At 33.8% G+C, this 72,089-nt stretch overlaps 3 protein-coding genes across 6 annotated transcripts; 2 read left to right on the top strand and 1 right to left on the bottom strand.

Annotated features, from left to right (window-relative positions):
• The first annotated feature begins 3,569 nt into the window (after positions 1-3,569).
• On the top strand, positions 3,570-4,837 carry LOC128984353 (putative nuclease HARBI1). Its single transcript, XM_054403661.1, has 2 exons — positions 3,570-3,574; positions 4,249-4,837. Exons 1-2 carry the CDS (start codon positions 3,570-3,572, stop codon positions 4,835-4,837), a joined length of 594 nt encoding a protein of 197 aa, XP_054259636.1.
• A 19,811-nt stretch (positions 4,838-24,648) lies between these two features.
• On the top strand, positions 24,649-49,885 carry LOC128986344 (branched-chain-amino-acid aminotransferase, cytosolic-like). Of its 3 annotated transcripts, XM_054406672.1 has the most exons (8): positions 24,649-24,873; positions 29,273-29,353; positions 33,349-33,561; positions 34,646-34,876; positions 43,770-43,961; positions 44,653-44,767; positions 46,502-46,656; positions 47,973-49,885. In XM_054406672.1, exons 1-8 carry the CDS (start codon positions 24,823-24,825, stop codon positions 48,165-48,167), a joined length of 1,233 nt encoding a protein of 410 aa, XP_054262647.1. In that variant the 5' UTR covers positions 24,649-24,822; the 3' UTR covers positions 48,168-49,885. The 3 variants fall into 3 exon arrangements, with proteins under 3 accessions (XP_054262647.1, XP_054262648.1, XP_054262649.1); XM_054406673.1 differs by lacking the exon at positions 29,273-29,353; XM_054406674.1 differs by lacking the exons at positions 24,649-24,873; positions 29,273-29,353 and adding an exon at positions 30,452-30,509.
• Positions 49,886-56,485: 6,600 nt separating this feature from the next.
• On the bottom strand, positions 56,486-71,668 carry LOC128987587 (ER membrane protein complex subunit 10). 2 transcript variants are annotated; one of them, XM_054408518.1, is made up of 6 exons: positions 71,570-71,668; positions 70,077-70,247; positions 68,517-68,609; positions 68,020-68,201; positions 63,288-63,384; positions 56,486-56,702 (listed from the first exon to the last, which is right to left on the bottom strand). In XM_054408518.1, the coding sequence occupies exons 2-6, from the start codon at positions 70,125-70,127 to the stop codon at positions 56,613-56,615; spliced, it is 513 nt and encodes a 170-aa protein (XP_054264493.1). In that variant the 5' UTR covers positions 70,128-70,247; positions 71,570-71,668; the 3' UTR covers positions 56,486-56,612. The 2 variants fall into 2 exon arrangements, with proteins under 2 accessions (XP_054264493.1, XP_054264492.1); XM_054408517.1 differs by lacking the exon at positions 71,570-71,668 and adding an exon at positions 71,215-71,553.
• Positions 71,669-72,089: the final 421 nt, after the last annotated feature.

Below are 72,089 nucleotides of genomic sequence, written 5' to 3'. Positions count from 1 at the left end.
TTAAAGCCTTATTCTGTTCAGGTAATTACTTTCATTTCTATACAATTTAATTGACTAAAGAATGACTTCTGATTGTAAACCTATAGCTATCAAATCCATTCGCCATTCACTTAACGATTCTCAGTTCATTGAAGCAGAAGTGAATAAGCTGTTAAATAATGGAATCATTGAAAAGAGCAATTCACCATGGCGTGCCCAAGTGCTTATTGTTTCTTCTTCACAAAATCACAAGAAAAGGATGGTCATAGATTATTCTAGAACAATAAACCGCTTCACAGAATTGGATGCCTACCCAATCCCTTCCATTAAAATCTCTAAAGTTGCTCGTTACAAAGTTTTTAGTACGATAGATTTGAGAAGTGCCTATCATCAAGTCCCTATTCCTGAAAAAGACCGACTATACACTGCTTTTGAGCCTACTGGGGAACTATACCAGTTTACCAGAATCCCTTTTGGTACAACTAACGGTGTTGCTGCTTTTCAAAGAACCTTGGATCACATTATAAGAAAAGAAAAATTGAATGATACACTTGCTTACCTTGATAACATAACAATTTGTGGTCACACTCAAACTGAACATGATGAAAATCTGAAAAATTATATGCAAACAGCTTCTAAATACAACTTAACTATGAACCATGAGAAAAGCTCATTTTCTCTAGGCAATATCACCCTACTAGGTCACTCCATCAGTGATGGTGTTATTAGACCTCATCCTAAGAGATTTCAGTCACTTTTAGAGTTTCCCCCACCCACTGATACTACTGCTTCTTTAAAGAGAGCCTTAGGCATGTTCTCTCAGTACTCCAAGTTCATACCCTGCTTTTCCGAAAAGATTAAGCTCCTAAAACCAGGTTCTTTTCCGTTATCTGAAGAAGCACTTTCATCGTTCCAGAATCTCAAACATGATAAAAGAGAAAGCGTCTCTGGACTGTATAGATAATGAAGTTCCGGTTCCATTTTGCGTGGAGACAGATGCCTCAGATACTACAATAGCCGCTACTCTTAGTCAACAAAATCGACCGGTAGCATTCTTCTCCTGAACTCTGTCAGACTCAGAGAAACGCCATTCCTCTGTCGAAAAGGAGGCTTATGCCATAGTTGAGGCTGTGAGACATTGGAAACACTTCTTGTTAGGCAGACACTTTCGACTCATCACTGACCAACGATCTGCAGCATTCATGTTTGATTTAAAACATGGGAGTAAGATCAAGAATGAGAAGATTACAAGGTGGAGACTAGATCTATCGTGCTATTCATATGACATAGTGTATCGTCCGGGAAAAGACAATCACGCAGCTGATGCTCTATCTAGAGTCAGTTCTGTATCATCTACTGTAACTTCCACTGATGCAAAACTTATCTCTCTCCATAAGTTACTATGTCACCCTGGAGTTTCAAGACTTGGCCATTGGATACGTACCAAGAATCTTCCTTACTCCGTAGAAGACGTGCGTCGAATAACATCTACATGTCGTACCTGTGCTGAAGTAAAGCCAAACTTCTATAAACACCATGGCACTCTCATCAAAGCCTCAGCCCCTTTTGAGCGGCTTAATATTGATTTTAAAGGACCACTTTCATCTCGTTCTCAAAATAAGTACATGCTGACTGTGATAGACGAGTATTCACGTTTCCCGTTTGTTTTTCCTTGTCGTGATACTTCATCATCTTCAGTTATTTCATGTCTTCAACAACTGTTTGGTGTTTTCGGTGCTCCATCATTCATTCATTCTGATAGAGGCTCAGGATTCATGTCACAAGAATTGAAAACGTGGCTCATGACCTTGGGCATTGCAACCAGCAGGACGACCCCATACAATCCTAGAGGAAATGGACAAGTTGAACGCTATAATGGTACTATTTGGAAAACTGATCAACTAGCTCTCAAAGATCTTGGTTTACCCATTACTCGATGGGAAGAAGTCTTACCGAATGCTCTTCACTCTATTCGTTCATTGTTGTGTACGGCTACAAATACCACCCCTCACGAAAGAATGTTTGGTATTCAAGACGTTCTGCAAATGGCATATCAACTCCATCTTGGCTTTTAACACCAGGCACCGTTCTTCTACGTAAATTCAACCGGTCTTCAAAATTTGACCCTATAGTAGAAGAAGTGACACTCTTAGAAGGAAATCCCGAATACGCCCATATCAGATATCCAGATGGAAGAGAAACTATTGTTTCAACACACCATCTAGCTCCTTTCGGTGAGGTGAGTGAAGCTCATGAGCAAGACATTGAAAATAAAGACCTACCGACTAAATGTGGACGAGATTGACGAAACTACTACTGATGCTCCTATTTTACAAGATTCTGGCCCTACTGTCCAACTATCCGAATCCAATAGTAGAGATAATAGTTTAAAAATAACAACGAGCCCATTAGAAGAAGCAATAGACCTCGGAAGCTTCCTGTCTATTTGAAGGACTACTTTCATTCCTAAGGAGGGAAGAATGTTGTAATATTTTACCTAAGCCACCATGTTAAACTTCCCTCTCCCAAGCGTGATGTATACAACTTCGTTACTTCTCGAGTGATGTAAAGTTGAAAAAAACTCACTCGGTGAGGTAATAAAACCCATTTAAATAACATTGAGTGCTTAACTTAAAAAAATATACCTCTATGGAGCCGACGTTCAACACTAGAAATCAGCTGTGCGCTTGAATATTATTGTTATGCTTTAAAGTATTTTCCTTACCTAGATTTTGTTTGACAATAAAAATTGCAATTGGTACATTAATACTGTTAATTAATTGCATGCATGGTAGTTAGTACATTAGACACTGGTGGTAATTTGTAGATGAAATCAACTCAAAAGTGTACCGGTAATTGTATTCCTATTTGTCCTATGACAACAGCACAATCTAGTCTTTAATATCATTATGATACTTTTTAGCCAATTTCCCATATAGGGAATAAGCTATTATTACCGTGGTACTCATGGTAAGACCTGAACCCCAGACCGATTTACTATTTTGTATTGAGGTGACTAGAGGACAAAAACACCGTCCGTTCAAATTCATATAGGCTATGTGTGTGTCTGTTAGCACGATAATTCGAGCAAAAATGATCCGATTTTGATGAAATTTTGTATAAAAGTGTAAACCTACACTTATTCGAACGAGTTTGTGAACTAGCATGATCGGACCATGGGAACGGTGGTTATTTATGGTAAAAATTGGGTTTTCCCATTTTTGCCCTAAAAACATGAATTTTTTTAATTTTTTTCCAAACTATTTAGTAGAGCTTAAAAAATATTTAGTATATTCAAGCATTATTATGTGCCTAATGGTTACGGAAAAAATTCAAAACAATTTTTAATTAAAAATCCCTATGTTATTCTGATGGAAAATAAATAACTGTTGTAGTTTGCTTGTTTATGAACATATTTTATAAGTAATAAGTCATAAGTAATTTATTCAACCAAATTTACATAATTTACATGCATTGGTTATGTCAACAGTAATAAATCAAATATTTACAAAATTCCTTATACTACATGCCATAAGCTATTTACATTTTAATTTTTTTGGAAATTCACCCATTGAGCCGTATTAATAAAGATGAGGTAAACCTTTTACTTGCGAAAATTCGAGCAAATCCTTCAATCTGTATTAATAAAAACTAAAGCAAAACCTTTTGCTTTAGAAGTAAAAGGTAATCTATAGAAATTTGAGGTTTTGCTCATGACTTGAGCAAATGGTTATTAATAAAACTCACCATTTACTTTTTCTTTGAAGTAAATCCTTCAATCATGATGCATCTGGTCAGTAGCAGATTATACGTTGAAGTAAAAGGTGTGTGGTGGTGTTTAGTGCAACATGGCAGAGGTAGTGAACGTAAGAGAGGTTAAGTTTTACAAAGAACGAAAAAGCCCACAAACCAGAGACTTTAAAATGTTATTTCGCTTTGAAGAAAATAATGTACAGTGGTTATCAAACTACTTTTTAGGCCAGGTTGATGAATCCCGAGGAGGCGCTCTTTCATCTGAACAAAGAATGAAGGTATGTTTACGATATTTGGCAAATCCAGGATATCAAAGTGGAATCGGAGAGGAACTTGGGGTATCGCAAAGCATGGTATCGCTAACCGTGAGTGCCGTGGTCGATAAAATTGTTGAGAAGGCTGATTACTGGATAAGATTCCCCACTACTCTTGATGAAATAATCCAGGCTAAGGAATCATGGCAAAATAAATACCAATTCCCAACAGCAATTGGAGTGATTGATTGTACACATGTAGGAGTATTAAAACCAAGACTTCATGGGGATACATCAACCGCAAAAACAAGCCTACACTTAATGTTCAAGCGACATGTGACAGCAAGGAGATGTTCACAAGTGTTGATGTCAGTTGGCCCGGTTCCGTACATGACGCCCGAATTTGGAAAAATTCTCCAGTTAGAGAGGTCATGCGTACAACACGTAACACTGTACTAATAGGGGATGACGGATACGGTTTAGAGCCTTGGTTGATGACACCGTTCTCAGTTCTAGATAACGAAAGTGAAAGCAAATTTAATAAGTTGTTAAAAAAAGAAAGGGTGGTCATAGAAAGGTGTTTTGGGCAGCTGAAGCGGCGATTTCCAATACTGCAGTATGTGTGTCGTGTCAAACTTGAAAAAGTACCAAAAATCATAGTTGCTTGTGTTGTGTTGCACAATATTGCAAAAAGTTTAGGCGACCCTGATTTTGAACACGATGAGGATATCCTTGAAGAGGATGAAGACTTGGGCGATATTGCGGCTGATGCAGAGATCAGAGGTAATCTGCGTCACGAAGGACAAGCAGTGAGAAGGAACTTGGCTGAAATAATAAGTCAATTGATTTAAGAAAGACAATTTTATTAAGTAACAAAACCCACACATCAAACAATATTTTAAATATTCTTAAACAAGTTTATAATTAAATGTTATTTTAAGCTAAATGTTAATTTCTAATCTGTACAAACAATAATACAACTTTCACTACAAAATAGCATAACATTTCTCACCTTCAACAGCAATATTTGTTTGTTTGTCATTTGTGTTTACATTAAATAGTTTGCTTTCCATCAATTGAATTTTTTTACTGTAATAATCTTGCTGCAGTTTTGCTGTTTTGAGTTGGTGGAGCAAAACTAACCGCTGCAACTCCTTAGTCGGTAGTTTTCTCGTTTCTTCCGTTTCGAATTGATCTATTGGAGATTTTCTTGGAATTGGCATATTTCTCTCGACTACCTTATCAATTTGAACATCTTCAAACATTTAAACATCACTAATAGTTGATGATGATGATGAGGTTCCCACTGTTCCTTCAGGAAATTTTGGCTTTTTTACTCCAATTTGCATAGAGCCTAAATACCATTCAATAAGGTTATTAGAATTGTATTAATATAATTTGTTTAAATATATTTTATCTTAAAATGAACAATATACCATTTATTCAACTTGGGTTAAATTAGAAAATTACTTAAAATAGAATCATAAAAACAAAAGTATATATACGTCTAATGACACTTATAATAATATATTTACACTAATACTTTTGACTTACAAGACGGTAAATATATATAACAGTTGGTAAGTGGCGATCGATTTCGATTGGACACTCAATCATTTTCTTTTTCGATGGAGTGTCCAATCGAAATCGATCACCACTTACCAACTTTTATATGTATCTACCGTCTTGTAAGTCAACAGTATAAGTGTGAAATAATTACAAGTGTTATTAGACGTATACATTTTTGTTTTTAAGGTATTTTTATCTTACATATTTCGGGCGATCTCGCCAACTGGTATAGTTTCATAATTATAAAAATAAAGGTTTGAATCTGAAGCATGGAAACGCTGAATTTGGATTACTAACAATAATTACTAGTTAAAAATGTAAAATGAACAGTGTGTTTGACTTTAACGATAGATATTATATACCATAAATTTTAATAAACTTTTCGATTGTGACAAACTCTGTTCGATTTTGTGAGACTGTCGTGTTTACATACTAAAAATTACCTTCAATCCTGGTAATTACTGGATTGTTTTCACCTTCCATCGCTGCAAGTAACTGTTGTTCCCAAGCTACCAATTTGATTTTTTTGTTCCCCGTTTGATTTAAATCAGTTTCCTTTTTCAACCTCGTCTTCATGTTTTTCACCTTTTTTAGTAACATTTTTGCGTCTATATCTTTTCCAAATATGCCTTTGTACTTTTGCAGCACTTGGGATATTGCTAAGTCTTTCTTTCTCTTCATACTAGGAACCTGTGATTTTGCCAGAATTGACGGGTGGGCTCGAACTTCATCGGCGATAAACTTTAGTTCATTTGTACCAGTACAATCATTACTATTTTCATTTTCACTTTCACTTGAATACATTTTAGGCTTCCACTTAATCGTTGCACAAACTTAAAACCGGATACAAAACCACCACACAGCGTTGGCACAGCTAAGACTTCAAGGGATATCAGTAGACAAAAATAGACAGGTTTAGAAATATATTTAACCTGACTAATAAGCTCGACAATGTAAACAGCTGATTAACATGTTTTAACATGTGTTGTTTCTAAAGGACCATTTACTTCCAAGCACAAGGATTTGCTCACAAGGAAAAGGTAATCATTATTAATACGGTTTGAAGGATATGCTTTTACTTCTACCTTTTACTAGAAGCAAATGCTTATACTCCATACCTTTTCCTTTTGAGCATATCCTTCTTTTTATTAATACGGCCCATTATGCCCAAGACTGCCCGTCAGCAATAAACTCACGGACATGGTAATAGCATTTAGATATTAGTAATTTCCGGAGATTTTTTTAAAAAATGACAGGGTCTGACTCAATTTTTAGATGATTCGGCAAAGCATTGAAGAGCAGGATTCCGTTATAATATTGACTAGTGTACCTGTTGCTCGAATTCGAGCAATTGCGAAGCATTACAGGCGTTATTTTGAAACGAATAACGGAATAATTTCCGATAACTTTATAAAAGTCAACTCAATCAAAGATTATGGAAATACTCACGATGTTAACGACGTACAAAACAGTTAGATATAATCAAAATTGTTTGTAAATACTATCTTATCTTTTTTTCAAAAGCTGATCTTGTTTTTTAGAGTTTTCTACAAATGTTTCCCACTCATAGTCGCATTAGATTATATATTAACGATTATAAACTAAGGAAAAAACATTATTTCTATTTCTTCTATTTGATTGTGTTCTATGACATTCTTATATGTTTCCATTGTTTGCAAATCGGCTCTTTCAATGATTGCTCAAGAAATGTAGCAGTGTTAATTCAGTTATATTTTTAGTAGGCCTATATCAATTAAATTTTCCAGGATTTCTCGCTTTTTTCCATTGTAATAATTACACCAACCCAAGTATCGTCTACAGATGCAATACGCCAAAGAACATCATCTACATGCAAAACGCCTACGTACAACCTCCAAGAAGTGGTAAAAAATGCAGAAACCGACCAATAAGTTACAATAGACATAAGTTAACTCCATAAGAAATTATTTTAAGAGTTACTGTGATATAAGGATTTCCCACTGATTTTGCGATAGAAAATTATATTGCAAAACATGACACGATGCAGAAGAAAATTGATTCTAAAATCAGAAAAAAACCATAGCAAATACTTCATTTTGACAAATTCAGAAAAACACAATTTAAATATTAACAGCTGTTTGGGGACGCGCCAAGGTCCGCGGCCAACAAGGTCTACGACCACCAACCTGACCTACGATTGGTGGTGCGAAATGTCCGAGCTAAACCAGTTCCGTGACGGGTGAAGGGGATGTAGTCGTGTTTGCTGCCGGTAGACCTTGTTGCCAGTGGCCAACGCATCTGTTAGGCTGGTGCGGTCAGGACAAAGTCTCCTTTACATAACTAATATGCATTTGTTTATTGATACTATCATTATTATAGTATTTAAATGGGATAAGAGTAAGACTTATACAAAAGTAACCCGTGCTATATATTTGTATAGCATTTTTGCCACTAAGATAAATAAATCTGGTTTCTACTTATTTTCTTAAAATAAAAAAAATCCTTTTGTATTTTTTGAATGTTAATTACCCTTTTCGAAACCCTCCTATAGTAGGTGAATAATTTACTTTAAACTTTGTAATGTTAAATAAATATTTTAAAATCAGAACGATAATTAAAACTTTTGGCCAGAAGATATCATAATAAGTTTTATTTTTAAAAAGGCAACTTAAATTTTTAGGGAATGCTATTATTGTATTAATTGTAATAATAGATGAGTGATCGAAGTGAACGAATCTTCTTACTACACTTATATTAACAATTGAGTTATTTGATTTTACAAAAGGAAATCAATGTAAAAGTAAAGCTTGTTATACATAGCCGGCACTTATTGTATATGTATGGCTGAGTACCATACGAAACAACGCCTGCAAAAACTAGTATACCTTTTGCAAACTCCGCCGTATTGTGGGATGATAGGAACGCCCTTTCCATTCATTTATTCAATGGATTGTTAATCTTTGTTGCTTTTAATAATATTTTATTTATGCGCTGCTATGTTGTAGTTTTGTCATTTTTTTTTCAAAATGACATCATATTTTCAATTATTGTATGGTACTAGAGAACCCGTGAGGCTCAATGAGCCGCATAGTATGAAACATAATGCCAAGAAAAACATTAAGCTTAAATTTGAATAGTTTTAGTTACATCTTACAGTTGTTTAAAAACTTATTAGAAACTAATTTTAAATATCTCTATTTGCGTGGTCAAGGCTCACTTACATTACCGGTATTTCTGCTCTCAGTTTTAACTGATGACTTCTAATGAATGCTAAACGATCTGCTTCAATTCGAGGTAACATGCTGCAACAAAGTGTTTCCAGGATCGAGAACTTAAGAAAACCTTATATGCCTTACTTATAACCTGTGTTAAGTAATTTAAGTAGAGTCATTTTATTTCTTTGATTTGAGACATACACCAAAATACTCAAACGAATTTTCTCCGTAGAGAATCCTGAAAAATGGGGTGATATCAATCATTTCATGTGCTACATGTTTCAACACAGAATACAGTACCTAATACAAAAAAAATCACACTTATTTTAATAAGGAAATAAATTGAAAGAATAACAAACAAATAAGTACAGCTAAGGTATTTTTAACATTAGGTATATGGAAAGTTCGCTTTAGAAATGAATTACGACCTTAAAGGGCAATTTACGAAATAATGGATAGTTTGGATAGTAATGGAAGTTTGACAGTTTAACAGTTTGCTACAAACACTTGGTTGAAATGAAACATTTACTACAAGTGTACATGTTGCTCGAAATCGAGCAATTTCGATGAAGTAAAGTACGGTAGTTGTTTAAAAACAAATAACTTATTTAAAACCTAATAAAAGTCATAATTTCCGATGAGTTTAAAAGACTCAACTTATAGATCACGTACCTAACAGTTCCATATAATCAACATTTCTTGTAAATATTTTATCATTTTTTAAAAGCTGATCTAGTTTTTTAGATGTATTCTACAAATATTTCCCACTTATAGCCGCATTAGGTTGTCCATGTTGATCTTCGTCAATGATAATGTAGTCTGCATGGTACTACCCATTGTTGCCAGTACGTTAAAAAATTTCTGTATTTTTTTTACAACGATAAAATTTTGTTTACATTACCGGTACTTAAGAACTGCCTGATTTTCTGCATAACCTCTCTATCAAAATTGTATTTGCTTCAATTGGCAATAATTTGGCTAGTTACTGTTATAACGTTTGTTATAAAATTGAGTACACGTATATTCAATTATATACGTGTATACTCAATGGATAAATTTACCTGAAAAAATGCAGAATTTAAAGGCCTAATATTGTTCAGATGGTTTTTTTGTTTCCCTTAAATGTGAATAATGCAAATCCTTCAATGAAAGTTTTATTAAAGCTTTTGGATGTAGTCATATTATTTTAAAATCTCTCGACTTTTAATAAAACATATATTTAATGTCCTTGCCGTAACAGTTTAATTCAGCCTTAGAGTGTTTTCCTTTGCCAATAATCATAAAGTTAAGTCCGTGTTTCCTAGTAACACTTCGACTAACATCCTTGTTCATTTTTTGTGGGAATACTCATACTGTAGGTGTTCTTCATTATATAGGAGGTAAAATATATCAAATTGCCAAGGCTTTCTCGATTATTTAAATTGTAAATTAAAGTAGTACCATAGATAAAACATACGAAGTCGTGTTTTGTTTACAATTTGTTTCCCGTTATTACAGCCATTTAAAACCTCGTTTAACCAAATAATAAGATCTAATCATAAACAATAACTTGTCCCCTAGTTATATAACCAAACAGTAAAGCAGAAATCAAGAAATTAACCCTAAAATAATTGAAACAAAGTTTCATCGACACTGCGCCTTTGTGTCACGTACATGAACTAGACACGAAAAACGTGCTTCAAAATTTACAATGGGATGAGAAGTCTGTAGTACCATAGACTAACCAACACAAGTAAGGGAGTATGTTTTATCTATGGTAGTACATTTATTTCATAAATGAACGAAAGATAAATAACAGCAATTAAATTATACAGCTGATCAAAATGTAAACAATTATGTTCTTCATAAGGAAAACATGGGAACCTTTAAAGCCACTGGGGCAGAGCTTAAGGGACTTTTTCATAAATGTAAGGCCAGTTTGCAAATCTACTCGACACGCTCTTTCCAATGAGACGTCAATGGATAAAATCGGTTAAGAAATGGCGGAGGAGTTCAACCGACAAAGTTTCATGTAGCGTATTAATTATAAAGATTTGAATTTGGGTTGGTGCAAATATTACAATAGAAAAAAGGGAGAGAGCCTGGATGAATTGATATACTAAAAAGAAAACAGCAACAGGGACACTATAACAGTATATCTTCTATAACTTATTTAATACGCAAGCAGGTTTTTTGTGACAATTACTCCTCCGAAACTACTGAACCGATTGGCATGTTTTTGGTATCATTGGAAAGAGCTTAACGTGAAGTTGTGCAGGAAACTTTCTGCTTAGGGAAATAATTAGAGAGCGAGGCCCAGAGGTCCTTGTAAGTTTCGTATTTCTCCATAAGATTAACATGGGAAACAAACACTGTTATGAAATTTCAACCACTGTTGGCAGAAACTAGAAGTGAGAAGAATAACATATGTTAATTGTAAACAGTCAATACGATTGCTAAGAAACTATTGATTTCCTATAGGGAAATTTGCTAAAAAACCAAGTGTTGCACGTGGTAGGGACTTAAACGTGAAATCTGTCCATAAAGCACATTTGTCTGATATAAGGTTTTTGCGTAAAAATTAAGCTCTTAATTAGGACATTGAACTATGATAATTATTATAATTCATTTTTATTTTATCAATATCTATCCACCACCGTCAATGCGTCGATGATATTATTTAGCTACAACTGCAGCGACCCTTGTCGCGGCTGTAGCTACCTGCGGGTCGCCGGAATGGTCGCCCCCGGAAACATCACCCCCCAGGCTAAACGTGACGTCACGAAACCAGACAACCAGCTGGTATAAAATCTATGTCCGCGACCGGAATCGTACCCCCCAAGGGCTTGATAAGTAATTTATCAAAGTCTAGTTGATATGAACTAATTATGTTATTAATTTTAATTCAAACTAGTAGAAACGGAAAGGTCTCCCCCGGCAAGACATCCCCTATGTACACCCCGGAATCGTCCCCCCCTGAAACGCTACCCCTAGTAGGGCTGGGCTGCTCGGCAGCCTACCTGCTGCCCGTCCTCCCCAGCCCATTGTTCTGAGGGTCGGCCGCTAGTTCATTATTACTGTCGCTTGGACAACCACTTTTCCAAAGAAAAAATAACAGACGTTGTGGTGGAATATCAATCAGTAGATTTAGATGTGTATAAACTTCTAAGACAACTAAATAATAAGAGCATAGTTTGACTTTAAAAAAATTATTATTTTATACTCAATTCATAAAAAAACTACCAGCGATAATGCGTATACATTTTCTGTTGCATTAAATAGTAGTTATACTTATCAACATCAGTAAACTCACCTTACACCCTATGGTAATTGTTAAGCAACATATTTGTTTAAAATATAATAATTTCTAAATGTATTAAAAATAAATCGCATTGCTTTAGGTTTGGCCACGATTTAATTAATAATTTAAAAATTAGAAACAAATTATTATATAAGAGTAAACATATTAATATCTTTTAGAGGATTAATCCCTTAATTTTAACGAAATAATTAATTGTTAGTAATTACAAATATGTAAATTATACTATTCTAAAGGTTATGCCAAAAAGTATCTTAATCCAGAAACAGCCTAGGCTAGATTCATATCACTGAAATAGAGTCAAAATATAATGAAAGTATAATAAAAATATCAGAATCACTTAAAATCGAGAAGATTACTTGCAATCAGTGTTGAAATACCAATAAATTAGTTTTGTTATAAGATGTATGTTTAGAAAACCGTTTTGCTACTGAAGTTTGCAAAATTATGTTTCATTATTACTAAGGGGAATATAGGCATATACGTGAGTTCAAATTTTTAATATGTATTTGTTGTGTTTACTACTGCAAGGAAACTGATATACAGTGAAAAATCTTGGAAAGGTGAAAGAATTTATTAGAGTGACCAGTGTACAGGAAGTCTCAATAATCCTTTCGTACGTTACTCCGAACTCCAATGTCCTTTTGTTTAAAGAATCTCATTCCAAAAATGGCCATTCCAGTTGTAGGTATAGAGATTTGTGAGAAAGATTAATTTTTATAAATTATATGTGTATTATATGCGTAGTAAAAAGCTTTTATATTCAATCATTCAAGGTTTTTAGTGAATTTCCCTATAGGGAAGTAGCTATTGCCGTAGGTGGGACGGTAAGACCTAGGCCCGGGACCGATTTACTTTTTCATTTTGATGTCCCCAGAGCCCAAAAACACCATTCGTTCAAATTTTTATATATGTATATATATTCAACCAGATTTACATAATTTGATGCTTTGGTTATGTCAACAGTAATACATAAAATATTTACAAAATTCCTTAAAAGCCTACTACAAGCACAACTTCACGTTACATTCTTTCCAATGACACCAAAAACATGACAATCGGTTCAGTAGTTTCGGAGAAGTAATTGTCACAAATAAATCTGCTTGCGTATTAAATAAGTAAATATAGATATAATATATACGTCTGTGAACGCGATAACGTGAGTAATTTTTGTCCTATTTTGATGAAATTTTATTTGAAGGTGTAAGGCGGGATAAACTTGAATGAGTTCACGAACCAGTATGATCGGAGCATGGGAACGGGGTTTTACGGGGGTTTTTATGGGGTAAAAAATTACTTTTATCATTTTTTACCTTCAAAACACAAAATTTCCCAATTTCGCTTTAGACCTTTTTAAATAGCTTAAAACCCAAATAATTTATTATACCAAAGTGTTTTTGTACGGTTATTGGTAACGGAGAAAATTCAAAAAATTGTAAATTTTAAATTCCCATGTTATTCTTATGGCGAATATTGTAAAATGTTGTAGTTTGCTTGTTTATGGATATATTTCGATCAAACTTGGCAAATTTATTTATTTTATACTAAGCTATTATTATTTTACTAAAAAATACATTTCATTAGTTTCATTGTTGCAGCAAACCTAGGTATTTATTAAACCTAATGTTAAATCTTCTATATATTAATACGCAAGCAGTTTTCTTTTCACAGTCATAACTCAATAACGGCTTGATAGATTTAAAAGTTTAAGGTGTCAAATTAATGGTATTTTCACGTAGATGTGCAAATACGTCTCAGAATAATTAGAAAGGGCACCATTTAAGTACACTTAAGGGCTAAAGTTTGGAAGGTGGCGCTATCTGTTGACATTTGATCAAACTCATTTCCATTTGTTTACTAATAACATATGGACGTAGTTTGAAATAGTTTTTAAAAGGTTAACCACAGACTGCAGGTCTTAAAACTCCAGAGCAAAGCTGGAATTTATATTTTGTTTCAATCTGTTAACTAAAGTCTGGTTCATAATGAAGAGTTTCCTATCAATACTAGACAACAAAGTGTTTAAGAATAAATATTTAGTAAATATTTCATTCTTTTTGTATATGGTTAAATTGATTTTCCTTACGTCGTATTTTACTGATTATCATGTAGTTACAGTTCGATGTGATGAAGTGAATGTTTAAAGGTGATTATTCACAGGGCGGTTATCCGTTACATTACCAGATTGTCATGTAATTTACAATGTGTATCAAAACTTCAATTCCTTTATAGTGTTTTTGTTGTTTGGTTAACTTTTTTATTTCATTTCAATTTAAAATCAAATGCCGCCAGTACGACGAAGTACTGTGAGTGGCTGGAGGGAACGCGAACATGACCGCTTGCATCAACCTCTCAATTGCACATTTTATGGGTACATAGTGGTAGTATAACCGTTGTGATAGTCCAATCTCGGACAAATGAACGTTAAATGTTTACATTGTAGTGGCTTACATATTTTTAAGCATGAAAAGACTGGCCGAGACAGTTAAGTTTTTAATCTTTGTTGCCATAAATGAAAGGTTCGTTTACCTCATTTGTGCAATTCACCATACCTTCAGGTTCTTATTGGAAACTCCCAATCTGAAAATAGGACTGTGAGACTTATATCCAGAAATTATTTGGATAAAAATCGTCAATTCAATTCTGCCTTTACCATGGTCAGCTCCGAAGCTCATTAAGATGAGAAAGTTTCAAAGGGGATCTACAATTTTAAGATCCGTGACACGTTTTACCACCGAGTGGGTCCTCTAATTCCTCAAGGAGGTGATGATCCTGAATTTGCACAGATATATAAGTAAGTAGGACAATGTCACTAGAACACAAAGGAGAATTAAGCACAATTCAAACAAAAAATGCAATGAAAAAATATGCGGGAAATAGAGTTACAATGCCAACGCAAATCTTTGAAGACTGTGGCAGACAGTAGGGACGAGAGCTCCGAGGAGTCAAGTGAGATTCTTATGTACATAATAAGAGACAGAAGAAGTGTCTTACAATGGTGCTACCTGTGTCGCGGCAATTTTTAAAGCTGAAAACAAAGCACCACTTGGCCAAATAAATCGTATAGTTTTTGCCAACACTAATCTATATATTAATACGCAAGCAGTTTTCTGTTCACAGTCATAACTCGATAACGGCTTGACGTATTTTAACGCTTAAGGTGTCAAATTAAAGACATTTTCGCGTAGATGTGCAAATACGTCTCAGAATATTAAGAAAGGGCGGCACTTAAGTTCAGTCAAGGGCTAAAGTTTGGGAACATAAGTCAAAAGATAGCAAAAGGGTTAAAACCAGAGTTTTTTGAAAGCTCATTTATTAATTAAAGTGTTATCAAAATTTGAACCCCCCCCCCACAAAATTCCACCTCTTTACAGTGAAAAGTAGTTCAAAGGTCTATTTTTTGTAAGTTTTTGAACACCCTGTAAATAGGGATGAAGATAATTTAAATCTTTTTCCACTAAAATACTCAGGACTAAAGGACCTTTAAAAAGAGGTATAACACGACCCCCCTTTACATTTGAAAATTTTTCAAAAAACCACCCCCACCCCCCAAAATCTGCCCTTTGGGGTGCTTTTTTGGGGTTGAAAATAATTTAGCTGAATTCCTTGGGGTCAAAATAGGGGGTTCCAGTTGCAATTAGGTTTCCATTTGCTTTCATATTGGAGCTATACAAGCCGGCCGGGTGGTCTGAGACACCCTGTATTTAGTTGTAAACAAAGGGAATTGAGTTTGATGGTTTGATCTAATGTCAACAGATAAGCTGTATTAACACATGTTTCGTATGTTTAGACTATGCATACTGGTAAACCAATTATTGGCATCTATAAAAATTATTGGTTTTTCTTTTCCGAGTCGGGTTAAAGGTCTTCTACCAGCCCGATTTTCATAATTTTGGCCTTAAAATAAAGCTATACAAGCACATATTTGTCATCAAGCGTCATTATTAATTTATCTAATGTATTACTAAACGAAAAAATATAAATTTGATTTTTTACTTAAAATAAAGATGTATTCCAGCAGTTCTTCACACTTTCATAATTATTTGCAAATCTACATGAGTTGGGCTTTCCAATGACCCATTAATTAACAAAATCGGTCCAGTAGAAGTCTAGATTTAGTTGTACAAAGTTTAACAAAAATATCCCTAATTCAGTATTTTCTCATTACTATAAATTCGAAGGTTGCTTAGCTTTTTTGCAAATAACTTTTAAATGGTGAGGAAATCGACTAAAGTGGAAGGTAATATTCTGAAAGAGAATAAAATTTCCTACAAATTGATACCATATACTTCTTGGAAACACTAAAAAATGGCAGCCAAAAGTCTCACCCAAATAAAAAGTGTGAAAAACACAGTTTTCAATGTATTTCTTATGGAAATCATGTTTTTTTTAATTTTTCACCATAAATCATACCAAAAACAAACTTTCATAATTATTTGCAAATCTACACAAATCAAGATTTCCAACGACCCATTAATTAATAAAATCGGTCCAGTAGAACTCTAGATTTAGTTGTACAAAGATTTTTAAAACTGAATTATATATAGAATAGATTACTATAAACATTTTATTTCATTTCCACGTGTTTCAAATACATTTTGTACGTTGACGGAAAAAACTATATGTAACTAGCAGAGTATCCGTCCTTCGTACGGGGTTGGCATATAAGTATAAAATGCTTATTGCAGTAAAGTTATACTCGAGCTTTGCGTTTGCAATGGGGGAGGACACAGTTTGATAAAATTTGCTTACTTAAATTTACGGTATACTATAGTATTACACATCTACAATAGCCATAATGTTCTACCGCTTCACCTAAACAATAGAAAAAAATAAATTACGATAAATCTATATATTAATTTGAAACGGTTTTTCTTTGTGACAGCTAATTTGAGAGAACGGCTAGGTGTAGAAACTCGGTAGGGGTCTCTAAAGAAAGGTCTTGGTCTGTAGATGAGCCATCAAAAGAGAAACGTGGTAAATTCCCTTAGGGCTCTGCCCCAGTGGCCTTTAAATTCCCATCCCATGTTATTCTTATGGAGGAAAAACGGGGTTTTGTCACAGCTAATTACAGAGAACGGCTGGGCGTAGAAACTTGGTAGGGGTCTCTAAAGAAAGGTCTTAGTCTGTAGATGAGCCATCAAAAGAGAAACAAGGTAAATTCCCTTGGGGCTCTGCCCCAGAGGCCTTTAAAGTTCCCTCTTCAGATTTGTTTACATTACGACCATATGCATACATTTACACTACTTTTGAATGAAACAGCTGTTAATATTTAAATAGTGTTTAAATTTGTCAAAATGAAGTATTTGCAATGGTTTTTTTCTTATTTTAAAATCGATTTTCTTCTAAATCGTGCCATGTTTTGCAATATAATGTTCTATTACCAAATTAGTGGAAAATCCTACTATCACAGTAACTCTTAAAATTATTTCTTATGGAGTTAACTTATATCTATTGTATGGGTTGGTTTCTGCCTTTTTTACCACTTCTTGGAGATTGCACGTAGACGATATTCTTTGGCGTATTGCATCTGTAGAAGACGATATTTGGTTGGTGTAATTTTTAAAATTACAATGAAAAAAAGTGAGAAATACTGGACAATTTGATATACTAAAAATAAAACTGAATTAACTCTGTGCTACATTTCTTGAGCAATAATTGAAAGAGCCGATTTGCAAACAATGGAAACAGGAAAGTCATAGAACACAACCAAGTACAGTAGAAGAAATAGAAATAATGTTTTTTTTATCATTTATAATCGTTATTATAGACAACCTAATGCGGCTATGAGTGGGGAAAATTTGTAGAAAACACTAAAAAACAAGGTCAGCTTTTGAAAAAAGATAAGATATTTACAAAATATTTTGATTATATCTAACTGCTGTGTACATCTTGAGTATTTCCATAATCTTTGAGTCGACTCTTATAAAGTCATCGGAAATTATGACTGCTATTCGTTTTAAAATAACGCCTGTAATGCTTCGCAATTGCTCGAATTCGAGCAACAGGTACACTAGTTTGTAAATTATCACAAATTATTCATGAAATTAAAAACATAAACATAACTGTAAACAATCCTACTTATACAGTTCTCATTGCGTATCACTGTTGTTCGTTGCTGCTTAGTTCAATAGCTGTTTTTATTCATGACAAAAATAATAGTGCTGCAACCTGTTGGTAAATCTTATAACTTTTTAATGCTTTTGCATATCATAGATCCAACTTTGTTAGTTGTAACAGCTGACTAAATTCTTTAATTCCCTTTAAATATGAATACTCATAAGGTTAACATGGGGAACTACAGAGCCACTGGGGCGGAGCCCGAAAGGGTTTTGGAAATAAGAATATGCATATATGTTATTCGGGAATGTGAGCTATTATCATGTCAATTTCAGCCCGATCCGTCCAGTAGTTAATGCGTGATTGAACTTCAAACAAACAAACAAAGAAACAAACAAACACACAAACTTTCACATTTATAATATTAGTAAGATTTATACATTTGATGTATAAAATTAACGGGAAATGTCTAGAGAAAGCACAATATCGAAGTGTTAATTTGTATTTATCTTCATATCGACAAAATTTGCGTAATAATACAAAATCCTTCCCATTCATGCAAGTTAAAATCCTTAACATTCACGAGAGTTCAGTCGAGCGGTGGTAATATGGGACAGTCTCCACCCTTGTGAACAATAGCTGGCTCGAGTCACTAGCCCAAGCCCTACAGCAGGTATACCGGGGGTGATCATGGCAGGGGGGGACCTTTCCGGGGTGTGCATTTTGAAAACGATCGGGGGTAACGTATCCGGTTAACATAAATTGTAATTAGAAAATCTGGTAATTGTATATGATAAGTGGATATAATTATCTAATTAATACGCAAACTCTAAAATAACTCGTCATATCGACGAGTGCATGCTGCAACTGAAATTGAGTGTCCGCGGCCGGAAACATCACCCCCCGGTCTCTGACGTCAATATGACGTAGGGGGGTGATGTTTCCGGGGGCGACCTTTCCGCGTCCCCGCTACCTGCCGCCGAGAGAAAGCTCGCACCCCAACACAACAGTCTTTGTTTGGGTTTCAAGGAACGTAAACTCTTTGTTCTCTTGCTCGCAAAACTGGACCCTCTGGTCATCGAACCGCCGCGCCGCTCCGCTTCTGCGGTGTTATGCAGCCCACGAGGCTTTGCACCCCCTGTGGCCACACCGTGTTTTGTAGTAGTTGTTTGGTGTTTGAGGGCATTTGTCTCTCAACAGTTATTCTCTATTAATGGAGATGGTACTCAAGAGTACCGATAACGTGCCCGGCATGTCATTCCATTGTGGACCGAATAATTAGGGGTTGTTATTTAAATTAAATGAATTGTTGTTTTTACATATTTTATTTTACCCAATCTGGCTGCTTCCATAATTTATGTTATTTCAATTATACATACACTCACTCACATTTACGTACGGAAAACACTTTAATCTGTCATATTATTCGTTATTATAATATGTCGTATTATTATTATATTAAGAATCTACACGCTGAAGAAACACTCTTTTCCATTTTGAAATTCATAATCTCATATGTAATAATCTATTTATCTTAGGAAGGTGGCTAAGGGATGAATGCGTCCTAAAAATAGCCTACTATTATGGAGGGCCCACCACGAAAAGCAGTTTTCTTTTAATTAAAAAAAGTTTGCTTATTGACACTGGGGACATTGGGTCACTTATTCTTGCCCCATAAGGAAGCCAATGGGCCCCATTTTTAGGTAAATCTTCTTCTAATTAAATAACAAATACTCATCATTCTATTTTCACTCACAATTTAATAACTCTTTATAGGTGTATTTAATCTTTTAACCGTGATTGAAGGGGCATACTGTAAGACATGATAAGTGGGCCTACAACGTATGAAATCACTTTATAATGCAATGTAATCATTTTCGAATTAAATAATGCCAGAGAGGAGATAGGATTATCAAAAAACTAGCTGAAGCCGGCAGACGTTGTCTTGCCTTTGGTTATTTATATAATTTAAGTATCGAGTAATAAAAACCCAAACTAATTCCAGAAATATTACAAAAATGTGTACGTTATCTTATATATTAAAACGTAACAGGTTTTTTTATTTCAACCACGATTCTGAATCAACCACTTGACGGATTTTCATCATTTTTGCGTTGAAAGAAAGATAATTTTGGGAACTAGGGAATGTCGAAGCCACAATTTTAGTTTAGGGTTTCAGTTTTTTTTAGTTAAGTTTAAAATTTTAAAAAGTCCAGCAGCCGACGCTAACTCTAGGTTTTGGTATAATACAATTTGCTTAACGTAACAGCTGTAAACAATCAGCGTTTTCGACACAAATTCAGCATTTGGATGAAAATGAAATGACATACGTAGGGTTGACTTTCTATACTATGTGCAATGCTTTAATAATTGATACGTTTATTTATTCGGTTAGAGGACGAGAGATAATTTAAATATACAAAGTAAAATTAAAATAATAGATGTTCTAATTTATTTTTTCAACAGTCTATAAAATCTTTAGTTTGTTTTAGTGCAATATAATTTGTTACAACTAACAGCTGGTTGAATATACAAATATTCTAAGAACCATGAGGTTAGTTTATTTACTCTGTGATTTTGTCATTGATTATAGAAATTAAGTAAGATTCTTTAACCATTGCTTTATACGAATCGAAGCTCACGAGACTTCAAAAGAAAGCTTATGAAAATTGTTTTACCACCCGAATTTTTGAGGACAGGTTGGGAAAGTAACAGCAACCAGAAGTTTTAATTAATCTTGGTAGCTTTTTCTTTACATTAAACTTTGAACTGCTTAAACTATGCTTGAATTAGGAATAGACATATTGATATAACTATATACAATTTTAATGGACTGCTCGATTCCCGTAAGTAGGATGGGCCAACAGCTCGTTTTAAAATAAAACTATTTATTCCCGAAACATACCATTAGTTTACATAGCATGTTTTAAATTATACTTCATCCATATATTTTGTTAGAAAAACAAATCTATGTAAAAGTCATAAAATTTAAAATTCCTGCCGGACCGATTTTGTTACTTAATCGTTGGAAAGCCTAATTCGTGTAGATTTGCAAATAGTTATGAAAGTGTGATTTTATTACTTTTTGAGGGGAAAAAATGAAAATAAACAATAATACATTTAAAACGCCTTTTTCTAAGTTTATATTTGTAGCCAACTTTAGACTGTCTTTCTTTATTGAGTATTTTCAGGAAATACATGATAGTAATTTGTAGGAAATTTTATTCTCTATCAAGAATATCACCGTCCACTTTGGTCGATTTCCTCACCATTTAAAAGTTACTCTATTTTCAAAAACGTTAAGCAACCTCCCAATTTATAGTGATGAGAAAATACTGAATGAAAGATGTTGTTGTTAAACTTTGTACAATTAAATCTACAGTTCTACTGAACCGATTTTATTAATTAATAGGTCATTGGTAAGCCTAATTTGTGTAGATTTGCAAATAATTATGAAAGTTAGATTTTTTAAAGATTGACTAGATGAAACCCGTCAAAGTCGACAGTTACTGTTGAGGTTGCAAGCAAGATCGTTTGACTATAAATCGATGATAAATAACTCTATTTTTTGAACAATTTGTGTTGTTCGTGATTTAGCTGTGTCCTTTAGGTACGTCCGATCTTAATAATCAATAAATCAAATGGAAGCTGGTATTTCACTGATGGTTCTTAGGTCAAAACAAATAGAATAACGTAATTTGAATTGAGTAAAAATATCACAAACTAAATTCCACATCCAAGATATAATCAAATTTATGTTTTCTGATTGAGCGATACAGTATCTTGAAGTTAACTGATTAAAACAGTGCTTTAGGTACGATTATTAAGATCGGAATCTTAATAATTAATAGCTCAAATGAAAGCTGGTATTTCACTAAAGGTTTTTAGACCAAAACATATAGGGTAATTTAGTTAGAGCTGCTGAAATACATCTTTAATTGAAGTAAAAAAAAATAAATTTTTTCGTTGGGTTATACATTAGAAAAAATAATGATTATGTTTGATCACAAATATTTGCTTGCATAACTTTATTTTAAGACCAAAATGAAGAAAATGGGATGGGCAGAAGAGCCAAACGAACTTAAAAAAAAAACTAATTTAACTCCCATAAGAAATGTACAGGGACACATTTTGTGCATAACTCGAAATATACGTAAATAAAAATGAATGCCGATTCTTGATTGCAAATCTGTAGTGCGTCCATACCTTTAGTTTGAGGCCAAAATTATGAAAATCGGTCGAGTAGAAGAGCTAACCCGACTCGGAAAAGAAAACCCAAATATTATTACAGATGGCCATAGGTGGTTTATCAGTATGAATAATCTAATCATACGAAACCTTTTGTGTTAATAATTAAACGGCTAATTGTTATTTGATTGATTTGTCTTTAATTAAATGTTGTCGTTAACAATTTGCATTTGTGTTTAAAGTGAATTATCATTCTAATGTTATGTGCTTAATCTGTACCATTAATATTAGTAAGTAAAGTGGTGTATGGATTTCCAAACCATTAATAATCATGGAATAGATAAAATTGAATAATTATTTTTCGTAGCCAAGCAAGTGTACGGTAATTTGTACAGTTACTACTTTACAGAAAACGGTCTCATTAGTCAGCCCGCAATACAGCAGTGTTTTGGTAAAGTATCCTACATTTTGCAGGCGAAGTTACGAGTGAAGTAGTCTCCAGTTGTCCGCCGCACCGTTTGGTTAGGTCGGCCAAACCAAACTGTGCGACTCAGAGGCAAGTGGGAGGGATTGTTGGTCTCATGCTCCGCCGGCCGCAGACCTTGCGGAAACTAGCGCGGGGGAGATTGACCGCGGTGGACCTAGGTATGACTCCCAGCTGTTTCATTAAAAAGGTAGTGTAAAATTATGGAGTAAAAAGGTAGTGTAAAATTATACATATGGTCATAATGTAAACAAATCTGCTGAGGGGACTTTAAAGGCCTCTGGGGCAGAGCCCCAAGGGAATTTACCTCGTTTCTCTTTTGATGGCTCATCTACAGACTAAGACCTTTCTTTAGAGACCCCTACCAAGTTTCTACGCCCAGCAGTTCTCTGAAATTAGCTGTGAAAAAACCCTGTTTTTCTCCCATAAGAATAACATGGGATGGGAATTTAAAGGCCACTGGGGCAGAGCCCCAAGGGAATTTCCCACGTTTCTCTTTTGATGGCTCATCTACAGACCAAGACCTTTCTTTAGACACCTCTACCGAGTTTCTACGCCCAGCCGTTCTCTGAAATTAGCTGTCAAAGAAAAACAGTTTCAAATTAATATATAGATGTTTCTTGAAAAAAGTTGTAGAGTGTTTAGGTATCTGGAGATTGAGGCAATTTCGCAGAGAATATGGGCAAGATCTGCGCGTTGCAAAGATAGAAAAGTAGTTTTTCAAAAAAGAGAGTGTTTCAAGAATGTACAAGCAAGGAAAAGTTAAAATACGTGAACACAAAAAGAAATCTTTACAAGAAGTTTTTGGACTGATTTTAAAGATAGTTCGAATTGCTCTCTTTTGGAGTCGAAACAAAAAAATATAGTTCTACCATTCTCGTATCCCCATGTCGGTACTGCGTAGACCAAATGAGGGAAATGACACCATAATAGGCTGTCAGAAGGACATTCTGATCGGAGAAATGATAAAATTTGGAAAATGCATTTATTTCTTACTCTTACTAAACTACATACTGTCATTTCACAATAAAACACTTTAAAACCCTCCCTGTTGCAGCAAACCTAAGTACTTGTTAAACTAATGCTATTTAACTAGTGAATAATTTTGAGATATTTTTAAGGAGATATTTTAGTGTCAATCCAATCAAGCAAATGGAAATTTGCTTAGTCTGAAGGTTTGCTGCGGTACCCCTTAATGAATACTACCAGCATATTTTTTAATTTCAATCTGGGTATGGTAATGGTATATGTTATACTGTCTAAGTTTAGGATTAATTTACCTAAGATTCATGTAGCTAATTTTAGCATGTAGTTGTTAAATGTATTAATTGTATGTAACATAATAAGTTACTTAGTAAGTAATAAATTACTTCCATTTCTTTGAATTTGGCACTGACTCAATTACGTTGTTTTTATAATAGGTGTAAATTAAATTTGGCTTGGAAAAAAAATAATAAATTGACATTATTTTCATCCACGTCAGTCACTATCACCGTGTTAAATTCCCTTATATCTGTAGTTTTGTTGTTCTTTACTTGTATATTCTCGTTTGTTATTGTACATATTTACACCATTATTTCATACAATCAGATATCGTCATTGGCTTTACCATTGAATATTTAAAAATAGCAAGTTACACAGATAAAAAGTAAAAACAATATTTTGTTGCTTGAGCTACGCGGGAGATACTGTACTCCGTACGTCATCATTTCTCCATGCGTGTTGGTTACCACCAAACAGCCAAACAGCTGATTGCGTCGTCTGCTTTGACCTTGTTAGTGATTGGTTCTCTTCTTTGACCAATGAATAAACTTTGCAGATATTTGAATTGAAAAAGAGGGATAAAATTACTTGAGAGAAGTCATTTGAGTTAGTTGTTTTAAAGTAGTTTACAAATGTGGCTGAACTGTATTTGTTAATAATTCAAACTTGTTGTGTTATTTGTGAGAACTACTAGAATCTCAGTGTGTTAAACGTTATCAGTTAGTGAAAAATTAATTGTTTAATTTTGTTTAGTGAATTTAATGGACAAAGTCTTTTAAAATGGTGAAAGGAAGAGTTTCTTTATCAAGACTTCTTAAAAAATCACTAGAAGTAAGTTTAACATGTTTTCTAGTCTATATAATTAAGCTTTAATCAATGCAAAACTATATTGGGTTACATGACTATGAAATGTGTGCACAACTAAACAATATTATGTGATAACTATTTAAAAATTCATCAATGACATATTTAGTAATTTTGTGAACGAGACTTCAATTTGATTTGTGTGAGAAAAGCTTTATATTATTAATTAGGTTTCACAATATGCCTCTTTAATCTCATTCTAACGAAAGGGTTTTTTTTCTCGAGAACATCTTTAATTCTACTTTGATGTCTAGTCTTTCTTTTGATTGTAAAATCTGTTTTAGTAAAAAAAGCGGTTTAAAATTAGCTAGGTCCAAAAAATGTATTGAGCTTTTTTTGGGGTTAGATATTATTCTACTGCTACTCGTAAACCTTGTTATAAATATTTGTTTCTAAATAAGATAGGTATACCATACATTGTAATACGTTTATTGTGTTCTGAAAACAACATCCTTTTTCATTATACACATAATGTGTTTTGTTTGTTTAATAAGTTACCGTACATTACAATCATGAAAATCCCTGTATGCAGTAACAAATTATCAAGTCATTAAGTGTTAGTTTTAACAGTGCAAGGATGATAATCCTTCACCTTTTCATAGGAAATTTGCTGGTGAGACTGCACAGACAATATATAATTTTAAATACAACGAGCAAGCGCATCATCAATGCATGATGAAGGAGGTGTTTTGTAGAATTAAAATGGATAAAAGCTAATATATGTGAGCTTCAATTCTGTTACTTATAATAATCTAATAATCAATCTCTTGATAATGTTCTGAATGTTTAATCAATAAAACCAAAAGGCCAAAGTCAACGTTCTAACATAATTCCATTAAAGCTATTAATTCATGATTTAACTAGTTGCTTTTTTTCTTACTTGTGAGGAAATGTGCAACTTAAAAGTTTCTTGTCATCACTAACTATGTTAAAAACAAGTAATTCTTATTTATCAGAGTTGAACCAACTAGCGTTTCTTCTTATTGTTCAAAATTTGTCGCCAAACTTAATTTGGAGTATGAATAAATAAAGGCTAACATTTTAATGACATTGAGTTGCTATTATTAAGAATTTTGAAGTATACCTGTCTCGCCATAATTTATTATCATTGTGTAACTAATATGACTTGACAAATACATGTTTATCCATAATTTACAAGTTATAGTGACACATACATCAGTCGTCAACATGCAAAACAGATCATGATTTTTGTTCATTGTCATCAGCATTCAATGTTAATTTCCTGTTTTTATCAGCTATGATGCTACTGTTCCGTAGGAATCGTTAATGATGTAATTCTAATTTACATATAGATGACACCATCACTAAATCTTGCCTATCCTAGGTCATTATCCATTTTTGCCTAATCTAGGTCAGCTTTTGCTTAAATTTTCTTTTTAATTGAAATTTTTTTATCTAGATGTGGTCAAAAATGTTATTAAGCAATTGAACTACCCAGATCAGGTATATGATTAGTTTTATCACTCTGAAGATAAATACTAGTACTACTGACAGTATAGTAACATAGTTAAATATGATTCTGCGAGAGATAACATTCGGGGTGGCCCAGCCCCAGAGATCAATCTAGGGCTGCTTCTGTTTCTTTGCTTTCTTAATGATAAGAATAAATCACTTCAAGCACCACCATCCTCAGCGTTATGACTATGCTGATGAGGCCAGATTGAAAATATTGGATCGTTTGTAAGAAAATATAGAAATTTCAACTCTAATAGAGCTTGGCAGTTTAGATTAGTATTAACATTGAATTTAGTAAACTCAATTTGTAAAGTTAGGACAAAGCAGATTAGGAATACTGTCAGGAGAAAATAAACATATCAGCAACCTGACACATACTTTCTACCATTAGCTTGTCAATAACCCTTACCCTTAGTAGTCCTAACTTGTAAGTGGTGGGAGTAGCTATGATGTTATATGAGGAAAATCACAAATGTAGCAATAACTTTTATAACCATAATTTTTACAGAAATGGCAGTTATACCATTTTATTTACAGCCAAAAGGGCCATAACATACCAATGTTAAGTCAAAATCGTTTAAGCCGTTTTTCTGAAAGTCCTATTTTCCCCGTATATATGGCAAAAAAAAAAAATCACAATGAAAAATCCAAATTAAAAAAATATAAACTCCTGAAGATAGCATGGATAAACTCACATACCAAATTTCATCAAAATTAGACCACAGGCGACTAGGGTATGTGGCTCTGTACCCTTACGATCATCCTAGTTACGGTTCTGCATATTGGGAACAAACTTTGCATGTAGTGTACGACATATACAGACGTTAACTTGAGATAATGTAAACAGTGGTTCAAATTCAATCTCACTTAAATAATACCATAGTCTGTCTGTGTAGTTTACTATAGAAAATTTAAAACGAAGATTGTGGTTACTTTAAATAGATGAAGCTGAGAAACTCTAGTTAGCATAAATACGTGAAAGTTTTACTGTTCTTATCAATTTGTACCTATCTGAAGTTACCACATATTATAAATTAGGTTTGATGAATAAAATAATACTGTTTTGTGTTTAGATTAAATAAATTTTGCTTAACTAATCAAACAGTTAACTCTGAGAGCAAAACAAAGTTTATCTGCCTTAGAGTCTTAATCTTTAACCTTAAACCGATAGCAACTTACTGACCCTCTTACTAAGCTTATAACTTCCTACACATGTCTTTAAAATCCACTAAGTTCTATGATATTGCAATTTTTGTCATAGGTAGCATAGCATGCACGGGCCTGTTTTACAGCACTATTACAGTATCTTGTCAGTAGCTCAACTTAACAAAGTTGTTTTTCATACTGAAACTGGATGAACTTTAACATGGCTACCTGTGTCTGTTGTATTATAACTCTAACCATTATTTTACCAACTACACAATATTTTGTTTCCCACACAATAGTATCTTTATCCATGGGAAAGGAAAGATTTTTTTGAGAGAGAGATCAAGGGGGAAGGGAAACTGCTTGATAATGAACTCATCTGTGGCTTATCATTCAGCAAGTGCAAGTACATTTGTCTGAGTTAGAGCTGATAGTTTAATTTGGTAACTGTATTTATTTACTAATAAATCATAAAAAATCAATTCCGGATACAAAATATATACATGGACACAAGTAGGTCTAATAATCAATATACCTACTTAAACAAAACGGGTTTTCTCTTTAACATTCCTTTTTAAGCTGTCCTAAACCAATTCTTTTATTTAGGCGTCATTGTAATGTTTGTTATCTAGTAACGTGATAAACTGTAACTAAAAACATATTTTTCTTTAGGGCTTCGCACCCGTAGCATAAAATTTTTATTAGAGTTTGCTTTCAAAGATTCAGTGATGCTGACCAACTTTTTTTAGTATGGTTTAAATATGTGAACGATTTGACCCGTGCGCAAATTTCACATTTTAATAGGGTTAAAATTTTATCTTCAGGGCATGACAAAATAATGCACTACCGTTCCTTTTTACTTATCAAACATGACTTTATAGCTGAAAAATTAAAATCTAAGAGAAAGTTATGATGTAAGAATTAATATAGGCCTAATATGAATTTTTGTTTGACACAACTAGGTCTATTATACAGGGTGTCTTGCAATCATAAGAACAAACTTTGTCACGTTATAATGCATATCAAAAGAAACAAAAAATGTAATATAATATGTGTCCTATCTCATTCCGTTTTCGGTCTATCTATCTGTATGTGATTCTTACAAAAACATTCATAACTACTTAACTGTTTGAGCTACGAGTTAAAATTCAGTAAAAATTGTAATCTTATTGTAATCTTGATTGATTGAATTTTTGTGCAGAACATGAATATAAACTCTTAAACCGTTTAAAAATGGCGGCTTTTAAAAATATTTCATGCCAAATTCCACAAAAACCAATATTAATTTTACTAAATATTTGTAAGACATGTGAAATTTAGTAAATTTTATGCAGATTACAAACATCTCCAACAATGGCTTAGTTTGGACAAATAATTGAGGAATATGCCAACCGTTCCTGACGTATGCTGATGCTGATTACTCCTGACTCTACTGGTCCCTCTCTACTCTCTCCAAAAGCGCCAATATGACTTGAAGCAGCATTTAAATCATTTTTGTTCTCTTCACCTTTAGACCAGTATTATTGAAAGTGCCGGATGAAAGGATGCCAGATCAGTAGAGTTTTACAGTAACAACTATATTTATCAATTACAGTAAAGATTTAAGATTCTGATTTTAATTAAATATGTCAGTTGTGACGTCCTCCTCCCTTTGTTAAAATTTCAATTTGGTATAGGATATTTTAAGTGTTGTATTTTGTATTAAATATACACATTATGAAATAACACTTTTTAATTGTTAAAGGGTTGTTGTGGAAAAACTAATGTGAACTTCCTTCCTCCAAGACGGCTCTCTCATCTTAAGCCTGCAATTGAAAACCCTATTGTAAGTTTACTATATATAATTCACCATGATTAATATAGGTGTTGGTAGGATTTAATTTAAAGAGTAGCGCCATTGACTATTGGGGTAGTGCACAAACTGATAAATTTACCTCAAAATAAGATAGAAAAAGTATGTCTACATAAACACATTCAAGATTCTTCACACACAAGACATGGAGTAGACTCCAATACATGTTTCAGATTTTACAATATAATTAGAGAAGACCCAGTGACCAAAGTTAGTGGTTGTTATTAATTTACTCTGATGTTTTATTTGAAAATGTTTGAAATATTACCCAAGCCTTGGACCTATGTTGGACAGGACTCTAACAGATCAGATTGCATGACTGAAGCTTTATTTTATAAAATATAGAGGAGAAAAGAATGCTAAGCTATGGATAATAATTATATATAAAATGTGTAAATTTAAACAGTAAATAGTTTTAGGAACTAAGTCTTTCATGGTCAGTCTACTAACACTTCAAACTTGGTCTCCACATAGGGTCCGACTGTGTCAAAGACTTAAACTTATAACTGAATTCTGACATTTCGATGGCACTACTACAGACCGAATAGTCCTTAAAAGCTCAATAGCATCATTGGAGTGCTCCAATGATGGCAATGAAGCCAAAACGTCAGCGTTTAGTTATAAGTTTAGTTCTGTGACAAGGTCCGACTTTGAAGACCACATGTTTGTAATGTTATTAATAGTTTATCGACTGAATAATAACTTTTATTCCTCAAAATAGCTACAAAGACTTTTAGTAAATCTCTTTGACATTCTATGCCAAAGTCGGCGCTTACAATTAAACTACTCAATTACAAATAACTTTTGAGGTAATGCATTACTTATCATTTAAACGGGCCAATGTCTGTGTGTGTGCTGGGTTGCCAAAAAAAAGGAATGTTGACAGATTTTACCAAAATTTGGAGAGTGAATGGAATTTAACTACTTTGATTACTTAGATTAAGTTGTTATGATACTTTACACAGCAATCACATGACTTTCAATGCTAACCTTTATGCGGTTTTCAATTCGTAATTAGCAATAACAAGATACATTAAGATAGAGAAATGTTCTGATACTCACTGAGTTTAGAAGAACTTCCGCAGTTGTTTAAAAAGTTTAGAAGATGAGCAACAGATCTACAGGGCCAGTATGTATAATCTATTAGTAAAAAATACACCGCATATAAAATTACATTAAGTTCCAGTATTGGACATGACATATATATGTATACAACATTTGAAAATCAAAACCCCATATTACAGTATTGCAGTCTTTGAATGATTTAAATGGAAATGGATATGAATCAATAATAGTAGTACCGTACCAATATGTATGGTTACTCGTCAGTGTTATTTAAGGGTAAAAACTACATTTACAATTTGAAAAATCACATTTAGTAATCATGGAAAATAAATATAAAACCATTATCTCATCTGTTTAAAAGGGGTTATGTTATTTTTTGACTATAAGTATTTTTCCTAATGTTAAGGTAGATTTGTGCAGTTGCTATATTTGGTTAGGGAAAATCGGGTCGGCCTCTCCTCCCCGCAGGATAAACAAGATACAAGAACTTTATTTATATTAAAATAGGTACATAATGTGGTACATATAGTGTCTCCTAACTCGTCAATTAATCCTAAACCTAAACATAAACATAATTTAACCATGTTTTGCCTCCTGGATTGTAAAGAGTAATAGTAATAATAATAGGCTAAATGCCTTATTTACGTCTTCAATCCTAGTAGTCTTTTTATGATTACTATAGTTTCGGAGCTAACAGCTCCATTGTCAAATCTTCTTGTCTTGTTAAACAGTAATTTAACAAGACAAGAAGATTTGACAATGGAGCTGTTAGCTCCGAAACTAGTAATCATAAAAAGACTACTAGGATTGAAGGCGTAAATAAGGTATTTAGCCTATTATTATTACTATAATTTAACTTTTTCACCTTATAACATTCTAACATTCTGTAATTAGTAAATTAAATTCATCTTTAGTCACTAGCCAAGATTCATCCATTGTGAACAAACAGAGCTTAATTAAAAATTGCTTCAACTTCTTTTTAGATAAATTAAGAGGAAAATTTTGAAATTGATTTGGTAGATGGTTCCGAAGTCTTGGAGCAAAAAAAAGACTTGCCAATGCTTGTTGCCTTATGCCATGCCTACTGATATGGATGTTACTTTTTACCTCTAGTGTCATATGAGTGAAATTGTTCACTTTGTTTTAAAGATATTAGCTTTGAAATATAGTAAAACTCGGTAAATGACTATGTAAGAATCTCAAGAGTTTTTAAAGTTTCCTCACAAGATTCCCCAAAGCTCAGTCCCGCCATCCACCACAAAGCTTTCTGTTTGAGGGACTAGAAGTTTATCTATGTTTGTTTTGGTAGTGTATCCCCATATTTCACACAGTACAACAATTGGAATAAAAAAATTAGTAGTAGATTGTTTTCAAAGTTTTAATAGAACATACTTTACCAAATCTTCTGAATATAAAAACTGCCCTTGATAATTTTGTACTAAGGTAATTTATATGAGACATGGACAAAACATGGACAAAAACACAGCCATGCACAATGGATCCGAAGTCGGTACTGTCTCAAGAGAATCGGGACAAGTGGCAACCCTGATTCCGTGTTGTCCAGATTATTGCAATTTCACATGAAATGAAATAGTTTTACTGTGAAAAAAGACAGTGTATTCACTTTAATAAGTTAGCTCTTTTACAGGATCAGCACCTTTTAAATAAAAAAGCATGAGGTATTCTGGATTAAAAAAATATATCAGTTGCTAGATGCTGCATAAACACCAAAAATATGGCTTACCATTAGATTAAGCGAAGACCGTATTAAAGGGGTCTTGGCTAATGAAAGTTTACCGGAATCGAACCTATTCGGTTAACATGTTTGTTTGTAATGTTTAAATTAAACTTAACAGATGAGCTATATCATATCACTCAAGAAAGTCTATGTCATGACCCTGACATTGGCATGGTTTAATTCAATTTAACTGAGGCTTAAAAATATTCATTCAACATGCTCCTAATGAATGAAAGATTCAACATATAATGGCCAGTGTTTCTACTTGTGTGGATTCACAATTCAGCTTGAGAATGAAGAATATATTGACTAAAAAAAAAACTCTGAAAAAATGTGTGGTCTAAATGAGTATTTTCTCTCCCTAAAATGATGACTTGGATTGGGTTGCAGAAAACCCCTTACAAAACTAATTTAATGAAATACTTAAGCTTTAAGGGTTAGATACTATGTTTTCTATGAGGATAAATTCCATTGGCTGACATTTCTTTTCGGACTCTAGTAAAATCCTCTAGTTTATTAATTAAATATAAATAAATGTCCTTTGCATGGTTGTATCAACTTTGATGACAAACCAGTTGTTATTTTTTATAATTAGGTCAATGCTAAATACAAGCACTGACAGATAAACAACCTACTGCTTCAATAATTGGGTTTGTTTTTATTGATTAAGGCTTTAACGTATTTTTCCATACATTATGTAAGTGGTTCAAAAATACAATGTTATACAATGTCTGGGCAAAAGAGATTAGTCAAAATATCTAATTTTGAGTCAACGTTTCAGTTAAAATAAATAATATAGGAAAACTAGTTAAGATAAAATAATTCACAAGAACAAATAAAAAAATTAAGAAAATGAAAATACAGTTATTAAAACAAAACAGAGATTTTATTTGAACTCTTTCTTAAAAAAAAATTTAACATTTTTTATGTACATAGAGATTGTAAACGTTGATTCCCTTTTTTGTTTTACTTCATTAGAATAGTTTTTTTAGGAAGAAATTACGTACAATAATAATGAGTAAGATTGTGTTATGTTACAAAGATGACCTCGATTGTCTGTTTGTAGCTGGGAAAATATGAAGTGTCATGCAGATAAACGTTATTTAACATGATATTGTTCCAAACCAGTTTCTTAAAGTAAGAATAATGTAGCTTTCTCTTTCAGCAAAGTTCTGACATCTCTGTGAGGTTATGTCCGCCAGACAGATTGCAACAGAAACCAGAAGTCTCGTCACTTCAGTTTGGGAAGTTCTTCACAGACCACATGCTGAAGATCGAGTACCACAAGAGTGCTGGTGGTTGGCAGCAACCTTGCATCACACCTCTCGAGTACCTCTCACTACATCCTGCGGCTAAAGTGCTGCATTACGCTGTTGAGGTAGGCTACATATTGAATAGACAAGGGAAAAATAAACCTCCCTGGTTTTTAACTAGTTATTTACAATTAGAGGATTGTTACATATGAACTATGGCTTCCTCAGTGAACAACACCTAAAACTACAAACTTGGTCCTCAAGGTCAGAAGGCCAAGTTTTATGTGTTAGAGGATTGTTGTAGAAATATCTATAGCTTACCATAACTGGGAGGTAGAACGGAGCTGGTCTAGTGCTGAGAGCGTAAGACATCTGTACTAGAGAACAGGTTCAAATTTTTCCAATCACTAATTGTTTTAAGCTATGACTCGATGAATCGAGAGCCCATCTTATGCTGTTGGTCCATTTGTTTTAAAACGCGAAATGGGAAGCATATCTACATTTAGAGCATATTTTAATGAATCTTCACTTAACGAGGGGTCTGGAAGGTATGGAATACTCCCCATCAAAAAGGGGGAAGTGAAAATCACACATTTCTACGTTTTTTTAATGAATTTTCCGATTATTTGCGTGTAAATAGTCAATTCGCTACATAAATAAAATTACATTGCAATATTTTTTGTTTCATTTCCCGGTTAGGTTTTGGGTTGTAATTTTGCTTGTGAACAATAGAATGTTTGTCTTCATCTGCTGTTCTGTTGTCATAATGCAGTCAGTGGGCTTGTGAGGAGTGCTCATTTAGCGAGAGATTTATTTGTATGATTGCTGTGCAGCTTGAATGAATGCAACTTGAAACATGAACTTGTCCCTGGATATGAGTAAAAGTGTTCCAACTAATGCAGGAAGACCTCATAGATCAGCAGAACTTCGTTCCAACTGCCAAACTTCATCATAAAATTGTCCTCATGTGTCTTCTTCTTTACAGCAACTGAACAATAAATTAATAAAAACCTCCAATTGTTCAATATAAACAACACAAGCTGTACAGTCTCTTCAAACACATAATAAATAATAAAAAAAATACTATTACCAAAGTATAGATCCTGTCTATGCTGTACGGATACCAGCTTAGAATGATTTTAGTAGTGATGTTATAAAAGTATCATTTGTATTTACTGAGTTCACCCTACATACATTTTGTGTTCCCAGTTATTTGAAGGCATGAAGGCGTATCGAGGAGTAGATGGCCAGATAAGAATATTCCGCCCAGAGCTGAACATGCAGAGGATGAACCTGTCGGCTCTGCGGGCTGGACTGCCACAGTTCGATAGTGAACAGATGATCCGATGTATCTGTCGACTCATCAACATAGACCAGGAGTGGGTCCCTCACTCTGAAGCTGCTAGTCTCTACATTCGACCAACACTCATTGGAACAGAGGTATGTGTCTCGCTTAAATGAGCCAAAAAAAGGGTCGATGGTGGAATATTATTATTAAGGAGGGACAATCACAAAAGACATTTTGGGATGGATGATTTTTTTACTTTAGAATCAAATTTTTCTGTTTTTTATAAAACATAATTTATTAAAGATTTGTTGTATAGCATTTTTCAAGTTTCAATAAGTTAATAGAAATATTTCTATACCTATATGACAAACAGAACATAATTTTAGTGCATAAAATGCCTCACAAATCAATTTATTTTACTATTTGCACACCTTGTCTACAATAATTGTTTTTTCGGATTCTAGGAAAATACATGATGAAAAATTAATGTGATGTCAGCGATACACACATATTAATGATAATATCTGGAGAAGGTTGATGATAGACCGGGCCAGAGGTCACGAGGTCTCAGTTTAAAGTGATATAGAAAGGTTGTGAAAAAGTATTATCTTGCAGTTTTTCAGGATGATTGTGGTGACCTTAGTATATTTACGTCGCAGATATCGTCTTCTACTTACATCTATTTTGAAAATTTTTTTAACATAAAATATGTATTGTGGGAAATAAAAAAATGGCTCAGTATACTAGGCATTAATTTGAGCCATATTTTATATACTTATTCTGACACATGTGCTGTTCTCAATGAATATGTCAATAAAGATTATTGTCTATCACTAAAATACCGGTTCTTGATATTTTACAAGAGCTGTCTGTAAGGTTTAAAAAAATCTGTAAATATTTAAGTGTTTCAATAAAAATATCCCTGTGACATGGATTGCACCGTTTATTTTTTATATTGCAGATATAGATTTGGTAGATAGCAAACTGTGTTTTTGATAAACATCCTAAAGGGTAAAAGCCAAAGGTGTCAAGTCCAGCAATGGTGGTGGGGTTTGGGCAAACTTATAAATACAAAACACCTTCTTTTTCTTTGAGGTTGCTATTCATAAAAAGGTTTAGTACCATCATTGACTTTGGAAAGTAAACACATTTAAAACATTCCTTAAGATATATTTCAAGGCAGTTTATGGTATGTGTTTGTTTTCTCAACCCTATTTCTAATAAAATATGAAGAAAAACCCCTCCCTCAATATCAAGAAAAGATTTATCAGTAATTTTCTTATGAGATAAATTTCTTTTAATTTTTGATATTCAACCAATCGTTTTTTTCTATTGAATAATATGGTGATACAAATTAGAATTATTGTTATTTACATCCAAGATATATGGGACTTTTAAAAGGTAACTAAAAAACATGACTATGTGGAAACACTAACATTGTAGTCGAGTATTGCTTTCTTCTCAGACTATGCAACCAACGTTCTAGTCTTTTCCATTACACACATCCACTTATGACGTTACATTTAGGGTTTTGAAACCATTAAACGCAGATGACCGTACCCGTGGGGTTATCCGAATATCTCAAGAAAACAGTCCCACTTTTGACAACAGTCGTTTGTGTTTAATTGTTACATAATATTCATCATCTAATCAGCTGATTTTGATTTGATTTATCCTCTCTTGGGTTTATTGCGTTTGTTATTCTTGTGGCCTTCGCTGCACATTCTGTGTAATCTTTTAAGTTTTTTTTGCGACTGGTGACATACTATCCTTGACTCTATGAAGTGAATTGGAAATCATAAGTGAGGGGGAAATGCTACTGATCTTTGTGATCTATTTTCTTGGGATTTTAGTTGATTGTTGAGGAGTGTGAACATCTATGGGGTTAAAAAATTAAAACATATTGATTATATTTTAATAGATAAATATTTTAAACGTTGAAGTAACATACTCAAAACAATCACCCATCTTTGGTGTAAATGGATTTTGGTACGCCTGAATGCATAGAAGGTTAAAATATATAAATTATGACTCTATAGTGACATTTGGAAAAGTAAACAGTTTTGTTCCAAACTACACATACAATAATCATATATTTAGAGTGCAAGAGGGACTTTGTTCACTGAAGAACTTAAGTAAGCAATATTAAAATAATTCACAATTCTATATACTTAACACAATAAGGGTTTTCTTTGTAACAGCCCTTTTTTAGGCGTCCTACTTAACCAAGTTTTATGATTGAGGTGTAATTTTAGAGCAGGCCCACTTTTATAAACGGGAAGACTGGGCATATGCCCAGGGGAGCCAGAGGTTGGGGATCCACCGTCCGCCCGCACTAGGAATAAAGGGGCGCTGCTTTTGGGTTTGCCCAGGGCTCCACTGACCCTTAACACGGCCCTGTTTTAGAGCTTATAGCCTAGAGGAGGTAACTAATTGTAACTAAATATACAGTATCAGCAATCTGATATTGCATACTTTCTATATTTATTTTTAATTAATTAACTAAATTAATTTTACAAAGCATACTTTCTACCATTAGCTGGTTAACAATTAACCTTCATCATAGGTAAGCAGTTGGGGTGGGATTAACTATGATATTTTATGGGGGAAATCACAAAAGTTGCAATAGCTTTTCAATCATAGTTTTTACAGCTATAGAGATTGTACCTTTTTGTTTAGAACCTTTAGGACTATGACATATTAAATTTTAACCAAAATCAGTCAAGCCTTTTGTTAAATTGATTTATTTTTCGAGTTATTTCGGTTATTTTATCTGGTTTTTAAGGAAAATTACATAAATTACAATAGAACTAACTTTTTAACCGTAGTTTTTATAGCATTGGGTAAACTGTTTTGTTTAGAGTTAAAAGGACTATGACATACAATTTTTTATCAAAATTGTTTGGGCCATTTTTGTAAAAATCCATTGATAATTAGATTTAAAAAAATGAAAAAAAATCTGGAAGATACTATAAGTTAGTACCCACATACCAAATAAGTTAGTACCCACATACCAAATTTCATCAAAATTGAACCAAAAGTGTGGTTTGTGGCTCTGTGCACCTTGTACACTTTCAAACATACATAGGCCTACACACACACCAGACATATAGGTACCTACTATGTATAGGAGGAGAAAACTTGATATGCCTTGGAAACCACTTTTGAAGCCTATAAAATTGTGCAACTTGTGCATGGGGCTCCCTCATTAATTTAAAAAGTTGAATCCATTAAACAATTAAAATAGAATCCAAACAGCAAAATATGTTTTATATACTGAAACTGTATGTTATAAAATTAAGCTGGGTATCCGCTCTTTTATATTTTTGAAATAAAAGAATTGAACATATTACTTTATTTTTATCCACTTTGTTTCTATAACAAAAAAATAATAAACTGTAATTAAAAAAAAGGTAAACTGGTTTGGTTGGTCATACCTTTACACAACTTCCCTCCTTTCAACCAAATCAATCATATTTTATCTCAAGTCCTTAACCTTTTGCTAACAGATGTTTTAGTTAGTCTTTTTGAATAGGATTGGCATATTTCCAAGATGTGTCAATAATTTTATTACTGTAGTCTTTGATACACATTTTCTTTATAGATAATAGGGTATCAACATTTTGATAAGTCAGCGCAAAAATACCCTTTTCTAGATTGCTAAGGTTCTTTGCACAACATTTCAAACTGGTATGATCTGGATTAGCTTCACCAATTTTATATCTAAGGGCAAACTTTGACTTTTTTCATACCATAAAGAACAAGTGTATGTAGATCAAGTTGCTTTCTGCCGAAGACGATTGAACCCCGAAATTATCAGGCCACAACAGTTTTAATATAATATTTACTATCTTGGTGTATGCAAAGTTGCAGATTTGTAAAAAGATATTGGCGTACTTCACAAAAAATGGGACAAGAACCACTTTTTATTATGTAAATATTCTAATCAGTCAAAATAATGGAAATTTTTCATTAGAATACAGTGGGAATAATGTGTAATAAAATCCATTGGTGATTGGCAGGAGTTGAACTTATAACCTTGGGTCTGAAGCACTTTACCGCTTGGCCACCAATAACAGCACTGCTTGTGTATAGTAATAATAGCATGTAGTTCAGTACTCTTGATTATCCATCTCCGGACCTTCTGTCTTATTTGACCCTCCATAGAAAATCGATTAATAAAATTGCACAATGTTTTTGCGATGTTTGTCTATACACTGTAGCCGTAGTGGGTGGATCAAGACATCTTCTTTTGAACTCATGTCTGTAATCAGAAGATCAATAGGCCCTGGGCAAGTGCACTTGACTGTATACCACCCCTCATGTCTTCGTCGCAGTATGAACAGAAACCTAATGGTTTTAACGAAAGACAACTTTTAGTGCAGTAGTACAATAAAGCATCTCAAATAACCAACCTATATTGGCTTGGCATGGTAGGATAATCTAGATGATAAAATAAAAGAGAAATACCTGCAGACTAAGCGAATTTCCATTTTCCTGGCAGGATTTCTACTAAAATATCCCCTTAAAATCGTCAGAATCGTTTTTATTGAAATATTGATAGCTTAATATGAAATAAATAAAATGACAAAATTTGATTGATATATCTATAAACAAGCAAACTACAACAGTTTATCTATTCTCCATAAGAATAACATAGGAATTTTAAATTTAAATTTTTTTTAATTATCTCCGTAGCCGTTAGGCATACAACAATGCTCCAATATACAAAATTATTTATTTTTTTAAGCTCTAAAAAATTTTTTGAAAGGAAATTGTGAAATTTTGTGTTTTTAGGGTAAAAAATGGGAAAAACCAGTTTTTACCCCGTAAAACCCCCATAAACCCCTGTTCCCATAGTCCGATCATGCTGGTTCGCAAACTCTAAATAAATAAATAAAAAAAAATAAATATTTATATATATGAATTTGAACGGAGGGTGTTTTTGGCCTCTGGGGACCTCAAAACGAAAAAGGAAATAGGTCCTGGGTCTAGGTCTTACCATGAGACCTACGGTAATAGCTTATTCCCTATAAGGGAAATTCGCTAATATTCCCTATAGGGGAAATTCGCTGAAAAGGAAACATCCACTGAAATTTATCCAGTTTTTCAGCCGCCAAACCTATTTAAGTGTTTAAGTTTGTTTAAATTTGAAGTTGATCAACCAAAAGGTACTGATGAGAAAAATGTACTTGATGATAGGCAAACATCAACAAATGAAACTAAAGAACATATGTCAAATGAAATGGAAGAGATTGAACATGACGAGCCATATATGATTGATGGGGATAATAATGGAGATGATCATCAGAACAATGATATTAACTTGAAAGTAAGAAAATCTGAAAGAAAAACAAAAGGTGTTCCTCCTAACAGACTATCATTAATAGCTCAAGGAAATGTGATTGAACCAAAATCTTGGAAACAATTGGAGAAATTGTCTGAACCTGAGAAAAAACAATGGGTTGTAGCAGCTCAAGAAGAAATGGAAGCCTTATTAAAAAATGATACATGGGAACTTGTAGATTTACCTCCACAGAAAACAGCAGTTGGATGTAAATGGATATTTAAAGCAAAGTATGGAGATGACGGTATGGTTGAGCGCTATAAGGCACGTTTAGTAGCCAAAGGTTACTCACAGAAATATGGAGAAGACTATGATGAAATATTTGCTCCTGTTGTTAACTCAACAACAGTAAGAATTTTACTAACCATAGCAGCGACAAAAGATCTGACTGTGCATCATTTTGATGTAAAAACAGCCTTTTTAAATGGAAAGTTAGAAGAAGAAATATATATGCAACAGGCCGAAGGTTTTGTGAAATCTGATAATGAAGATAACGTTTATAAATTGAAGAAATCAATTTATGGGCTAAAACAAGCAGCTCGGGCCTGGAATGAAACACTGAATACAACAATGATGAGCATGGGATTTGAAAAAAGCAATTCTGACCCTTGTTTATATACGAGTAATACTGATGGAAATTATACATATGTAGTGGTTCATGTTGATGACATTTTGTGTGTTGGATCAATTGAAAATGTCAAGAAAACATTTCAAAAACTGACACAATGCTTTGAAATGAAAGACTTAGGAGTTGTTCACAACTACTTAGGAGTTGAAATTGATAAGATGGATGGAGACTTTTACATTCACCAAAGAAGAAAAATAAATAAAGTCATAATTGAACATGGACTGGAAAACAGTAAACCAGCAAGAACACCAATGGAAGTTGGATTTATCAACTCAACAGCTATGTCACCAGATCTGCCAGATAACAAAATGTACAGGAAGGCAATAGGATCACTTCTTTATCTTGCAGTGACATCAAGACCGGATATTTTGTCAGCTGTTGGAATTCTAGCTAGAAGAGTTGAAAAACCCACCCAAAGTGATTGGAATGCTGTAAAGCGAATAATAAGATATCTGAAAAGTACCATTGACAAGAAATTAAAATTAGGGGTGGAAAAAGAATTGAAATTGTCATGCTATGTAGATGCTGATTGGGGGGGTGATTTAGCAGATAGAAAATCAATCAGCGGAATGATATACAAGTTAGGAAACAGCACTATAAACTGGATTAGCAAAAAACAGACCAATGTCACTCTTTCTTCAACAGAAGCTGAATTCATGGCCGCAAGCATAGCCACTCAAGAAGTAGTGTGGTTAAGACTATTGTTGAAAGATATGGGCTTCCCCCAAGAAAATCCTACAGTAATATTTGAAGACAATCAGAGCTGTATCAAGTTTATTGAAAATGAAAAGATAAGTGCTAGAATAAAACATTTAGATATTCGAAAACATTACGTCCGAGAAATGATAAGTAAGAACGAAGTATTTCTGGAATACTGTCCAAGTGAAAATAATCAAGCGGACCTTTTAACAAAGCCACTTCTAGGGCAAGTGTTTAAAAGATCACTCTTTTACCTAGGACTTTACTAGGCATGATGTTGAGAGGGTGTGTTGGAGTTACAACATCATCCAATTTACTTATTACCTGTTTTATAAAATCATATGTTATATATCTAGTTTTGTTATGATAAAAAAGTAAATAAAAGTTATTATTGTGTGAGTGTTATTAAAGAATAGTTGATTCAATTTTAACAGATTATGAGACTTAATTAAGTGAGGAATATGGAAAGAAATATTAGTAATCACATTGAACTTTTGAACAGAAATAATTATGACACATGAAAAATGCAGATGGAAGCAATTTTAGTTAAAAATGATTTGCTTGGGTATGTGTTAGGAACCATTAAAAGGCCTCTAGAAGAAGGTGAAAGAATGACTGCTTGGCTAATCACTGATGCAAAGGCAAAGGCAGATATAATCCTCTCTATCAGCCCAAGCGAATTAAAGCAAGTGAAAGGATGTAACACTTCAGCAGAGATATGGGAAAAATTAAAAGGCATTTATGATTCCAGTGGACCAGCAAGGAAAGCCTTTTTGTTGAAGAAGCTAATTTTGGAAAAACTGACACCTGATTATGATGTCAGAGATTACATGAATATGTTTTTTGATGTAGTGGACAAATTAAAAGGAATGGAAATCGATATTAATGAGGATCTTTTGACAATTATTCTTTTGTATTCCCTGTCAGATGAATTTGAAAACTTTAGAATTGCTATTGAAACTAGAGATGCACTGCCTTCTCCTGAAACTTTAAAAATAAAAATTGTAGAAGAGTGGGAAGCGAGAAAAGAACATGGTAAGAAAGAGAGTAGTGAAGCCCTGCTAGGAAAATTTCAAAACAAAGTTAGATTTCAACCAGGAAGATTTTCAAAAGACTTTTATAGAAATAGAACGGAATCAGTTGATTTTCCGTTTCGATGCTTTATTTGTAAAGCGATCGGGCATAAAGCAAAATTTTGTCCCAAAGCAAATAAAGATCAACAAAACGTAGCGATTGCTAAACTAGAAGAAGTAGGACTTAATTCTTCTGTACAAGATGACAGTTATTTTGGAAACTTGTCAATGAAAGATATACAGTGGTGTTTGGACAGTGGATGCACTTCACATATGACTCATGTGAACAGTAAATTTACCAAGTACAAGCCTGCAAATGGAAGAAGTATATCTCTTGCCAACAATTCATCAACTGATGCAAGAGGGGTTGGAACAGTTAATATGACCATTTTAAATGGGAGTACAAATCTAAGCGTTAATTTGTATGACACTTTGTATGTACCAGAACTTCGAACAAACCTGATGTCTGTAGCTAAAATTACTGACCATGGGTATCAAGTTTTGTTTAAAAAAGATGCTGCTTTGATAATAGATCAGAATGGACAGACAAAGATCCATGCGAATAGGTTAAATGGACTTTATTACGTACAAGAGAGTAGTGAAGAAATGAATATAAGCTGTGAAAAATCAAGTCTATTGTCTTGGCACCAACATTTTGGACACTTGAACTTTAGAGACTTGAAAAGAATAATCAATTTAAATATGGTTAAAGGTATTAAAGTGAACACAAAAGAGCTTATTCCACAATGTGAGGTGTGTATTCAAGGAAAATTTACAAAAAGACCCTTTCCTAAAAGTGAAAGAACATCTGAAGTGTTGGACATTATTCACTCTGACATCTGTGGACCAATGAAAACTGAGTCACACGGAAAATCTCAATGATCAGAGAGGTCATATGTAGCCGACAAATTATGTTTTATGCCATGCTAAACCAGGCAGAAAGTGCAGGTGCTTTTCACTTAAGATCATCCAAGTACAAATAGGGACATTTAATGGGGTTGCTTCAACAGGCCTGCTACGGTGTACAGTGATACAACATGGAAACAGCAACGGCCCTCGATCTTCCGCATATATATATGAGTAACAGGAAATATTGGATCACCGAAGATCGCAAGGTTAAGACTCACTTGTATTTCCATTTCAGTTTCTAAAAAAAGCCCAGCACTCAATTTCTGGGAAACCTGTTGGCCAACAACGTACACCTCTGTTTATGCACTTGTTTCGAATAACCTGGTGTTTGAATTTAACATGTTTTGTCAGTCTTTCAGCTTTATTTATAACAGATCGTGTGATTGCAGCCGTCGCTGGGTGTTGCTATGCCTGAGTCTGCACTGCTCTACACCATCCTGTGTCCTGTCGGTTCATACTTCAGTGGACCGAGTTTCAAGCCTGTCTCTCTGCTGGCAGACCCTCGCTTCGTGAGGGCGTGGCCAGGCGGTTGTGGAGACAGAAAGGTCGGCTCCAACTATGGACCTACCATCCACATACAGGTACTTAGCTATTTTGAGGAAAATTATCTGAGGGCCAAAACTATATCAAATTTGAACGAATAGTGTTTTTGGCCTCTGGGGACATCAAAATGAAAAATTTTATGGGTACGGGTCTAGGTCTTACTAATCTACCTAAGGTAATAGCTACTGATCCCTAAAGGGAAATTCGATAAAATAACAAAAGATATCAGGAAATCTTTGTTGTAAAAGAGCACAAAATGATTGGTAAAATTAAATAAGAACAAAACTAAAAGGGACTTAAAACTTAAAATCTTCTCAGGAACAGGCCAGAGTAGAGGAAAATGCACCTTTTATTTTTCTGTTATAACGACTCGATAAGAGTAATTTACAGATGGAGAATCTAAACAAGCGTTAGAAAAATACAGAACCTCTTAATCAACTAATGAAAAAAAATGATGATTGAAGTATATATGAATCTGAGAACTATGAGAACGAATCTGGAAAACCAGCTATAGGTATCCTCCTAAAACTACAAATTATTGACTATATCTTAGAGTTGGAAATTATGTTAAACCTGAAATATTTGGTTTGAAAAAAAACTCTCTTTACAATGGTATACTGAATTATGTGAGACGAAGCAATAGAAAGTTAATTTATCAGTGTCTCAGCTATAATATTGTTCACTATCATAAATATTAGCTATATATTTAAAACATGGAATACTGTTTAGAAAATGGCTGAATCCCAAGGATACAACCAAGTTCTCTGGCTGTATGGGGAGGAACATCAGATCACAGAAGTTGGCACAATGAATATTTTTATTCTTCATCTAGCCGAGAATGGAGGTAAAAATAATTTTAATGAAATAGTTAAGTTATTTTCATAACACGGTAGTAGTAGATATCTTATCCTGATTGAAATGGAGAAAATTACGTAGTATTAGGTCGTATCACGTCTATTTTACTCAAATAATGGTACAGTATTTACCTATGACCGTTTTTTTAACTAGCCTTTTCAATTCAGTTCTTAATTGAGAAGATTTACTTTACCACATTGTTTACTTACTTTATCGCATTTTTTTTTTACTTTACAGCACTGGTAACAGACCAATGAGGTTCAAGGGATGAGAGAAAAGAAGTAAAATTGTAATGCTTCGAAAGTCAACTTATCAGCTGTTAAGACCGATTTAATTATTTAATTTTAAGAGTGGTGCAATATCAGTGTTTGGTACAATGAGTTGTTTTGCATCAATATCAGAGGGAATGAGAAGTTATAAACGAAAACATAACCTCTCTCAGAAGTTATGAGTTCTAGTTATGTATCTTTACGTGATTGTTACGTAAACTACTATTATTTAACTATAGGGACACAGCTAAAAATATTGTACAGGCAGTATAACTATATTAGACATAATTCAAAATTGTGATGTGGAAAGCGAAAAGGGACCTCTTGTTGGCGATGCAAAATTTTTAGTACGGCCGATATAAGTAGTTAAGGTAAAAAATATCGAAATTCGGGTTTTTATCGATTGTTATTCCTCATTTATCATAGAACAGGACAGCTTCGGTTAAAATATCGAATTGAAGACGTAAAAGGTCGAAATAAATCATTTTGTTAGCCTCTGAACGGTCTTAGAAAAGGTACCTCTTGTTGCTCAATGTTATTTCGCCATAACGACAAGAGGTCCCATTTCTAATATTCACTTTATAAACAGACTTTAGTCCAAAAAATGAATTGTCCTGCATTCTAGAGGACATTTAGAGGACTACAACAAAGTTCAGTGTACGAAGAACAAAATATCTCAAAAATTTTGCGGTCCCATCAAGAGGTACCTATTCTTATCTTATGGAGAAATAACATAGGGCCGACAAGAGGTCCCTTTTCTGAAATGTGATTTTTACGACATGCTTCAATAAAACAATGATTTAAATTAAAACTACCGGGAGTTAAGGCAAAAATTGGTTTTGACTCCAAAGAGGACATTCTTTATGTGCCAGTAGTAATAATATAAACTAGTAATAAGCTCTTTTTTGATACCAAAATCGGTTCTTAAATAAAAAAAAAAAACGTTTTTATGCGTATTTGAAATTTTCAAAATGGGTTTTCTCAAAATGACCCTTTTCCATAACAAAATTTAAAAGTCCTATAACTTTAACTAAAAAAAAATCGTAGATGCATGGGATTTGCACCAAGTGATTCGGAATTTAATAAGGAATTTAAATATATATATACCGTAACTCAAAATCAAATATTCCCGACAAGAGGTCCATATTCACTTTCCACATCACAATTAATGATTAAGACTCCTGGACTATTTTGTTAAGACAAATAGGTTTTGGCTTACACTTTTCCGTGCAAAGACAACATAATCAAAGCTTTTTTGCAACACATTTAAAACGAACACAGCACAAAAATGGTACTAATACTCAAACAATTAGGTAGCACTATCATAATACTGAACAAGTCCGGCGCGGCGCAGGGTTAGTAGCAGACCATGTTTGAACTGAACTGGAGATGAACCAATGCAAGAATGTGTCTCTGCAATACTAACTGAAGAGTGCATCTCATGTTTGTTACAGAGAAGGTCCTGGTCACTCCAGAGCTAAATGGTCTGATACTCCCAGGTATCACGAGGCAGAGTATCCTGGACCTGGCTAGAGAGTGGGGGGATGTAAGGGTGGAGGAACGAGTCATCACCATGAGTGAACTGGTCAACTGGCACAACTCTCAACAAGTATGCTGACTAGCTTTTATAATGATAATTATACTTACCCTACACATAGTCGAACCTCATTAGTACACACTTCGCTAAAACAAATTCCTCCACAAGAAGAATTTTCTAAAATCCCCTTGAAACTTTCATAAAGGTCAATGTTCAAAACACCTCTGTACAACGTAGTAATTAGGTTAAAAACCTCTACCTATAAGAAAAATTTATTTGTGACATGGTCTAGGACTGATTGAGCTCTATACAAGGAATATCTTTGCACAAAACCTCTACAAGACGAATTCGGCCTCTATAAGACAAATTTCTCATTATCTTAACCTCTGTAGGTAGTTAGATCTGTTAGTACATAGTTTTTGAGGCCCCCACCCATCCCTATTCCTTTCTCAGTCATTGTCTCAGAGTGAGAAGAAACTTCTATCAGACGAATAACTGTAGTATTAAACCTCGATAAAACGCTGTTGTATCCCTAACGTTTTACCTTCCTCGTAGCAGCAAACCTACGTACTCGTTAAATTTAATGTTATTTAAATTGGGAATAAATATGTCTTATTTACGGAAATGTTTTAATAAAAATGTAATCAGACAAGTTGAAATTCGCTTAGTATGCAGGTTTCCTGCGGCGGGGGTATCTTAATATTTTCTGGGATTAAAATTTTTTTTTACTTTTTACCAGCCTACGTTGGTTTTAGCAAATTTCCCATATCGGGAATATTTGGTACAAACGTTGGTACGACTATGGAAAGGGGGGTTAATGGGGGGTTTTATGGGGTAAAAATTGATTTTTCCCATTTTTTACCTTAAAAACACAAAATTTCATATTTCTCTTCAAACCATTTTCTAGAGCTTAAAAAAATAAATAATTTTGTATATTGAAGCAATGTTGTATGTCCAAAGGTTACGGAGACAATTTAAAAAATTATAAATTTAAAATTCCCATTTTATTCTTATGGAGAATAAATAAACTGTTGTATTTTGCTTGTTTATGGATATATTTTAATCAAATTTGGCAATTTTGTTTATTTCATACTAAGCTATCAACATTTCAATAAAAAACACCCCTCAATATCTTCCCCGTAGCAGCAAACCTAAGTACTTACTAAAATTAATGTTATTTAAATAGGACATAAATCTGACAACTTTTAGGGAATATTTTAGTAGAAAACAAAGCCGGGTAAATGGAAATTCGCTTAGTCTGCAGGTTTGCTGCGGCGGGAGTATTTTTTATAGAGCTTCAGCTTTCATACCTTCATTGGATTAAAATGACAATAATGTAACTACTGTATTCTGTTTCTGATTGAACATGTATTATGATGATGTTTCAGTTGTTAGAAGTATTTGGTGCAGGCACAGCATGTGTAGTTTGCCCTGTAGGACTCATTCAATACCAGAACAACACCATTCACCTCCCCACGGCTGAGCAAAAGGATCCTTTTTTCCTACGATGTTTACGAACCATCCTGGACATTCAGTACGGTCGCATCCCACACGAATGGGCTAGGCCTATTGATCAGTACTGATACACATTTTGTATACTAAAATGATAAGAGTTGTATATATATTTTTAATACAGATCATTTAGAAACTTTTAAGTTAAAAAAATGTATAATTATTTAAGAGCAAAATGCATTAATTAAGCTAAGACTAAAAAGGTTCCTATTTTTAACTGAATCCACGCCATAAATATTTTCTCCTTCTATATAAGTATAAAAGAGTATGTTGGTTTGTTTGTATATTTTTTTTTTTTGCAGTGATAAACTCAGACACCGCTGGACCGATGGCTACGAAATTTGGTACATGTTGAATTTCATGGAGTAGGTTTACACCATTAATTTCGTGATAACTTTCAGGGCTTAACCCTGGGACTGTCCTAAAGGTACCCATGTCAGGGATTTAGAAAATTTTAGTTAGATTTGTTTACTAAAAAAAAAACATATGGAATAAAAAAAAAAATACTATTGGAGTAGTATTTATAATTGTCTTTATAATAATATTTATTAATGCAAATACACAAGAGATTTTCATTTAAAACACAAATATAGTACAATTGAAATTTTTAACTGTTTTTTACAGTAAATTTCAAGACTCACATTTTTCTCTTAAGTATTCTTGACCCGTTGCCAACTATAGCTCGGCCACTTAGAAAACGACCTGCGCGCTAATGGTAAACCAATGCTGGAGGAGGTTGTTTTCTAAGCGGCCGAACTATACTAGTTTAAATTGAAAGAACATAATGCGATATTTACGTTACCAACATATTTCTGTGACATGTAGTGTATTTACAATAATGCAGGTTACTTCTATGGAATATTTTTGGGGGGTTTTAACTAGTTAATTTAAACTAATTAGTTACACAAGCCAATTTCATTTTACCACTTCTACTTTTACATTGTTGCATATACCTAAGGTTGTAAAATGCAAATTGTGGTAGTTCATTATAATTATGCACACAACAATGTACGTATGAAAAGGCTTCATTACAAGTTTCATCCAAACTATGATAATTATTGGGCTAGTGTAACTTAGATTACAAGAAACATTATTTTTTTAATAATCCAAGTTAGCTAATTAGGTTCTAGTCCGGAACTGTTTTACACATTACTTCAGGCTAGTTCTAGATGGTTGCAGCATTATCAAATGGATAAAATCCATTGGTGATTGGCGGGACCTCGGGCTCCGAAGCCCCGCCCTCTACCACTAGAACAGCTCGCTCCCCAGTTAGTAAATACAAGTAAATAATCTATTAAAGAATTAAAGTTGGTTATTGAGTTTTGTATTGGTACTTAAAATAATCATGAAATCCATGTAAAATTAATGTCTTTTTTAGAACAGCTATTAGTGTAAGACTTAAGAAATTTGGTAAAAAATGCTGAATAACATGCAATTTCACATCAGCATATATATGAAAGCAGTTTCCTGGCTGCGGGTTGCATTTGAATATTATTAGCACATTTTACAGTAAAAAAATTATAAATGGAGAAAACTATTTTTAAATGTACTTAAAGAAAAGCTGCCCGAGTGAAAATGTGGTTCCATCTTAAATTAAAAAGTATGTGAAATGAATACTGACTCGGATAGAACAAAATCATGCAGTCTAATACATATTAAGCTTATATTTATTTTTTGTAAAATAAAATTTACTGATAAGAATACACTTTAATTGAAAAAGGTGAAAGTATTATGTATAGTTTTAATTTAGCCTTGAACTTGTTTGTCTAATCGTTTGTAAATTTGTAAATAAATATTAATTGATATTTGTTTCAAATTATTTACTTTAACACGTTCTCTGCTACGGATGTTCCGGAACGTCAGCCGGGCCACGGCACCAGGAGCTAGGAACGTTCTGGAACGTCACCGTTCATTGTTGTTTAACGTTTCCATGGATCAGCCAGCTCGTCACGAGTGTCCTATATTTATTTGCAGCTCGTGGGAACGTACTTTTTTGACAATAAAAAATATAGTTTCCCAAAATCACCACCAGGGTCGTTTAGAACAGGGCTTTGTCCCACCTCTTTCCTGCTAGATAGCGACACTACTTTACCGACTGCAACCTGGGTAGTGCTGCTTTCTATCAGAATCACTTAGTACTATGTCCAAAGCCAGTTTTATTGCAGAACATTGCCATCCAGTATAACTACTGTTGTTTTTACTGTATTTCAGAGTATCGGCGGCAATGTTACGCATCAGCGAGCGTTAGTTCAGCTCCTGGCGCTGTCCCGGCATCTAGCGGTCAGCAGCGAACGTGTTAATAAACTATTTATACTCCTAACAATAAAACCTACAAAGAATTTAGAGTGAGATTAACAGGGTGGTAATCTATGTTCAATATAATATGCCCAGAAAAATATTTAAATTAAAAATTTTCTTTGTAAATAATTAATTGTAGTATCAGGGGCCGAGCCTTGCTCAGTTGTGGTTAATTGGGTTTAATAGTTTAAAACTACTATTTTAATGTCTTGGTCAGAGGTGCCCATCCCCCCCAAACCCAGAGGCGCAATCCCCCCTCAAGCCAAAGGAGTAGTCCCCCCCCAATTTATGCTGCCGTCTATTTAAACCTACCCTCCCCTCACCAATTTATCTGACAATTTTCCCTTTACCTCATAAAACAAGCATTTAAAGTATTTAGTAAACTTGAGGTACGAAAAACATTACCGTAGGTGTTTCATTTTGGTGTCCCCAGAGACTAAAAACGCCGTATTCAAATTATACAAATTTACTGCAGTGGTGATCAGTATGTCACTTTTAGCTGTTAGAGCAGGCTCAAAACATTATTACAGCAATTAGAAAAACAAACTTGCTGATAATCAAAATTAAATGTTTAATATGAAACGTCATTTAACAATACATCAATATAAATCTAACTAATGGATGAATTAGAAGTTTTTCAATTTACAATTCAGAATCTGTATTGTCAGCCAATATGTGTGCTCAGTATTGCAATAGACAACGTCTTCAAAACGTACAACAATATAGGCCTACTCGGTGAATTACTCTACTCCAACACAGTACTGTTAGTAACTGTACAATATATTAGGTGGCGTTAATTTTTATAGGGCTTAAGAATTCAAACAGCTTTAAGTGCATTAATAATACGTTGGCAAAAAGTATCTTGTTTCAAAATTATAGGCTGAGTCACGAAATAAGACAGACTTGTTGCTCGCCACTCCCAGGCTGCCTTCTACAAAAATCGCCGGGCAAAATACCCACAGTATCTCTTAATAATTGCCACCAGTACAAAAGGTTTTTGTGACGAAGTAATCTTATAATTAATTTTGATAGCTCCAGGATTGCCTTTTATGACTAATAATGGTAGAAACGCATCTTGTCAGACAATCCGTTTGTACACAAAACACGAAACGATAACAGATAGGCCTATATCAATTCACGCGTGTATATTGCTGCGGGCAGGACTGGAAATAAACTGAATCAGGTAATGACGGAAAGACGTGGTCTCTGGATTGTCGTCTTTGTGTTATCAAAAGCTGAAATTGGACTAATTCTAGTGACGGAGGAGAGTGTTGAAAATATAATGGGATTCATAATTGATTTTCCATTCAAAATTATTGACAATAATAATCAATTTATATGCTGGATGGTCTCGACATTGTACATTACTGGAGAAAAGGAAATTTTTTAAATACTTTGAGGAGTTTGAAATATACGTAAAACTATTGACAGCAAAAAAATTTTTAGTGAAAACACTCAATTAATTATGAATCCCATAATCCCCAGCCTCGCGGGCCGTCCAATGGGAGCCAAGCACGAATATTTTTGGCCAGTGTTGCCGAAAGTGTAGTACCTATATCGTATCGGCACCATAATGTCGTATCCTACGATTAATTAGGAGTAAGAGCAACGTAGTCGATAAAATAAATATATTTAGAAGTATGTTTAACCACAGAGAAGTTCTTATGATTATTAGGGTGGAAAATGCATTATAGTCTTACCATAGACTAACCAACACAAGTAAACTTTACATCCCATTGTAAACTTTGAAGCTCGTTTTTCGTGTCTAGTTCATGTCCGGTGACACTGATAGCTAGTGTCGACAAAATTGTGTTTCTATTATTTTATAGTTAACTTCATGATTTGTTCCTTACTGTTTGGTTATATAACTAGGGGACGTGTTATTAGTTGTGATTAGAACGTTTTATTTGGTTAAACGAGGTTTTAAATTACTGAAAACAAGAAACAATTGTAAACAAAACACGACCTCTAAAGACAGTGCACCAGACAGAACTAACAATACAACTGTCTTCAGATCATCCATAAGGATGAGAAATGTACTAATATAAAGGAGTATGTTTTATATGTGGGTTTCTTACTTAAATAGTAGCTTATTGGTATGAAAAAGATAAAAATGCACATTTAATTTGGATCTATTACATGTTATGAAATATCTATTTTCGTAGTCCGCCATTTGTTTCTTTTATTCGAATAAATACCATTTTGTGAACTTCTGCAAATAAAATTTTTGAGTTTGTATTTTATATACTGGGCTTGTAGTAACCTTAAATCATAAATCATAATAAAATTTACACGTTAAACGTCATTACAGAATTACATTGTAGTGGTTATGTATTTTTAAATAGAGCTATTGAATTTAAATAAATATTTATCAATACATTATAAAGTGGAAGGCCTAATGTATTCATGGATTGCATTAAAAGTTAGTCTATGCATAAATACAACTTGTAAATTTCTTTTATTGTAGGCTATTAGTGTAGAACCCGGGTCATCCTCTTAATTTTGTTGAATTAATATTAATTTTACGTCTTTCAGTAGGCTTACTTTTTAAAAGTCTGGAGTTTTTTCCAGGCTGGTTCTATCTTATCCAAAAACAAAGCTATTGTCTATTGTGTAGCTCAGTACTGGGGAACGGTGAACCGAGCAATGGCTTGGTATAGTTTATATCGTTTGTGAAAGCAATATAAAGGAAACCCAACACTCAAATCAGGAAAATCCGTCAATTAGTTTATTAAAAATCGTGAATTAAAATAACCCTGTCACGTTTTATTATATGAATATTATATCTTCTCCTATTTTTTACTAGTGGTGCTTAGGTGTACAATCTAAAAACCGTTTTAAAACATGTAACATTATTGCTAAAAAATTCAACACATTTTAGAATTAGGCAACTATTTACTAGTAGGCCTACAATGCTTTGGTTCAAACTATTAGGCCTAGATAAAAACTTAGTCTACGTCATCATATTTGTACACGTAAGTTGGACGGTTCAACGACAAACATTTAATTTAAAATATATGAATTAATTATGAAAGTTACGATGGTTGATGACTGTATTAATTAATGGTTTTGGTTTATTACGACATTACAATTAAATCTGTTTTCCGTTTTTAAGAACTTGCGTGTATTTTAGCTTAATTTCGTAGAGGTTTAATTATTTATTGCCAATTAAACTAAATTTTGAATATTTTTCATATTCTATTATTTTCTTTTATACTGATGGCATTTATATTTAAGATCGAAATCATAAACATTTAACTGGCCATTGTACAGTTTAATAAAAAACACTTTTTCATGATTTTTTAATTGTCTTTTAATTACTTTGGGCTAGTTATCTGTTAAAAGTGGAATTGATAACAAAAAACAATAACATTTACTGTATCTTTATAGACACTGACATTTTGAAATACGGCAGTGTACGATTATTTTGTCGTACAAGGTTGGCAACGCTCCGAGCAGTGGGCGCGGCCGGGTTAGCGACTTCCAGAGTTAGCGAATTCCGCCGCGAGACAAAATCGAGTTAGCGGGTTCCGGAGTTAGCCAATTCCTGACTGAGACGGTTAACCAGTTCCAGAGTTAGCCAGTTCCGCCACACGACCGAGTTAGCGAGTTCCTGAGTTAGCCAATTCCTACGTCTCCAATAGTCCAATATCAGCTGTTGAAAACGCAGACGACAATCCAGAGACCACGTCGGTCCGTCATAACCTGAACCTGATTCAGTTTACTTTACTTACTTCCAGTCCTGCCGACGGCAATGTACGAATTGACAGGCCTATCTGTAATCGTTTCGTGTTTTGTATTAAATGTTTGTCGTATTCTGACGACACCTCCAGAAGTGGATCTTTTTTTAAATCCTGACGATGGTGGAGTTAAAGGACCACCAAAACATATGTAGCAAGTAAAATTCGACACTGGTATATTTAAGGATTGTCTGGCAAGGTCCGTTTTTACCATTCTTAGAAGCTATCTTAATTACGAACGGCAAAATGTTGTTGGTGGTGATAGTGAGCTGCTTAGAAACACTTTTTCGGGCTGCTTGTACAAAATTATACATTCATTATGACAGCTAGCAAAAAAATATCCCCCCCAAAAATGTTAAAATAAGTCCCCCCCCCAAAAATTCCTGTGGCGCAAACGTGCCACAGTACCCCCCCTCTGGGCACCCCTGGTCTTGGTGAAGAATATGGATGGTTTGTAACTTTTTGATGGTTCGATACTGGACCGAGCTGTCCTTGATCATTGAGCTAATTAGTCTAGGTCAAAACCAGAAATTTTGATCTCAAAACCAAAACGGAAACTTAAAAAATCAAAACCCGAATCTTGAATCGCAAAACCTTAATTAAATTTTTTTTGTTAAGTTTACCTGGTAAAGTTTGCAAAAAAAAAAAACAGGTAACGATCAAATGTTCATTATGTAATCAAAACTGGAAGAGATTGACTTCTTATTCAGATATAATAACATAAATATGTAACAAATAAATTTCATTCCCAACAACGACATTTTTTATAAACACATAACATTAAAATATAAATGAGACTCCTGACACCAACATAAACATGAGATTTCGATTAATTAGAACATTTAGTGGTTAATATTTCTTTGTGATTAATAAATATCGAAATGAAACTGAATTGTACGATGATCTTGTATGTAATATGCCTTTTGCATTTCAGAATACAATTTACTTGTTTCATTAGTGTAAATGGTGATCTGTTTGCTCCATTGCTACAGCTTGAGTGTAAACGGTGTAATGAACAATAATAACTAGGATAGCTTTCACAGCAATGAAAGCTAGTTGAGCAGAGCGATCACGTTTTATGGTTTTTAATAAAGCAATAAATAAATAAAATGCTTATAGATATAATACAAAATACAAATTAAACTATTAACTATTAATTTAACTTATCAGCTTCGCTAAGAACGATCAATATCTACAACAAGTTTCATTAGTAATATGTGGACATTACATATATTCTTTGTATCGGTATTTTTCCTGTTTGCTTGCTAATGTTATTTGGTGAACCACAGTTCTGGTTGAACCCGATCTTGAACCTAAACCAATCAGCATTTTCTCAATCTTGGCCAGATTTTGCAGTTCAGGCAGAAACAAACCTGCATGGATCCATACGATTAGCAGATGTAACTTTTTAAAGACTTGCCTGCTTTGAGAGAATTGCACAAATAGTTGTCACCATATCTTATGAGGTTTGTTTTCTTAAATTTTGTTCATTTAACATAATTATGAAAAGTTTTCAAGCAAGTGTTCTACATTCAACTATCTCAAAACATTGCCAGAAGTAGTTGTTTGTGTGATTCGGGCGTTTATTGCTCGTCTTCATTTTCTACAAATATCAGGCAGTTTTTTAGTTAGGAATTTTCTCGTAAAACAAAAACGCAAACGATACTTTATCCTTCACGGGCAATAATGTACCCCAAGTTGTTGACAACACAACAACAATTAATGCAACCAGTCAGTGTGTTGCCAACACAATGATATCATCAAAAATATTTCAATGTAAATAATAAGAAAGCATGTTCATAATAGCCTATTTAGATAAAAATATTGATTTAACAATTAATAACCTAGTTAACTGCACAATCATGTAGTTGATTTAATTCCCAAGTACTGGGGGACCAAGCCATGGCTCGGTATAGGTGATTTTGATTGTAAAAGCAATATAAAAGAAACTCAAGTCTTATTCACAACTAATTTTGGACTTAATTATTTAAGTTTCAGTGGAATTTCAATTTACTATGATGGAAAATTTAACCTGGCAATTCACAACACATTATTTTATTTTACAGTCGATGGTAAAAATATCATGTAACGGAACTATTTTTCCATAGCATTTTAGGATTGCAGATACATTAATCTTATTGCCACAGACGGTTCCCACACACCGGACTGCTCGCATTTACTATTTCCTTCACCACTTCTTACGTCATGGTCCTTTTGTTCCCTCCCTTCTCATAGCATTTAAGTATTGCAGATACATTAAGCTTACTGCCACAAACGGTTCCCACACACCGGACTGCTCGCATTTACCACTTTCTTTGCAACACTTTACTCTGAGAAAGTAATTAAAAGGATGAGCTAATAACATAAGATTTATTGCAAATAAATACACTTGCATTGTACACAAAAACAATATAAACTGATAAACAACATTCACACACAACGACTAAATGCTATAACAAACTAATAGATAGTTCTTGACTATCTTCCACCCCCACCTCCTCCAGTTGCCTCAGGGTTACTTGCGCCCGAGAGAACCACAAAAATTACGACTGGAACAATGTACATCCACTGCAAAAAACCAAATAAGTTTGTTAGAAAATAGTAAAAGTTAGCAATGGAAATAATTGTACTAAACCATATATTTATAAAAAACTTAGTCAGACATTTTAGCGAATTTCCCATAGGCTATAGGGAATAAGCTATTACCGTAGTACTCATGGTAAGACCTGGACAGGGGACCGATTTACTTTTTCGTTTTGAGGTCCCTAGAAACCAAAAACACCATCCGTTCAAATTCATATATATGTCCGTTAGCACGATAACTCGAGCAAAAATGATCTTCATTTTGATGAAATTTTGTATAAACGTGTAAGATTATTCTAACATTTATTCTAACGAGTTTCCGAACCAGCATGATCAGACTATGGCCCAACAAAGGTTTATGGGGGTTTTATGGGGTAAAATTAACTTTTTCAAAATTTTGACCCTAAAAACATAAAATTTAACAATTTCTCTCCAAACCATTGTGTAGAGCTTAAAAAAACCAAATAATTTAGTACAGTGTAGCGTTGTTATGCGCCTAATGTTTACGGAGAAAATTATAAAAAATTGTAAATTTAAAATTACCATGTTATTCTTATGGAGAATTAGTAAATTGTTGTTGTAGTTTTTGCTTGTTTATGAACACACTTTGATCAAATTTGGAAAATGCACTTATTTCTTACTAAACTATTAACATCTTACAAAAAATAAAACGTTTTTACCCTCCCTGTTGCAGCAAACCTAAGTACTCGTTAAACTAATTCTATTTTAATAGGGAATGAATGTGATATTTTTAAGGATACATTTTGTAATGACTCAAAATTCAATGTTTATAATTATAGTCCTTATTTTAATTTTCAAACTCAATCTTGTTATATTTTCAATATTTATCCATGTCCATTTTTAATATTATTAAAACCATATTGTCTCAACATATATATAATTTACTATCAAAATTTATTCATTGGCTTATCCAAAATTATTATTCAAAAACAAATCCTCCAATCAGAACACCATCCATCTGGGTTCAAGATTATTAATAAAATTCAACCATGTTTTTATTGATGTGAACCCCATAACTTGATATGATTTACAACAATGAAAAGGAGAGTGCAGTTTAGCTATTCAAGAAGAGCACATAGAAACTACATATATTAGTTGTGAAATAAATTATGAAAATATAAAGTAAAGTATTGGCAAAATATCCAAATTAAGTTAACCGAAGAAAGAAGAATTTAAGCCTTTAAACTAAGAAGAAAATTATTATTACAGAAGATTGGTGAGAACATTCCATTTATTAACTCAGACTAACTTATAGACTCCTCGAGCATCCATTTGGACCCTATTTACCTCCATTAATTAAAATCAAAATCCTTCCTATTTAATTTATTGTTTTTGAAAGATTATTAAATTTATAATTTACCATACTCATTGAAAATTTAAATTGGAAATCTTTTGATTCGGCCAGCACGAATCCCCACCCCTGAACAATTTTTTGTAACCCCATATTAATCATTTAACTTATGTACCATTAAACCTCATGCTTTAAAACCTCTGTCCTCAAATTATTATTGTTTAAGATAAGATTAGAATACAAACCATATTAAGGGTTTATTTCAATGGCGCCCAACGTAATAGGCTTGAATCAAAAGATTTCATAATCGTATGTTGAGACAATCTAAAATAGGCTAATAAATACCAATAGGCTAATAGGCTACTTACGTATGTTAGGCCTACTCTTAAGAAGTTAGGTAGGATTAAGAATCCCGATTTCCCACAACTTATGTCCCACCAATATTAGGTACTAACTAAACGACTTGTAATTCTAAAAATAAATAGGCTACTATAAGGTAAAACAGATTTATTTCATGTCGTAAAGCTTAGGCCTAGCTCATTATTGTTATAACGATACCCAACTTGTCCTATAATATCCCTGTTCCCTTACACCGTTGTAAACAAAATGGCTAACAACGATAACGATAATCACTATAATTTGAGACAACCGAGACGTTATCCTGCATTATCATTTCAACAACACGAATCAGACGAATCGTCAAATCTGTCAACAGAAGAAATGGAAAACCTAACCTATGTAGAAGGCCAAGATGAATCTAACACCGGTTCGGGTTCGGAACGTTTCAATCCCAGTGGACCCAGTGTCGAAGATTTGAACCGGAACGAGAGCGGACAATCAGAATCAACGGACCGGGCCGAGATTATTGAAGTACACCAAAGACCCGCAGCCAATCAAAGCACACACTCACAGTCAGCTGATATTAGAACCACATCGACACACGGAATCATCCGAGGGTTAACGAAGACGCCCGAAGCAAGTTTCCAGCTGTTAGAGACCGAGTCTCCGACCATTGAAAACCGTCCCAATGACGTAATACCAACGTTCACACACGCAACTTCTCAACCACCTGAAGTTAAAGCTACGCAAACTACTGAACAACCGGATTTGAACAAAATATTTAATTTTCTAGAACAGTTTAACACTAAACTTGATCAAACCAACACACAACTAAACCAAAAATTAGATCAGACCCGAATAGAGCTAAACCGTGAGATAAAATCATGTCAAAAAATTCTAACAGAACAAATAAATGACATTAGAACAACACAAAGTGAATTTCGCCAGGAATTAAATGTCCTAAAAGCTAACCAACAGTCCCAAAATCAAGAAAACAAAGAATTTCAATTTCAAATCACAAATCAAATTGACGAATCAAAAATAAATATCCAGACATTTGTAACTAATAACTTGGAACAACAAGAACAAAAGTTAGAACAAAATATGAAAGCATTAGTGCTACAAACAAAAACCGACAGTGAAAATATTGCTAAATATTATGCACAATCCATCCACAATGAAATTGTTCCTAAATTACACATACAAAATAATCTTATCCAAGAACAACAAAACGAAATTAAAACTATTACTGAAACTCTAAACAAATGTGAAAGTGAAGTACAGTCACTAAAACTGAAACATCATTCACCAATCCGGAACGACAATCCTATTCAAATCATATGTTCGGGATCTGACCCAATGGAAAGACAAATCCCTAAATTCAATGGAAGAACTATAAATCCAAATGAATATCTACAAAAACTTAAACGGTTCTACGCCAAAAGGATAGAAAGAAATCCTAATAACGACCCTGTTGAAATTCTGAAAGATCTGCTCGACGTCAGTTTTGAAGGACCAGCGTCCAGATGGCTTCAACTGGTTAAGGCAGACATTAACAGTTGGGAAAGATTCTCCGAAGAATTCACCATGAAATACTGGAGCCGTGAAGTACAAAGAGGAGTACGTAGCAAGATTGAAGCCGAACATTACAAACCTAATGGAACGCTCAACAGAACTGAATATTTTACTGAGAGAGTCCTATTGCTACAGTCTATTACACCACAAATGACTGAAGAGGAAATAGTGATCCTGTTAAGCGAACGATTTGATCAACTCATCCAAGATAGCATTCAAGTACAGAACGTGACAACAATTCGAGCATTCGAAAGACTTCTGCAAAAAGAAGATATCCGAGATGGACCCAAAAGGAGCAAACCTGCGAACTACCATAATATGGATCACTGACCAAATAGTCCTACACATCGTAACAAGACTCCACCATATAGCTCTGATATTAACCATCGAGCCTATCAACCAAAAACATCATCTTATGCTATACGGACACCACACCAAGAACATCAAGAACCTAGAGAACACCAATATCAGCCATACAACCGTTTCAGACATGATCCTCGCAAAAACTACAATCAAAACCACAGACAGCATCCTTATACCAATACGCTCACTGATCAAAACCGATACCACCAAAGGCCTAATCAATACTATTACAATAACAGCAAACCATATCCTACAAATGAGCAAAAACAAGTATGTGCCATGATAAGTCAAGACAGTCCACATAACACAGCAACACAACAAAGATCTCCAACAAATTTCAACCCCTCATACACCAGCCAGGGAAACGACCCGTCGCTGTAGATGTAAGCCGAGGACCATCAACTACCAACATCATAACAACTACAGCGATATCAACAGCAAATATCCTCGAAAATAATTCTTTAAATAACCCTAACAATTTTTCGATAAATAATATAATGTGTGATCAAGATTTTTTATTAAATGAACCCACTGAAAATAATAAATTTCCTGTATCCAAACCAGTTAAATGCCCTGAAATAGATATTAGAATCAATAATCTCCCAACAAAAGCATTAATCGATACTGGTTCTACAATAACATGTATTTCCGAACAATGTTTCAAAGAGAATCAAAAAATAATTCAACCACTTGAAGAACTTCCTTTGTCTAATACGACAATAACTACAGCTACTGGTGAAAAATCAAAACGTGTTGCAAGAATCATTTATGCCCCTGTAACCATTGAACATCAGACCATCTGGCTTCAATTTCTTATTATACCTAATTTAATTAAACCTGTGATATTTGGTATGGACACATTAACAGAACTCCGACTAAAGATAGATTCCAATGAAAATAAATTAAGCTTAACAATTAATGATACTGATATTAATCTAAAATGTGATATGAGTATTAAAATGGGACAAGTATGTCAAATAGATATAGGCAATTGCCAAAGGCCATATGATAACTACTATAACAATGAAGAAAACTATTTTACAATGTACAAAGAATATCACTTACCCAAGAAAGAACCACAGACCCACAATTACATGAAGACCTTCAAACCGATTTCCCCAATACTTGGACCATCAACATACCACATAAGTGATCTCTACAAAATTATATGGACCCTATCATATATATCCTCCATGAAGAAATACATTGAACTAATCTACACACTATAACCGAAGATAGAAGATAAACTGTAATGTGCGCTTAACCCAGTAAACATTGTGGTAAAAAGGAAGAATTTTAAATCATACCCACACAAGCAGTGAGTTAACAAGCCAATTTCTCCAGTTACCTCTGTCCCAATAGTTAAACTATAGTCATAATCACAAATTTAATGTATTTAGTTATAAGAGGTTATCATCAAGCAATCACAAACAACTATTCATTTAATGTACTCCATGGTACCTATAAGAATCATACATCTCTTATATGTCTCATGTTCATTTCATATTTCAACATTTGTTCATCACTCCATTCATTTATTATGTAAAAATAAAAAAAAAAATTGTTTTAACCACTTAAATTAATGTTATGTTTTTTAATGTTTGTAGAAGATAGGAGGGGATAGTAATCATTTTGCTGTTTTAGAATTATTTTATTGTTATGTTCATTCCAACTGAAATTTGTTCTAGTTAAACCTTAATGTTAAGTTTGTTAGATTTTTGTTTCAACTCAATTTCATCTCAATATTTGTTGTTTGCTGTATAATGTTAAATATATTTTTCGTCATTTAGCGAAAATATGTCATTAAAAATTTAATTATATATTTTCTGAGGGGATATTGTAATGACTCAAAATTCAATGTTTATAATTATAGTCCTTATTTTAATTTTCAAACTCAATCTTGTTATATTTTCAATATTTATCCATGTCCATTTTTAATATTATTAAAACCATATTGTCTCAACATATATATAATTTACTATCAAAATTTATTCATTGGCTTATCCAAAATTATTATTCAAAAACAAATCCTCCAATCAGAACACCATCCATCTGGGTTCAAGATTATTAATAAAATTCAACCATGTTTTTATTGATGTGAACCCCATAACTTGATATGATTTACAACAATGAAAAGGAGAGTGCAGTTTAGCTATTCAAGAAGAGCACATAGAAACTACATATATTAGTTGTGAAATAAATTATGAAAATATAAAGTAAAGTATTGGCAAAATATCCAAATTAAGTTAACCGAAGAAAGAAGAATTTAAGCCTTTAAACTAAGAAGAAAATTATTATTACAGAAGATTGGTGAGAACATTCCATTTATTAACTCAGACTAACTTATAGACTCCTCAAGCATCCATTTGGACCCTATTTACCTCCATTAATTAAAATCAAAATCCTTCCTATTTAATTTATTGTTTTTGAAAGATTATTAAATTTATAATTTACCATACTCATTGAAAATTTAAATTGGAAATCTTTTGATTCGGCCAGCACGAATCCCCACCCCTGAACAATTTTTTGTAACCCCATATTAATCATTTAACTTATGTACCATTAAACCTCATGCTTTAAAACCTCTGTCCTCAAATTATTATTGTTTAAGATAAGATTAGAATACAAACCATATTAAGGGTTTATTTCAATTTTAGTGTAATGTATTGCCAATCAGGCAATTGGTAATTCGCTTAGTCTGCAGGTTTGCTGCAGCAGGGGGATTTTTCTACTCATGCAACAAGCTGGTTAATAAATGATCCTGGCTAAATAAACAGCTGATCTTAGTCAGTAACAAAGCTACAAAGATAATTACACTCCATCCTACACTCATCCTTCATTCATATTTGGGTTAGAATACACACATAGGTGGCGTCTACGTCTTAATGATTGATAATTGATAATAATATAATTAAAGCACATGATAAGACATTTTTAGGAATTTACATATTTTTCAGTTCAGAATATACAGGTTAACTCACATATTTTGCTAGGAAAGAACGGTTATCCTTGACTTCCCCTCTTTCTCTAGCTTCCCTCTCTCTTTCCAGCTTCTGAATATAAGCAGCAGTATCAGGCCTGAAACAAATTAGACATAGACATTTTATTTTATTTGCACATAACATTCTTTACATACAGTATAGGTACATTATCTGAATTAAAATATCTTAAGATAAAAAATAAAATAGTAATCAAGAAGATAATGTGAATTAACAAAATTGAATGATAAAACTATTCTAAACTAAAGGGATAATGTGAAAATCTACAATTGAATAAACACACAATTAAGTGTTCACCTATTTTATCTTTGAAATTATTTTCATTTTTTTTTAGTTTATAGCTTGCAGGCAGCATATTGTACAGCCTCAGCCTAGCATATAGCAGACATTTTTCATAGAGGGTTAAACGGTGCCTGGAAAATCTAAAATAAATAATCCTTCAAATGAAAATATTGATTTCCATACCTTCTTTTCATTTTGAAGGATAAAAATAACCAAATAAACTGTTTTATTTTATTTATTATTTTTTTTTTTTTTTTTGGGTGAGGGCATTGTAAAAAGTTGTGACTTGGAATGGTTTCAAATTAATATTTCTGAATTTATAGTGATTACCATGACTTCAGTGAGTGGCTGACACTAAGTAGTCTCTTGATAGTCCGGCTAAAACCAGGTGGCAAAGAGGCCGGATTTGGGAAAAGGCAGGGCCAATAAGAGACTATTTAAACTAGGTGGCGTTCGCAGAGGCATCCACAAAATTGAGCGGAGTCATCAAGGATTCATATTATATTGTTTTTGTCATACACTTTAGGGAGGAAAAATAGTTTTTAGCCTCTATGGAGTAAAAATCGGCTGTTGTCAACTCAGTTGTAAATTTCAATTGTAAACGATTGCATATATCGAAATATGTATCGATTCGTGCTTTGTAATCATTTTAATTTTCATAATTTTCGTAATCCTACAGTCTACAGTCTCTTGTCATAGCATTTTAGCATTGCAGATACATTAATCCATTCCCACACTCAACACTGCTCACCTTTACTACTTCCTTCACCACCCCTTACGTCGTGGGCCTGTTTCCCTCTCTTCCCATAGCATTTTAGGATTGCAGATACATTAATGTAATTGCCAAAGACAGTTCCCACACTCTGCACTGCAAGCCTTACTACTTCCTTTACCATATCCTACGTCGTGAGGCCTGTTTCCTTCCCTTCTCATAGCATTTTAGGATTGAAGATTCATTAACCTAACTGCCACAGACGGTTCTCACACTATGCTCATACTTTACTACTTCCTAAGCCACTTCCTACATCGTGGACCTGTTTCCATCACTTTCCAAAGCATTTTAGTATTTTAGATACGTTAATCTAATTGCCACAAACATTGACCACACTCCGCACTGCTAGCCTTTACTACTTCTTTCACAATTTTCTATGTCGTGGGCATGCTTCCATCCCTTCTCATAGCATTTCAGCATTGCAGATACATTAATCTAACTGCTACAAACGGTTTCCAGTTCCCACACTCCACACTGCCCACCTTACTACTTCCTTCACCTCTTCTTACGTCGCGAACCTGTTTTCCTCTCTTCCCATAGAATTTTAAGATTGTAGATACCTTAATCTAATCATCATAAATAGTTCCTACACTCCGGACAGCTTGCCTTGACTACTTCCTTCACCACCTCCTACGTCTCAGACCTGTTTCCCTCCCTTCCCTTAGCATTATTGGATTGCAAATACCTTAATCTATTGGTCATAAACAGATCCCATACTCCGAACAACTCGCCTTTACTACTTCCTTCACCACTTCCTACATCACGGACCTGTTTCCCTCCATTTCCATGGAATTTTAGGAATACAGATGTATTCTAATCGTCATAAACAGTTCCCACACTCCGGACAGCTCGCCTTGACTACTTCCTTCACCACTTCCTACGTCGCGGACCCGTTTTCCTCCCTTCCCATAGAATTTTAGGAATTCAGATACCTAAATCTAATAGTCATAAACAGTTTCCACACTCCGGACTGCTCACCTTTACTACTTACTTCACCACTTCCTACGTCACGGACCTCAAGCTAGTGTCGTCATTTGATTATATTTATGATCTATACTGTTTCTGTTCTAATATCTGTAGTAATAATGCTATCATCCCGCTATTTCTTTATCTATTGCATTCAAACGTCAACAGCAGATCATATGTCTTTGTTTATGTGGCAAATACTGCTTCCATAAGGATTACATTGAAACTTTGAGACCCAGTGGGGCGGATTCCTGAGAGACTTTTTTAACCCCTTATAGATGTTGGCACTCACCGATATGGTCTTTTTCACCATACAAAATTTAAAAACGATTGATTCAGCCGTCTAGGAGGAGTTTGCGTATTACGAAATGCATAATAGTCGACGTATAAGAGCTTCGCTCGCTCCGCTCAATTAGTGAATTAGAGTAACCATTAGTAAATCTGAGACAGCTAAAGTTCCTGTAAAATGTTATTAGCAACAGCAAAATTCTTTAATGTGCACTTTCTATGGCATGGTTTTGTTGTGAGCAGATAATAATTGAGCATGTTCTGTGCTCTGTCCCCTGATTTGTCTCCACTTACCAGTAGGTAGTAAAAGTGCAGTACCTACAAATACAACAACTAACTGTACAGTAGGAACAGTAATTAATGTAATGTATGTGTAACGGGACGTTTTTCTCGCTAGGAATACATATATGCTGGGAAAATCGTCAACAACTCTCGACAGCAGATCGCTCAAGTCGGCATGCTGGGAAATTACCAGGATACAAAAATAATTATGTTTCTTTAATCTACCGCAGGTATTAAAAATAACAGATTTGTATGCACACAAAATTTAGTGTAGATCAGGTGTGAGCTCAGTACCAATAACCAACAGCGCTACTGTACTGTCATCATTGCTCACACCTGGGAATGACTAATTTAATTTAATGCATTGGATAAGAAAATTTAAATTTCTACCAATGATAAAATTATAAAACAAACTTTTTGTAGTTTTATCAATCTCAAAAGTTAAAATCCCTAACTTTATCCTAGCGTGCTCACCCGACGACGTGTTTGCACGACCTTTCTCGATAGGTTCAATTCAGCCTGCAGCAGTTTAACGTCAGATTGAATCTCAGTAATTAACTATTTCATAAAATCTCACCACTCTCGATCGTAAACACAATCCTATTGATATAGTCTACTGTATTACACTTTACGAAGCAAGCTAGAGCAAACGCTAACTTGGACTTGCCCAAGTTCCAACACCCGATAAAGGCCCTACAGTAATTTTCATCAATAAAATAAAGTGAGGATTGACCGCTAAGAAAACTCTGAATAATGGTTAACACTATAAAGAATACAATTTACCTTTAAACTCCAGGAACTTTCACTGACCCACTTAACACTCAAATCAGCAAAATCACTCTATTAGCAAATCCCTAAAGCTGGATTAGAACAGAACACTTCTTTACTCTGTCAAACGCAGGATCAGAATGGCCATCCCTCGCCTATGAGGGATTCCATTTCCTTCCCCCTAGGGAGGGGAACTGCTGATTTGATCCCAGCTGATTGATTACGCCACGAGTTCACAAACCCTGGCGCCGCCACGATTCACAACGCTAGGGCAACCGACTAGTAGTATAGGTTATGTTGTTGTTTACATACACTGACTGTGAAATTATACAGCAGAACTTTTATTATTGTAGCCGATATATTCCAAGACCCTTAAATAAAATTTCTACCCATGATATGTAAATTCAGTGTTTGACAAAAAGTATGCATGTTATGTACGTGATCGTGATTTACCATCCTAGCCTGCATAACATCTTTAGCCATTCTCCGTAGAGGTTTATGGTTGGGTATGGGGGTTACATGAAAACAGTTTGTCACCTGTTTTGTACACACTATGCAATTCTGTGAATTAAATATCTCAAAAACAGTGTCACCTGTGATTTTTCCCAAAAGAGAGAGGTTATTCCTACTTCAACCCCAGGGTAGGCCTCAAACGGCCTACAGCTAATTCCCTTACCAAGATAGGTTTACCACTATAACCAACCAGTTAAGGACTAGGCCTACTGATAAATAAATTGTGCTTTAAATAAAATCTTAACCCCTCTATAATTTTGACCCGGTACATAAAATGTGATTTAATATTAAAGTACTTTACAATATAGAATTATTCTATATTGCACTGTACTTTACTACGAAACGACACTTTTTTGTACTAGCTTTTTTTAGGAAAGTGTATTGCCAAGTTACTGAAAGCTAGACATTATTGAGAGCTAAATTATCAAAGTACTACTTTAATAGCGACTAGAGGTCGTCCAGTGGTCCAAACTCGACCAAAAATATATAATGTACAGACTTCTCTATTTTCACCCCACACTGTAAATAAAACATGTGATTGGCATTTCTTCTATTTGTTTTGATTTTCTGTTTATATTTCATTGTTATTTCGTCACCAGCATGACAACCCATAAAGCCCATGTTAATTTTATTCAAATTTCAAATTCATTTTTTGTGCTTATTTCTGAGCCTATTTTAATTTTTAAGGGTTTCTGCACACCTACAGAAAAATATCTTTCTAACGGTATGCGTAGATTTTACCTGCGATGCACACGAGCTGAGAAAAAAGGTTTTAAAGAAACATGCTTGCCTATTAATATATAGATAGATAGATAGATTGGATGTTTGTTATGCCATACTAACATGGGTCCTTGTTCAATGTGTCTAAAGTGCACGAAGGTGTTGAAGCCACGCAGATCTGCAGAGCTGATGGGATGGTTCTCACAGACAGAAACGGTGGGAGAGAGAGTGACGGCTATGACGGTCCCTGCATAGTCTACACTCACTGTCAGAGCATCAGACAACATGGACTCTACCAGCAGACACTGCAATGAGAGGAATACTTTATAGAAAAACAATGGTAGGGATGATGACGGCTATGACAGTCCCCCCTTCCATAACCTATCATAACCCTTCCGACTCCATGGGGCCCAAGGGGATCTTGAAGGAACTACTGTGCAAGTAATTAGGTAAGGTAAAGTTAATGACTGACTGAATTGGGTATTGCAATCCATCCTTAAAATGGATGTTGTAATGATGATTAACACAGGTGTTGGTTAACAGTGTTCAAGTGCAAAAGTTATCATCATTAAGCAGTAACATGTAACAAATTAACTAGAAAATAATATTATCATACTTACAGCTTTCGCAAATGACAGGAATGATATTTCTTTTCCAGTGGAAGTGCGAACTACTGACTTGATTTTGTAAACTCCATCTGATTTTGCGAGAGCCTAAAAGAAAATTTGCATGTTTGGTATATATGTAATTTCTTCATTTTCATGATAATTTAGGGAGGGCGTAAAAAACATGTTTGAAACATATCAGAAGAAGGACTGTTTTTTTTTATTTGATGTTTTCGGATATTTTTGTTTTGTTGGTGCAGGTGGATATAGCGGAACGCCTAATTTAGTTTGCAGTTTACATGCCGTCTTTGTCCTTTTTTGTGAAAGCCGGCAAACGATTCTCTTTCAATTAATCAACTTAATTCTAAATGATTCTTTCAGATTTAGTTTTTTTGTTCTCTTTAGTAAAATATTTTTTTTTGGTTCATTTGAACATTTTAAAATAGTACCACGCCTGCACCACGTGTGTGTATCGACATTTAAGTGAGCCAGGAGTGCACCATTTGTGTATTCCATGACCAAATACTGGTTCTTTTATCACTACTCCAACGAAACCTAGGGACTTCTCTAAGATATTTGAAATTGTATTCCTAAGAAGATTAATTCACTTTTTGGATGACAAAAACCTGCTTGATGATCATCAGTTTGGTTTTAGAAAGAAGAAGTGTACTACTGATGCTATATTTGACCTGATTACTAATTTGTATGAAAATCTTGACGAAGTAGGAGAACAGAGCTGTGTAGGCCTATGTTGTATGACATGACAAAGGCATTTGACCTTCTCTCACATGAGATACTGTTAAAGAAATTAATGAAAATTGGTATAAGAGGCAAGCCATTAAAATGAATTTCCACTTAAAACACAGGAGACAGATAGTCAGTGGTTTATCAGTTTTCTCCCCTAAAATAAATCCCGGTGTGCCTCAAGGATCGAACCTAGGCCTTGTCCTATTCCTTCTGACCGTCAACGACCTGCCTGATTCGATAACGACAGGAAAAACCTGGTTGTTTGCTGATGATGTTAGCCACCTAGTACAAGGCAGTGATGTTCAGAATCAATGCTCAAGAGGGACTTAACAAAATGAGTAGTTGGTGTGATGAGAACAAATTGTTGCTGAATAGAGGTAAAACCAAGGCTCTTCAGATACACAATAGGATTGTTGGCCATTACTGCGTTTAGCCCATTACTATTTAATATTTGTATTAACATGTATAAACAACTGAATTAACAATGTATTAACATTGACAATTAACTTAAGTAAAATGTCTTTAAAAAAATAAGTAAAATGTAGCGATATAGGCCTACTACAACCACTGGGGCAAACTGAGGTGTTCATAATCCTGATTTAGACATAGGCCTACACCTCGAAATCATCGGATTGGGCGATTTTTTTAACTAAGTGGTTGTTAGTGTAGGCTATCCTATGAACATGCAGGTCACCAATAGCCGTTTTGCTACTTTTTGATAAAATAACCTTCCTCTCTATATCCCTTAAGTTACTTAGAGATTTTTTAAAACAACGATATATCGTTTCATAGCACTGAAAGGGTTAATGGCTTTAGTTATTAACCTACCTGAAGCCTTTTAGCGAATGAAGCATCTACAGGTTTCTGGGACACAGACATGTCACCAGTAACAACATTTTGGATGTCGATGTGTCCTCTCTCCGACCATTCTGGTTCCAGTCCTGCGCTCACCGAGTGATACAGAGTGATGCTAACTGGGCCGTCGTACTCGCTGTCTGACTGTAAAATAAAATAAAAAGATATTTTTGTTTTTATACAAATTTTAAATTTTGACCTTAAATGTTATTTAGGCTATAACAAATCATAGAAGAGGTTAAATTACACTAAAAATCATAAATGTAAATTTATGAACTTTATGGTATTATGTGCATGTAAATCTTGGTCGTCACAAAATATGCAAGTTCAGTACAATTCAACATAGCTTAATTTTACATGGAGCTCTAAAACATCTGAAAATAGGCGTTCAAGAAATAACAAAAATGGCTGCCAATGACAAAAGAAAAATATATATATAAAATAAAAATATAAAAATAATTCCTAACCTAACCTCACATAACGGTATTGTCACAACTGGCCTTCAGCGCGTCTCCCGCAAGCCACTGTTATCACGTGGACTTTGGACCTTCTTATCATTTGGCAACCTGTACGATGGCCTTGCGGGGCTTGAATTATGTTTCTTGTTTTCTGAGATCATCCTTATGACCGTAGTAAAATATGAAAAAGTTTGGGGTTGACCAAGTAATTGCTCAGAATTACCCCGATATTTATTTCTTACTAGCCTATCATGTTGTTTTACTAAATATCAATGTTTTTCTCTAATATTTATAATATTTTGACTTTGATATTTTTGTGACATCGATGTTTAAACGACGATATGATTGATACTACTGAGTATCGATACTAATATCGATGTTACTGGTTCGATGTCCCAACACTATTAATTATTGAACTTCCCTTCAGATTGCCTTAATTTTGTGGACAGACTATAATATAGGTTAGGCCCTTGCCTAATCTAGGCTAGCCTAGCTCACTCATAAGACTAAAGGATAGCGTAGGGGCCTAAAACCAAAAATAAAAATAATTTTTTTTGGTTAGGCGTAACTAAGATTAAAAAAATTATACTCAAGATATGCTATAAAACAGTAAACTTAGTTAGGGTATGCCACTTTAGGCTTATATTACTTACACCAAGACTTGATTGCACATTCAAAGTACAGAAAAAGATAAATAGACAAATTACAGGTGCACTGATTTGTTTAAACATGTTTTTTAATCACGGATAAGCTGAGGTAAAATTAGCTTCAATAATCTATTTACTAGTTATTTACAACAAAATGTTTGAATCAGTTTATTCTAGAATATTTAACTGATATTACTTAGATCTTGAGTAAAAATTAATAAAATAGGTAGGTAGGCTAATACTGAGTACTGCTGTTTAGTTGAGTTGTGGTTGTGATAGATGATGGATACAAAACCTAACCTCATAACAGGGAACAAAACAAAACACATTTTATCATTATTCAACAATGATTCAACTCAACTTTTACATCCCTGACAGTGACACCCTGTCTCAATCACAGATTACTACCATAGATTAAACATACTCCCTAAGGTAAGGGCATTGACTAAGGAAATGTAAGGGTAATCTAATCTATGTTACTACTATCATAATATTCATAATGCATATGTGCGAATAAACTGTTCCGTGGAGCTGCGACAAAGTCAGGATTACCTGTTGCAACGTTTAGGCTACGGCCACACGGGCGTTTTTCCACGCAAGAACCATAGATAAAAAAACATACTCCCAGTGTTTCCATTCGCGGGATTATTATCCCGAAAACGGGATTTTTAGACCTTGAGCGGGATTAAAACGGGATGCGGGATGAAACGGGATTTTCGGCTGTGATAATTATTTTTATTTTTTTCTACTTAATTTTAGAGAAAAACTAACTAAAATTGATTAAAAACTGTAGCAAAATATAATAGTGATGTTTAAACAACTTCATAAACATGATACGTCAAGTATAATACTAGGTATTGTACAAAAAAATCAAGCGGGAT

This window comes from Macrosteles quadrilineatus, unplaced genomic scaffold (assembly GCF_028750875.1).
Source record: "Macrosteles quadrilineatus isolate MER2022 unplaced genomic scaffold, UCM_ALF_1.0 Scaffold_2__2_contigs__length_208266976, whole genome shotgun sequence".
In the NCBI taxonomy this organism is placed as follows: domain Eukaryota; kingdom Metazoa; phylum Arthropoda; class Insecta; order Hemiptera; family Cicadellidae; genus Macrosteles; species Macrosteles quadrilineatus.
This window is presented reverse-complemented; position numbering and strand designations above follow the sequence as displayed.

Bases quoted from the DNA above. Each gene is read 5' to 3' on its own strand.
- LOC128986344 (XM_054406672.1), top strand. From the start codon at position 24,823: ATGGTGAAAGGAAGAGTTTCTTTATCAAGACTTCTTAAAAAATCACTA. The intron at 24,874-29,272 runs GTAAGTTTAACA...TAATTGTTAAAG, and splicing joins TTCTTAAAAAATCACTAGAA to GGTTGTTGTGGAAAAACTAA. The intron at 46,657-47,972 runs GTATGCTGACTA...ATGATGTTTCAG, and splicing joins ACTGGCACAACTCTCAACAA to TTGTTAGAAGTATTTGGTGC.
- LOC128987587 (XM_054408517.1), bottom strand. From the start codon at position 71,292: ATGTTTAAACAAATCAGTGCACCTGTAATTTGTCTATTTATCTTTTTC. The intron at 68,610-70,076 runs GTAGGTTAATAA...ATTTTCTTTTAG, and splicing joins CATTCGCTAAAAGGCTTCAG to GCTCTCGCAAAATCAGATGG. The intron at 63,385-68,019 runs GTTAGTATGGCA...AATTTGTTTCAG, and splicing joins CACATTGAACAAGGACCCAT to GCCTGATACTGCTGCTTATA.